This window comes from Grus americana, chromosome Z (genome assembly GCF_028858705.1).
Source record: "Grus americana isolate bGruAme1 chromosome Z, bGruAme1.mat, whole genome shotgun sequence".
NCBI lineage: Eukaryota > Metazoa > Chordata > Aves > Gruiformes > Gruidae > Grus > Grus americana.
The window spans coordinates 35154155-35226243 of NC_072891.1; the positions used below are offsets into that span (position 1 = coordinate 35154155).

Sequence of the window (72089 nt, forward strand, 5' to 3'; positions counted from 1 at the left end):
ACATAACCGACAGTATAATATGGTCCCTTTCTGGCCTCCGGTTACCAATAATGAAATGTTTGTTACTGCACCAGAAAACCTGGGATACAGCTACGAAGTTGAGTGGCCAGGTAAGCTGTCCAACCTAGATGCTTCCTCTTTTTTTATTCATCATGTCTTTCTTCCTTAAAGTTTATGCAGCATATAACATGCAGCATTGGTTCAAATTTCACAAACAATATTTGATGCCTTTGTAAAGCTCTCTTTCTCTTTTCTTGCCTGGCTTTCCAAATCAGTCATGTTTGAGATTTAGTACAGCTCAATAGCTACTGATTATAGATTGTTCCTGCATGAAGCTCCCACTATCTACTTCAATTTATGGAGAAGTTCTCATTTGGATCTAAACCTTGCAGAAAATCCTTATTCTTACATCATATGCCTTCACTAAATCACCACAGACAATGCAAATCCCTCACAAAACAGATAGCAGAAGAAGGGTCCAGGGCTGTTTTTAAAGTGCAACAAGAGAAACTGAGATTTTCTCACATTTTGGAACAAATATTACCAACCAAAATTTAAACCAGTTCTACTTCACAATTCATCAGATAATGACAGATACTGAGCTTTGGTCTGTCCCTCTGATGTTTATCCATATACCTGAGATTTACTTTTAATAACTTTCCCTTTTGCTTTCCTTCCTGCAGGTCGGGCTCTCCGTGTCACAGAGATGATAACTATTGCAATAGTGACTGCCCTGGTTCTTGTTGCAATTATCTTCGCTGCTGCTGCCTGTATCATACGTGTCAAGAAAAATAAGGATGAGTTGCATCAGCCTCTTCTTACTGACCAGTATCAGCACTACTCAGATGATTACGATGGCATACCGACACCAAGTCAGTCGGTTGTTTGAAGAGACGGCACTTTTTTGCATCTGACTGAAACTGTTTATTTGCTGTATTTTATAAATGGTGGTCATCCATCTGCTTTAAAATAAAGAGCATAAACTGTCAGGTGTCTTGATATGTTTGCTTCAGGCTTCACCTCCTCTTTCATCATACCTAGGCATCAATAAATCACCTTTGCAATGCTAATTCTGTGTTGATTTTAATGGAATTCCACTAACTCTTCAGGGCTCACCTGCAAGCCTTTTTCATGCATATTTTTGTAAAATCTGGTAAAATTTAGTTCATCTGCCAACAGCCAATGTCATCTGACTTCACTTAGCCTTTATATCTGGAATTCTTTTACAAAGTACTTTTGTGAAAAGGTCAAGTCTAGAATGGCACAGAAGAGAATTCAAAATACAAGCAGACATCTTGGCTAGGTGAGCAGAAATGTGCTTCAAAATAGCCAGTGTGCCAAGCAGGGAGCTACAAGGGAATTCTGAGGGGAACAGTGTGTTTGAAATCCAACTTTACTCATAGAACATAGTTTTGATCTTATTGCTGCTTTTAGGTGGCTCTGTGAAAAGATATTCACCACTGTGAAGCCACTCCAGCATCTGGGCACTTCAGGTGTATATTCAAACACAGCTGCCTGAAGGGCACATCCATTTGAAAGGACAGCTGGCAGCAGCCTTCATTTTAATTTTATTTTGATTTTTCACTCTCTCACTTATTTTCTCTCTTCCACTATCCCCATGGCAGGGCATTCTCTCCTGGATCTTGCTTCAATTCTCTCTTGCGGGAATTTAAACCTGCATCTCTTGTACTTTGAGAGAAGACCCTAGGCATCAGGCTGTAGAATAGACTTGGAAAAGCAGCCATGTGCAACTGCTGTTGAATGCATTCAACATTAGCCAGCAGGAGAGCAACAAACTGACGCCTGCCTTTACAGCCTGAGGCATCTCCCTTCAAGCCTCACCTCCTCTCTCTCATCATAACTGGGTACCAATAAATCATCTGATTGTCTTCCTATGAAGGGTTATTGAATTTAAATTAGCAGTCATTAGTTGACATACGGAGATGTTCCTGGGTTCAGACTATTGAATCCCACATCATGTACTCAACCCTCTAATTGTCAGACTATAATGTCAAGCTCTCTCTTGTCTCTCTTTCTGTCTGACCCCACCTTCAACAGAAATGGCAAGAAATTTGGATTGAGCTCCTTCAGTCTGAGGCAGCTCTCCTAGACATTAAGTCATGAGGCAAAAGCAAGGGTTCTTTATCTCCTTCCAGGCAAGCTGTGTTAACCTCAGTGGTTTCAGGGAGTACCAGGTGTGCTTAAAGCACACTTACTCAGTTGCAATGAGATACATAATTTATACACTGAGAATGATGTAAATAGGAAGACAAATACTCTTGGCTAGGCAAGTGGAAGATGGGTTGTCTTCTTAAGTCATCTTACCAAACATGAGGCATGGACAACAAGAAAACTGGTATTTAGGAAGAAAACTTTCCCCTGTGGCACCCATGGCACAAAAGTAAATTAGACAAAGGTCTTTTGGGTTGTGCTCTTGGTTTTACTCACAGTCCAGCCACTCAGTATTTCAGACGCACAAGCAACAGCTTGGATTTCAGCTTAAACACCTGTTTCTGCCACTCTTGCTTGTACTGAGTAGCAACTTAACAAGTCATCCACTTTAGTGATTTCAATGGATTAAATCAGGGTGATCCAATGTACTTTGGATTGGGGTCAAGAGACCTGGATTTTATTCTTAGCTCTGTTTCTGACCTGCCGTTTGTTCTTAGCTAGCATATTTTTACCCCTGTGACTCATTTGACTCATTTATAACATGGAGATAATAGACTTTCTCTTGTAAAGTGTTTTTACTTCAGTGGATGAAAAGAAGCACACAGAACCTTGATAGCAGAACGAAACTGGCTTGGCAAAATCAGATCTTGTGAAGAGGACAATAGCCATTAAAGCCATCCAATCCTTAAAGCAAAAGTATACACTCATGGTTTGAGCAGGTCGTAAGTCTTGTGGGTCAGAGAATAAGGAGACCTGCCTGCTGGTTACAGCGGCCACACATAAATGAAGGAGACAAGTAGGTTTTCATAACAGACTTAAAAAGAAAAGGAAGAGCAAGCACAGGAATTAGAGGGGGGAAGAAAGTGGAGAACTGTGTGTGTGCCCCATTCTTATTAAGAGTCGCACAAGTCCTTCTTTCTTTGGTCACTTTTTGCAGTACTCTGAACTATGTCTGGGTGTGGAGAAAAAGTTCCTGGCATTCATTGACGCTGCTTGGTATTTGTTCCTGAGCTAATCTGATGGGGAAAAACTGGTCTAGGTTTGAAATCTGAAAATGGTCAGCGTATGAGAAAGTTAAGAAAAATAAATAAACAACAGAAAATTGAGTATGTGATAACTACAGGCTTTCGCTTGTTATAATGGAGGCAAGAACAGGAGCAAAAGTCATGGGGAGAAGAGAGGAAGTGAAAAGCTGGAAAAGAAGTACTGAGAAGTCCTAGGTGCAGCAATTATGAAGCATGTGATGTCACTTCTCCCCACGACTTTTGCTCCCTGTTCTTCTCATGAAGGTTTATTCATATAAGGGTTGTATAAAGCAGCTGTAAAGAATATCTGGAAACGATGAGAAGATAGAGCTAAGTTCATGTTGAACTGATGACCACGCCAAAAGAAACTGTGACACACATAGCAAAGGGTTGGCACCATTAAGGAAAAACTGAAAGGAGCCTCAGATTTGAATATGAGCAGAGATCTCTAAAGTGTTGTGAGACAGACACTCTCACACAAATTAGAACTCTGTAATTTATGTAAAATTTGGAGATTGTTGAATAAATATTGATAATGAAGCTAAGGGAAACACGATGCATGTTATTGGTGACAGATCCTTTTTCCACAAATAGTTATTGGCCTAATAAAATGTCATATTGTTATTGTTGTGACTTAGATTGCAGTGACTGTCTCATCAGAAAAAAAAAAAAAAAAGAAACTAAAAAAAGAAACAAAAAGAAAAGAAAAAATATTTTTTGGTCTTTCAAATGTCCCTTACAACTGAAGATGTTAATGATTTTTTATAGTTATTTTCCTTCTTAATTCTCTCACAGTATCTAAGTTCGGCTATTGAAATTTATTTCTCTTATAAAAAACAAATTAGTAAACAGCAGACAGTGAATTCAAATAATGAAACAGTAATTCAGATTCTCTCCAGAGAATATTAAATGAATAGAGGTTTTGAGAATATGCAAGAAAGAAAAGGAACTAAGGTCAGAAATTTTAGAAATAAAAAGAAAGCTGCCAAAGCTGCATTTGACCTTGGAAAGGAAATATTGAAAAGGTTCTTTGACCATCTAAATGAAAATGTAATAAATGCAGAGTCAAGATTAGCATGATCCAGATACATTTTTCTACGTCAGTGATAGCTGACCTCCATTTTCAATAAGATGAACTATGCTGATCTTGTACAGAAAGAGTTAAATGCTTATGGAATGAAAGACAGAAACTGCCTTACAAGACAGACACTAAACAATGTATCTGCATCAAGACAGCAGGTAATATCCATCCAAGAACCTAAAAATTACATATGAAACTGTAAGTCCATCTGTAAGGTGTTTGAATAATTTTATCAGGTCAGCCAAAGTATTGTGCAATTGAAAACAGTAATATTTTATGGGAAATGGAAAGTAAAAATGTTCTATGCAGCTACAAGCTTATTAATTTAGACTCAATAGCATGACAGTCTCCAAAACAAACCACGAAAATACAGTTGGGGTCAAATACAGCACAGATTTATCAAAGCCAGACCGTGCTAGCTAGCTAGCTTAATAGCTTTTTTTGATAAGATAATTCAAATATTTCATTTAGGAATTATATTGACGCTGAATCCTTTGATAAAGGATTTGTGCTTGAGCCTGAAAAGTTACGAATTGGAATAGGATTGGCAGATTGGGAAAAGAAGTAACTAGAGGAGAGATGATGATACAGTATTGAAAGAAGTATGAGGGCTACACGGCTAGTCCTGAAGCCCTTTACCTGCAGAATTGCAAAGACTGAATCAGCCTTATTCTGTTCTTTCAAGAGAGACGTTGATGCACATCAAAACCACACTGCATTGGATAGTCATCACCCCTAGGACAGTACTGGAAGAGAACATACAGAGGGATAAGGACAACCTGCAGAAATACCTTGTGAGCTTTGAGATATGAAGAAAGGTGAGGGGAAGTGAAACGACACAGTAATGATATCTCCCCTCTTTCCCTACATTCCAGTAACATCAATTTCTACTCCCACATGCAACATTTTACAGTGAGGAATAAAAAGCATTGCAAAAAAGCTTATAACAGAAAACTTTATGCCACCAATGTGATACCGGTGTGAAAACAGCAAAGGCAGCTGGTCATATGATGTAGCATAGCTTGTTCAATACATGTGCCATATATCCTGGAAGTTTAAAAGATTCTGTAAGTTGGCTGCCTACATTAAAGGCAACATTTGGGGAAAAATTTCCCATACAAACTGGTATTTCTACATGAAAGCAAAGATTTTCAAGGGCAGATTGAAGAATTTAGTGGAAGCTCATGGGCGATCCAGTTAACTTCCTCCTAACGGTGGGTAATAAAATCATAACTTGCATGAACATCCACTTTGGACAAAAAAAGAACTAATTTGGACAAAAAAACTGAACTTAGGGAAACATTTCTAACACCAGACGTTTCACTTCTCCTGTGTGTGGAAGCGTTAAGCAACACTGGTTAATATGGCTATATGTTGATGTAGAATTGGAATGACTCCCAAACCAAGATTTATTGCTGAAGTGTATTCAGTTTGTCATCTTAGTATTTTTATTGTCCAAAAAAATGCCTCCCAGCTAAATATTTGACTACCAAAAGAATAATTTGGCAAGGAAGCCAGATTAAAACTGAGACATTTATTTTCAAAATATTATTTTGGAGCAAAATGTATGGATCTCCCCCTCAAAACTGAATTTTAATTGAAATCTCATTTAACCTCCAATTTAGAATGAAAGTGCTGGCTTTAAGCAGATGCTTTGTTCAGGTGCTGGTTTATGGTAAAGGGAAAGGGAAATGGCATTTACAATATGTGCTTCTTGCTGCTCATTGGAGGGAGTTAAAATAGCACAATTCCAACTAAAACAAACCTTGGATTCATTTCTGTGTAGATTTTTAAATATGGAGTGTGGTGTGCACTGTTTTTGTCATCCTGCCAGTCGTATCCTTAATGCCCAGAGGTATCTGGTAAGCCACTGCCATTTCCAATTACATACATCTCTTTTCCCCCTTCACTCCTCAAATGCTGGGGGCAAAGGAGGGGATCTAAACAGTAATTTTACAGTAAGTTAGGTTTGCATGCACATAGAACCTGACTTTAAGACCTCTGGCAATCAGCCAAGCATGGATTTGGATTTTATAACTAGAAAGAGTTCTTCAAGGAATAGGACTGGTATCTTGCTGAAGCTAATGCCCCTGTTCAGGGACCCATGGTCTTTTGCTTGAAGCAAAGGAAGCTGCAAAGAAGACAGAAGCAATGCTGCAGAATTAAACATCCTAAATTTGAGGCTGAACTGGTGACAGGATGACTGCCTAAGAGGATTTTAAGCTGACCACATAACCTGTCTGTTTACTACTGGTGTTAAGTTTTATTTGTTTCAGTTCAGAAAGGTTGAGAGAAAACTACTCATATAGATAAAAGGCCTTGTGCTGAAAAAATTTTTTCCAAAGAAAAAAATCTCAAGGGAGAAAAAAGGAGGGGGAGAAAATGGTGGGTTTAGAAGCCGAAAGTTGTGTTGTATCTGAAATGGTCTCAGGCTATTAAGCTTGAAGTTTGCAGGAAAAACAATATTTCTCTCTAGACTACCAAATAATATACCGGAAAAAAAGTAGCTCCAAACAATATCATTGCACCTAAGGCCTCCAAGTGGAATATTTTTTTTTTTAACACCTTCTACAAATCAATATATAAGAATGATTCTCAGTATGAGCAGCATAGTTAAAGACAAAGAATAAAACTAAACAGTACCAAACGATTGAATTATTATGTAATGCATGGATCAAAAGTGAAGCAGCTGGTTTCAACTCGACTTTGGATGACAGCGATCATCTGTACTTCTTATTTATTAACTTACATGGCAAAACAAAGTCACCCTAACACCTACTAAGCAATTGCATTTAACATGAGCATAAAGCAAAAGTCTCATGTTTAAAATAAGGTGAAATTTCCATTTTACCTCTCCTTAAGAATCGCATTCTTATTTATACCATGGCCTGAGGATCGCTGGCAGTAAAATTCCGTAGCGCTGCGCGCACACCCACGCAGGCAGCGCGCAACGCAGGGCCTTCTGCCGCAAGCAGGGTTCGTTGCGTACCACAAGGTGGCACTCCACCAAACCACCCGAGGGGATTGCTGAGGTGCAATAGAAAGCTGCTCAACGAAACAGTCACTTCAAGGTCTAAACGCAATTTTCTAAAAAGGTGTTTTAGCTTGTGTCCCTCAACTTCTTACACCAAGAGAAGTCTAGCTTCTTTTTCTTTGGGACGCTATTTAAATTGTTGAGGGCTAATTATTTTAAAAACAATTCCTTAACAGAAATAATACGTGCCTGTCTCATATCTGCAATTATTGACTCACAGCAGCAAGTAAATGGTGTCCATTGGGGAAGGTAATTTTTTTCTTTTTCTTTTTTTTTTTTTTTTTTTAACAGGAGCAGAGAAGTGATTTTCATATTGTCTTTTTTTATCCATGCATTTACAAGTGGGAAGAAAACGAGGACCTACCAAACACTGCTACTATTTGATATTAGCAATTTATGATCTGAATTTGCCCTTTTAGCACCGCTAATGCTTTTTCTTCTGGACGGCAAATCAGCAGCTGCAGCAGCAGGGCCTGCAAAAAGAACATCATTTCTTCAAGTGAATAGGAATTCAAAAAAGTGATGCCGGTAACAATCAAGCTAGCATAGAAGTGGCCACGTACAATTTTTTCAGCTGGACACCATCAGTCAATGGCAGCCCCTGGCCTGGATTTTTAGCTCAGTTTGGTTTGGGTTTAGGTGCTGAGGGTCACCTGTAGTAACTCTGGAGCATATCTGTTCCCTGAGGCTCCCTGTGGACCATGCAACTCTTGCTGCCATTGTGCCTTTCCCCTGCAAACTCTGCAAGGGTGAGCAAAAGAGATTGCAGTCTCATCACATTGGCGACCTGCTCGCCCATTCTTGAAAAACTGTATAGTAATTGTCAATCAATGATAATTTGGAAACAGGCTAAAATTAGGCCATAAAAGAGGCTGAAACAGTATTTCACTGATAGAATTTCCTTTTTTTTTTTTATTAACTTTTCCACATGTTCTGTCACCAGTCTGAAGGCTTGTTATAGTTACCTTTAATGGGCTTTTTAAAATGTCTTTTCTAGGAGTGGAGACCAGGGGTCAGAGAGGAAAGTACTTCACATTTCAGCTTCATCACAGACAGCAAGTGCTCTTTCTGCACAAAATTACCTCAAAATTATTTCTGATCTAGAGGCAAATAGCCATAAATGTTAATTACAGCTCTTACCCCACAGATGTTAGTGAAGTGGCAGGAAAAATAAAGTCTGTCCTCTTAGCTATGGAAGATGAGATGAGGGACAACGAACGATAATGCCATGGAAAGCAAAGTTCAAACATTGTTTTTGGTAATCAACCAAGAGTGGATATCTAGCATGAGTGCTGTGAAGCTTGACATCTCAGGGTCATGTCCTGTATCATCCTCAGGGGTTGCATTTTACATCCTGTGGAGCAGAAGCCTCAGCTGTGACATTTGCTTGAGTCGTGTGAGACTGCAGGAGTTCCCCAGGCCTGACTGGTTGGTGTCCAGTGGTTCACCCTCCTTCGCCGTGAGAAGATCCCTTTGTTCTGCCTTCTTTCTCAGCCCTTTTTCAGATGCAGCCCAGCAGCCCCTAGGCTAATGGGTCAGACCACAGGAAAAGGGAGAGTTTGCTTTCCAAATATGTCATCAGCCTGCAGGTTGGAAACCCGCAAAGAGTTACTGGTGATGCTGGTATTGGAGAGCTGGGCAGCTCAGGAGAACTCCATAAACAGGGGCAGAGGAAGACAGTAATTATTGCTGGCTCGTTCAGGGCGAAAGTTATCTTTGTGCATAATGTCTGTTCACTATCTGAGTTTTCAAAGGACTTGTGATGGTTGGCATCATGCCTTGCTGAAAGCAGGCGTTCTTCATGCGGATGAACTTCACTTATTTGAGGAAAAACTTTGCCCTCTGGAAAAAATATTTTCATCCAAAGTTTTGACTTGAAAATTTCCATCTAAAGTAGGATAACTGATTGCTTTGCTGACAAATAAGAAAAGAAGAAGAAAAAAAAAAAAGAAGGAAAAAAAAGAAAATTAAGAAAGATTGAGGGATAGGAGGCCATAAAGGGAAATGAGAGCTACAACATGAATGAGTTTTGCTTGCTTTAATCAGGATTTGGGAAGATGTTTAAAAAAGGAGTAATGACTATTCCACTGTGGAAATATTTGCCTGTATTTAAACAGCTGTAGTTTTAGTTTCCCTCCTGCATGGGTCTTTCTATTCAAGTAGCTCTTACTCTATCACGCTAACGCAGCCTTCTTTTCAGGATAGCACGTGATCTTTATTGTTTGACATCCATGTGTGCAAAAAATAATGTTCTATGTCTCATAATAACTTTCTGAAAAGCTCAAATGCCTGTCCCCGTCGTGCCATGAGATTTCAGAGTGCTGCTGCGGCTGGGGGTGCACACAGGGTCCCAAGGAAGGGCTGTGCTGCTGGTCCCTTGCGTCTGCAGCTTGGCAGGTGCCAGCACAGCCCTCCAACCCTTTCTGCAGCGTATTTTACTCCCTGCTTTTAACAAGCAGATTAACTTCAGCTCCTGAGCTCAGGCACTTCCAGGCACAGCTTCTGGTTTCTCAATTGGCTTTTGTTGTGTTTCCATCCCAGAGAAGGAAATGGAGTACAGTAGCTCTCAAATAAAATCACGTTGCTGTCCCAGGTATTTACAGATTGGAAGAGAAGAGGGAAATTTTTGTCATCTACCACCAGATATTGGTGGCATTGAATTTTCACTTGAAGCTACCTAGGGAATACACTGCTTGTAATCCCTGAGAGATGGGTACATTGTAGAGGGTATGTGTAGACATGATTCCTTTGGCACCCGGGAAATGTGACCAAGATGCCAGGGAAAGGGTGAGATCATGACTGCATTTTGACTACTGCTTTGCTTCCTCCATAGGAGTGAAGGTCTGAAAGGATATGTGTGACATCATAAAACTAGTCAATGAGGTATTCTGTTTCCTTCTGGACTTGTACGTACATCAGTGAAAAAGGTTTGTAGACCAAAGACTGTTTTTTAAAGTAAAACAGAATTTCAGAATAACATTTTATAGCCTCAAAAGCCAAATGCTTGGGTGACTATTTACTTGACAACACCATATATTTTTAAGTGAAGAGACACTTCCTTAAAGGTTCAGGGGTTTGAACGAATTTATCATTGTAAAAGGGAAATGTCATTACTGTCTAAGTAAAAGACTTTCCATATGTCTAAACAGCACATAGAGTCAGCCTGTAAAAGCTCCGCATCTCTCTACCCCCTGCTATACATTGGCATAGACAGTGCTTCTGTACCTTTTTTCATGAAGCAGAGAGGGTAACTTCCATACAAAGCAGAAAAATAATTTAAATTTTTAAATCTATTCCAGGGTTAGAATTTGGGCTGACACATTCTTCAACTATCGCTAGGCATAGTTCTGTTCCATCTAAAACCAGTGCTCTCAGACATCACCTTGCTGGATACAGGTTATCAGAAGAAAAAACATAAGATAGAGCAGATCAGCTAGTGGAAAGTTGATACCAGGAGAGCCTCCAAGAACTGCATTTGGGGTTCATGAAGCCAAGAAAAGTAGGCTTGAGATATACAAGCATATTCAAGACTTCACAGACCCACTGAGAGCCACCTGGCAAAATTTATATCTGTGGTGGTAGCAATCAGCTGGCTGCAATTAACCTTAGCCTGAAATCAAACCTAAATGTGATCACCTGATCTTTAGGCTTAGTCACCTCATCAGGCTGCAATCTGACTCTTCTCCCAAGACAGGCAGAGTTTAATTTGGATCAGGAAACACTGGGAGAGGTGATTTAGGCTACAGTCCCTGCTAGGTAACTGCTGCCATCAGGGACTATTAATCTTCTTACTTGCCTAACTAAGGCAAGCTATGGATTAACCAATTCCAAGTACGTGCTAGGGTACAGATAATGTTGGGAACAGGTTTGCTAATCTGGATTAAGATTGTCTGTCTAAAGAGAAAATATTAAATTAAATCAATATTAAAAGAAATAAATCAAATTATAAAAGCCATAGGGACTGCCAGGAGTCACTGCTTTATTATGAGATTAGGGATCAAACCAGCAAGGACTGATCTGCTGTCTGGGTGGCCAGAACTTGGATTAGCAAAATTTGGTTTAGCAACTGAAAACATCTCACAGGCCAAATCTAATTTTGGGTGCGTTTGGGTTCAGAGCAAATGACGCTGTGTGACCCACATACAAAATGGCAAACAGAATGACTGAGGCTGGTTTAGGGCTGACCATTGTGGAGCTTGGGATCAATCAAGGACCAAGGTTCATAACAACAAGCAAAATTAGGTTGATGGGGTCATCAGACTATCCTGATTGAACTTGCTAGTTGGATGGTGGCATAGAGTCACTGTGCTGAGGCTAAAATGAGGTTGGAGGTGTGTTGCGTGCCTACTCCACTTCACATGAAACCAAAGAGCATCACTAACAGAGAATATTTTGGTTGACCTTAATGGACACTGGTATTTGCCATTAGTTTGCTTGTATTTAACAAGGGTATAAACTGAAAATCTTCAGCTGAAGATTGTGGGTAACCAAGTTGGGAATGTGCTAGAGTTTTCATGTGCTTTACCTATGTAGGCAGGAAATAAATCAGCCTAGGACTTTTTTTACCCCTTGATCCCTGACCATAAATGTTAGTGAAGTTACTGTTAAAAGCTGACTAAAGGAAGACTATTGATTGCACTGTGTTTGTTTCAAGTTAAATATTTTCCCAGTAGAACTGGGAGGGATGGAAAGCAATTCAAGCTACTTAAAATAATGAGCTATTTCCTCTCCTTCCAGCACTTAAAATAATTGTCTTGGGGGAGGGTGAGGAGTCATTCCTGGCAATAATTGAATGGGTTCTCTTAATTTTATTCCTTTCAAAGATATCAAAGTCGTCTGTACTAAATGACTCTTCTACACCTGGCAGCTTTGATAACACTGTTCACTTCTCATAATAAATAGAATCAGCCTTCAGCACCATTTTCATTGACATTTGTCTTGTGACACTATGTTTTCTATCAGTGCAAGGCTAAACACAGACCTTACCGTGTCTGTGAAAGGTCTTGAGCCTGTCTGTGTAGCTGCTACTGTGGTGAATAAACATCTGCCTCCTTTATCTAATAAGGAAAGACTAGTTGATATTAAGTGGTGTGCAAAGGAAAAAAGGGGAGAGGACTGTCTTTAATGAAATGTCAAAAGTTAATCTTACAACAGCAAGATAAAAAGTAGGACAGCAATTGTGACCTCTTTTGCACGCACTTCCTGACCTCCCATGCTTTTCCACTGTCTGCTGGGGAGGATGAGAAGCCTTGTGCTTTGAATAATGAGTGTGCTATCTTCGCTAGGAGAGCTCAGAAGATTTGTGCCAGGCCTGGGTTTGGATTGCTAATATCTCCCTGGGCAACTCTGTTTGCAAAACTCAGAGCTAGTAGAAGCTAGTAGCTGGTAGAAGAGCTAGTAATGTGCTCTCAACAAGAGAACTGCTGTCCAAGTTCAGAAGACAGAACTCTTTGCTATCATCTTGAAATCTCTGAGGAATGAAGGTTTGTCTTCGCAGTTAATACACAGTATGAAATCCTGCAAATCCAAGAGACTATTTTAGCTTACTTACCAACACAATTGTATTTAGTTCCTGAAGTGAACTTACATAATATCAGAATCCAGAGGATTTAATCAAAAAATAATCCTATAGTGTCTCAAAAATGAAACAGCTTCATTCACTTGCATTTCTAATGTAAGGGGGGAAAATCCTTTGTATGTGAACTTAAAATAACTTTTTCAATGGAAATTTTTGGAAACAGACTGAAAAGTAACCACATCTTTAGAAGCTGTACAAATTCTGGTGCTGTCAAAAGCATTTTGTCCCTTTCGAGTCTTCCTTCCACCCTCCACCCCTCAGCCTTCCCACAGTGGATGGACACAGAAATGTTTTTGTTGAAAATTTGATCTGCAAAACAGGGTTTTTTGCTGACAGTCAAGAATACATGAATACTCTTTGTTAGTGAAATTAAACATAGAACAGAACAAACTCAAACTTTTCAGCTGTTATCTAGGAGCCATGGCCCTGCAAGAGCAATCAAAGGTTCTGAAGATGCAAAATCAACAACAAATGTAGAGATCTATTGAACTGCACTGCATGGAGGCGGCTGAGTGGCAGAAGGAAGTAGTGTTGCAAATGATCAGCAGTTTCCTGGGGTAGGGGGAGAAGTAATGAGAAGCAAGGGAACAATACCTAAATTATGGAGTGTAGAATATTTTGCATGGATCTGTTGCATGATGAGAAACAATCCTAAAAGTATTTAGACAGTATTAATGGGTGTCGCAGTATCAAGTCACATTTACTTGGTTTCTCTGCACTAGGCAGTTTACTGCTTGGACTTCAATAGTTAGTGCATATAAAAAGAACTGAAAAGTAACCTCCCCAGAGACTGAGTTGATGGAGGCTGGGAATAATATGCCTTAGCTCCTGTTGAGACTGTGGAAGCTCCGGTGATGTAGCTTTGTTCCTTATAACTGTGATTCTTTTTCTTAGAATTATTTTTGCCTTGAATATCTGACCAGCTTCTACTGTTAGGAATATAGCTAACCTGAATCTTTTTATTCTGAAGTCTAGAAATGAGCTTAATGCTGGTGATAAATATATCATTAAGAAAAACAATCCCATCTTCCACTTCTTACCATGACAAATGTGTGGAATTCCTTATATCTATGCTGCTGGAACAACAAAAATAGGAATGAACAGTTTGTTCCCTGTGCTTTTGCTGAAACTGAAAATATGCACCTTCATATTACTCAGTTTCATGTGATACAAAAGTTTCAGGATCCTGAATGTCTTCATGGTGCCAGAAAGTAAAACATCACAACTGGCTTACAAAGCCACAATGTTTTCTCTGTCCAGCCAAGCTGAACAAAAAGAAATTTGAATGGCTTTGTAAGTCATGTGTTCCTTATGAATCAGACTAATAGAATCTTACACTACTCTTTGTTTATTGGTCAGATTGGCACAACTGTATGTGCTATTATTGTGGCTCTTCTTTACATTAATAACCTGGCTTCCCATGCTTTCTCTTTTCATCTCATGCTGCAGGCAGGATTTAACTATTTTGCTACCATTTTCCAAGTAAACAGACTTCATTTCAATTTAATATGAAAAGATGCTTCCATTCAGGTCTCTCAAGTGGAAAGTAGGGTGTGGTTTCTTTAGCTTACTCAGTAAGTTGGACCTAACTGGCCTCCGCTTGAACCTACCTCTATTTAACTCCTTTGGCACTTCTCAACAGTATTAGAATGGCTGTGCTCCCAAGAGTAGTTTACTGAGCATATAAGCTCCATTTAGCAATTCTTGAAGCCCTGAGTACCTTCACATTGTCTGCAGTCCAATTCTGTGCCTAGCAGTAGTGATAGTCCTTTCTTTAAAAAAGCCTTTCTTCGCCTCTGTCCGTCTTGGACAAATATCTGAAAATTAATATGCAAACACATTTGGTAAAAATGGATAGTTCTTAAGAAAACTAGATGGTCCAACTTCTCAGTAACCCACTGTATCCCAGAGGCATAACTTCAGCCTTTTATTCTTAATTCTTTCCAGGGTCAAACCACAAATCCTGAAGCCACAGAATGTTTTTTTATTTCTATAAAACTATTACAAACCCTAATCTGTTTCACAGTACTAAAACAACTAGATCACCAGATGTCTGGCCATTTCCAGTAGCAAGGCTGAAACCTGGAATAATATTGGCATCACTAAAAGAGGAAGCAAGCTGCAAGGGGTAATATGATCGATCTTCTAGGCTGGCCAAGGAGAGTCAATCATGGCACTGACGTGCCCTTTTGGCCTGCTGAGCACAATCCACCTGCAGCAATGTTGGAAAAGTTTATATAGCTTGACAACTATAGTAAAATGGTAGATTTTTGTGGCAGCTACTGAAATAAGATAAGAGAAAATTTGAGGTTGTTTTGTTCTCATTGTTTAACAGATGAGAGGTAGAAGAGATGGAAAACTCAGACAAGAGCTATAAGAAACAATCCAACACTTCTCTCCAGGCAGAATAAAAATGGGGGAAGGACTAGGAAACAGACAAACAAACCAACAAAAAACAAAACAACAACAAAAAAAACCAAAACAACAAAAAAAACCCCCAAGCAACAAACTGAAGTCCATTTTTTCACATTTGGATATGTGCATTAATTTTTTTTCTCAGAAAGTGTTGCTTCTCTTCTAGCGCTTCTTCGCTTTCCAAGTAAAATGTATATAATATGCCCACAAAGCTTGTAGACCTGACTGTTGTTGAAAAGGGTACCTTACCTATGCTTTTTGTAGCCCCTTACAACCAAATGTTGTAGAAGGCACATATACCATTAAGTTGGTCACTGACTGCTAGAACAGCCCCTGATGTTTGTTTTTGCCAAGTCCAAATGTGGAGTCGGATGCCAGATCTGAAAGCAGAAAACTACTCTCCCCTTCATTTTTACTGAACCCACCATGCTGACCTTCAGGAAGTAAGGGAAAGGAATACGTACTGTATGCTGAAAAAGAAAAAACCAAACAAACAAACAAACAAAAAACAAACACACACAAAAAAAAAAACCCAGAACAAACAAACCCAAAAACAACAAAACAAATCTGGAAGTCAGGTGTAGATTGGGCACTGGGAGAGACTGAGTGGAACAGAAGCAGGCAGGTGGAAGATGGGGGAGGAAAGTGTTATTAGATGAAAAGTGAAGGAAATTCTGAAGAAAACAAATGCTGAAGACTGATCTGGAAAGGAGCTGGATTTAAGCAAAGAAAGATGGAAAATGAAGGGCTTCCTGGTCTTAAATGATGGTTCTTAATGGTTGGGAGGTATAACGGGGAATACAATAGCTGTCTGGGCTGTTAGTGGAAGAGGATAAATACAGAGAAATGGGGTATTGCTGGACTTTGACTGGGACTTGATTGGCAGAAGGGAAATTAGACATTCAGCAGTAAGTTCAGGACTAACAGAGCAAGCAGAGTAAGACTGAAATAAGAAAGCTGAGAAGAGGGCAGGAACTGAAAGATGTGGGTGAGAGAAATGATGTTGAGTCAAGAAGAATTGCATGGGATGAGGCAAGATGTGGGTGAAAATAAAGCCTGTGATCACATAATTAAAGGTAATACTGAGAGTGTACAGCAAGACAGTTTGAGTTGAGCTGCACAGAGTTATATATATTCTTGCAACATGTTCCAAACTTCTAAGTACGTAATTTCTGGGACCCCTACTGGAGTAGATACCTACTGTTTGCAGGAGGAGGTAATTTTGTTAGCAAGGAAAGAGGTAGCAGGGCTAAATCTTAACTGAAAACGCATGCTGCCTAGTGACTGCCCTTTAATTGCAGTTGTTATAGCAGAAAATGTACATTTTCTCGGAAGACTTGAAGCAAGAGGTAAAGACACTGAGTTCAAGTGTTACAGTTCAGGTGGTTTAAATGTTTTCATCATATGCTACAAGGGCCTAGCATTTTGTCATGTATGTTAGTCTTGGAGATGGTGGGTAAAGAGAAGCTTGAAGGATTCATTTGCAAGAGTATGTTTATCCCATGATCTGCCTTCCCAAGTCTTTTTACAGAGAAATATTTCCTATGTACATAGTAGGAAGAGATGTAATTGCTCCGTTGGCCATGATAATGTAGAAAGTTGATAATGTAGAAAGGAATGTTAAATCAAAGCACCTGCCCTTCACAATATGTTAAAGCACAGGACTGTTAAAGCATGCGGCCAAGACCCAACTAAATAAGGTTGCATTTGAGTACGAGATGTTGCTGACACACCTCTGACAAGAAGGAAATTGTGACAAAAGCTGAGAAGTTGGAAGGGTAGCATGTTCCTAAGTGCTCAGGACAAGTTCTCCAATATGCTTTCTGTTTTGTTTGTTTAGGGGTTTAGAGTAACCAGTAAATAAAAAAGAGCACGGTTTCTGAGACTACCTTACCATACTGCCAGCCAACTCACCTGTTCCTCTTCTTTGCAAGTTGCTAAGGAAATTTCTGAGAAACCTGCTGAATTTTATTGCTTTGGTATAGCTTGCTAGAAGGACTGAAAGTTGTACTCATAAAAACTGAACAAAAACTGTTGCTGTAGGCAAGACTATTTTTGGCACTTGGGTGGGATACACTTTATGTGAGGAAAGACCTTGGCATTCTGGGCCTCACAAAGGTGGTTGAGTTTTCAGGAGCGTGGAAACTCCTTCCTTTTGTGGACAGAGACAGACAAGTTAGATTACGTTTTGGAAGCAAAGCACCAGAAATTAAAATAGTGATAACCTCTGACAATAATAAGATACTTCATTATTCATACATCCAGATAAGCAAGAACTACTGTAATTAGAATAGACTCCTTTGAAACCCTTCTTTCTTATGGAAGATTTATTTATGTCGTTAGGTTTTACTATGCAATTTGAAAAGTTTCTAACTGAGGATCCACTGTGGATGCTGGATGCTGTTTTCTCAACTCAACCCACAGGCTGGGATTTTTAACATAATAAAACTACTGGTGCTCGTATGTATGTCCAACTCTGTCAGCAGTAAAAATGAAAATGGCTCCAGCAAAGTGATGGTGTCTGGAAATGGTGTTGCAATAAAATAATAACATTCAATTTCACAGCGGCAGCAATCCCCATACTCAAGCTTTGTGTTATGATGCATCTGTGATATTAGAAGGCAAAACAATCGAAGGATTTAGAAACTCCCCTAGGCAACTCTCACATTTCCTCCTGTAACATGTTAAAACAGCGAACATGAGCATGATTCATATGGGGTTGTTATTCTGCTGCTTCCTTATGTGGCAGATCTGAGTGCTTCTAGAAGTTTAGTTTCCTTTCTGCTTAGATGTGATGTAAGCCAAGGCTTGGGCCTGATGTGAGGGTTTTGGCACAACTCTAGGGGAAACTGGATGGTTGGAGGTTTTTTGTCCCAGGAAAAAAGGCTTCAGTCTAGACTGCTGCATTGACTAGAGTTCTCTTGTTTATTTTATTTTTAAAACTGGTACACATTATGAATTTCACAGCAGCTAAAGGACTCTTCTGTTGGTGCAATGGGAACACAGCTCATTGAAGTAGGTTTTCAATCAGTGGCTCACAAACCTTGCGGGATCTGTAGACTGTTTCTTTGTTAGGCTTGTTTTGCTAAGGAGACTATAAAAAGTACTGACAGTAGATTTAAAGCTATTTTACAGTGATGTATCTTTCTGCAGGAAAATATTATGAAGTTTGCAATTGGGAAAAAAGGTTAAAACACTGGACTTGGAGATTGCTGCGATAGCTGCATGCTCTTGGGTGTTGCCCAGAAATCTAGTCTCCAGTGTTGCTTACAGCCTTATATAGATCAGTATAGTTACCACTGTAACTCTGAGATAGATGCTTACCACAACCTTTAAGGCTTTTCTATTAAGCTTGACCCATAGGTGCTGTTCATTGTTCCATGTATTTTTAAAGTAAAGGCTCGATTTTATAACCGATATCTACAATCTTTGCCCAGTGGCAGTAATGGGTAATGAAATCATGTATGTACCTGGCAAAGTAGCAGAGAAACAATAGTAATAATACTTTAGATATGCTTCTGAGTTCTCTATGTGCAATGGTTAATGCCTCTGAAGACAGTAGGGTGCATTAGTACAAGTTGCTGTGAATACATTGAAAAATTGGGCCTTCTCTTCATGCCTTCAGTTCTGATTCATCTGGGTTCTTGTACAAGCCTGTGAAACAGCAATTGCAGCGATCTCACCTCCTTCCTTTAAACAAAGCCAAGAAAATACTAATCTGTGTTTCTAAATGTCTTTTTCTGCTCTCTGTTCCCAGCCCATGGCAAGGAGCTCAGGAAAGGGAATTAATCACTTTTAGAAGGCATTGCTGAGACCATGCGTCAAAACTGACAGAAATAAAATGCCCTGCTCCTTTCTCCACCCCCATGTTCACGTCGGGCTGTTCACGGGCCTTTGAGCACAGGGCAACGCACCGCAGCACTGTTCCTGCTGCCGCTGAGGTAACAGATTGTCAGAGCAAGGTGCCCTTGATAGCCATTTCAGACTTTCACAGTTCTTTTTCTTACCGCTGGATACAGTCTTAAACTTGGGGAAAGCCTGTTTTGGGGTGAACTACCTACACACTTTCCTCTGCATTGCCCCAGATGAAAGTTCTGACTTTGGTTGGTATGACCCAAACTTCTCCTGCTCTGTAAGCATGCACCAGCCTTTATTTTGTTAGTGGATTTGAGTAATAGTCACCTTGATGATGATTATTAATGGCTTCTGACCTTACAGTAGTTCTTCTGTTCTAGAGTATCTTCATTCCTCCTAAGGGACCTACTTAAGAAGTTCAGCATTATCCTGCCCGAGTAGGAGTCACACAGTGTGACACCAAAGCATGACCAATGAACATCCAGTTCAAACCGCCTCACCCTCCTCTGGGTGTTGGTTTGAATAAACAAATAGCGATTGCTTCCTAGAAGCTTCTGACAAAGAATATGTCATTAGTGAGGTAACTAGTTGAAAGCAGGAAAAGCAGCACTCCTGCTTACCACACCCTGTGTTGTCATGTACCTGGAACTCTTTTAATGCTCCTGCAGCCTTTGAAGACAAGACAAAGGTCCCACTTCTGTAGCCTGTACTTCCAACGGAAGGTCCACTTACAGCAATTATTTATGTAAGGATTATTTACTTCAGTGAGACTGTGGAATTCCTTTAGGACCCAGATTACTAAAACCTCCTCTCTTACGGTTTATTCATCAGAGTCCCCAAATCTTTGGCATAAGCAATGCACATAGTATTTTCTCATAATTATATTTGGTATTGTGTTTTTCCAACGCTTAAGAAGAAGTATAGTTTATTGTTGGGAATAGTTTCCTCAGTAAGAAAGGCTATTTCATTACATTATGAAAAATAACCCCCACAAAACTGGCTGTCCTCCAGCATTTTTTTTAAACCTTTGTCCATCCACAGTCCGATATGACATAACTCCAGGTTAAATACAAATGAAAACTTCTTCCCGTACCATAGCAATCTGTCTGACACTGTCAAGAGATTAAGGAAGTAGAAAACTTGTATCATTCTAGGTGCCTGCTGGCTACTTTCCAAAATATTCTTGCCACATAATTTTTATAAAGGAAAACTAGCAATGACAACATCTGAGCACTCAGCTCAGTATGGCTAAGTATTTTATGATGGTCAAAGATCAAGATCTGTCTGACTGCCCACTCAATTAAGTGGAAAACTTGAGCAGTCTCTGGATTGGGCTAGTATTTCCAACACTATTGAGTCAAATTCATCTTGGACAGTATTCTAGCTGAGGGAGGGCCTGACTATATGTGCCCCCTTTGGATGTGGCTTCAGGAAAATTACTACATTACAGGATCATATTACAGCTACTTCTGACCTCTAAGACATCTTAAAGACTTTAATAGAAATTGAAGAGAAATATATTATAAAGAGATACATTATTATTACAATCAAAGACATAGATAACCTGAGCTGCTGTGTCTCATCCCTTACGTATAGCATCCCTACAAACAAATTTGCTTTTGTTTTGCTGGTCCTTTCCATGTTGAATTCTAGTACTCTTCAATAAGCACCATCCTTTATGTAAAGCAAAAAAAAAGTATAAACTGAAAACAAGCCTTTTCCTTCTCAAGCTGCCCATGACTTCCTGTTCAATGACTTGTGTGCTCTGATCTCCCATGTGATTAGCCTCAGCAATCATTCAAGAGCTAAATCTGCAAAGAACTACCATTAAAATAAGGATCCTACCTTACAGGCTGGAAAGTAGTTATCTGGCTAAACTACATTCCCAAAATTCATAAAATCAAGTTGACAATGTGATCTTTGGCAAATGCAGATGTGTTGCGTGATGGCATTATGGTTTCGTTTACAGTATTTTCATCCTTCTGGACAAAGATAGTATGGTGTTCCAGTCCTCATAGATTTAAGGTGCAAAGAAAAACTACACAGTGGAATCCTTTTTGGATCACTAGTTTACTTTCAAAATATTTAGCATAACATCCACTCTCCAATTTCTTAGGTAAAATCATGGTTTGACCTAAGGCAAGTCTAAGACAATGCTCAGTAGAGCCATGTGAAGGAACTTTTATTCCTTGGCTCTTACAGACAGTAGGAGATGCAGATAAGATGGTGTGACAACAGAGAGCCTATCCATCAAGGGGCTGAAGAGCCTCATTTCTTGTCTACACAAGCATCCACACTTTGCTGGACTAAACTATCAAGACTTCTGGCTACAGAAACAATGAAGTGGTTGACAGGAGGATTAAACAAGGAGTTAAAATACCTGAATAGGTCTATCTTTTTATCTAGCATTTATAATGCTAGCAAAGACTGATCTAAATGGCCTTATTTAGAGATTCAAAGTAAGTAAGAAATTTAAGAAGTTCCAAGTCTCATTCAGAGTGGACGGCACAGGGCAGAAGAGAAGAGGGTGACAGGAGGACTACAGAGATGCTGTTTGCCGCTGTAGGGAGAAAATTTATGTGGCCAAAGCTTGATTAGAGTTCAGGCTGGCTAGGACTGTGAAGGACAACAAAAAGGGCTTTTTTAAATGTGTTAACAACAAAAGGAGGACAAGAGATAACATTGGTCTGTTACTTGATGAAGTCGGTCACCTCACAAACAGGGATGTAGACAAAACAAAGAAATTTAATACCTTCTTGGCCTCTGTCTTCAACAGCCCTGGGACCCCTGGATCTCTGTGTTGGAAGACCATGACTGGGGGGATGATAAACTCCCAGCCAACACTGAACTTGTACAAGACTTGCTGCTCCAGCTGGACACACATAAATCTATGGGCCCAATGGGACTCATCCCAGGGTTCTAAAAGAGCTGGCCAATGTTACTGCAGGACCTCTCTCCATTATTTTTCAACAGTCTTGGGCATCTGGAGGAGAGGTCCCAGTCAACTAGAAGCTGGCAAATGTTGCCCCAATTTTCAAGAAGGGTAAGAAGGATTACCCTGGTAATTACAGGCCTGCTAGTCTCACTTCAGTGCCTGGTAAAATTATGGAGAATGTTATTCCGGGAGTTATTGAAAAACACTTGAGAGACAATGCAGTCATTGGTCATAGCCAGCATGGGTTGACAAGGGGAGAGTCCTGCTTAACTAACTTAATTTCCTTTTATGACAAGGTCACCCATCCAGTTGACCAAGGGAAAACAGTAGATGTGGATTTTTTTTGTTTTAGCAAAGCTTTTGATACTTTCTCTCACAGTATCCTTCTGGAAAAAGTGTCCAGCACACAGCTAGACAAGTCCATAATGCATTGGGTGAGCAATTGACTGATGGGTTGGGCTCAAAGAGTTACAGTAAATGCGGTTACATCAGGCTGGTGGCCAGTCACCAGTGGTGTTCCAGGGCTCAATTTTAGGCCAGTGCTCTTTAATGTTTTTACAAATGATCTGGACACAGGAATCAAATGTACATTAAGTAAGTTTGCCAACGATACTAAACTAAAGAGGAGCTGTGGAATCCCTCGAGGGTAGAGAGGCCTTACAGAGAGATCTGGATAGACTAGAAAGCTGGGCAATCACCAGCCGTATGAAATTTAATACCAGCAAGTGCCAGATTCTCCACCTGGGCCTGGTCAGTCCTGGTTATACGTACAAACTGGGGGACAAGAGGCTGTAGAGCAGCCCCACGGAAAGATATTTGGGTGTTTGGGTTGACGGCAAGTTGAATATGAGTCAACAGTGTGCCCTGGCAGCCAAAAGGACCAACCGTGTCCTGGGGTGCATCAAGCACAGCATTGCCAGCTGGTCAAGGGAGATGATTGTCCCACTCTGCACTGCGCTGGTGTGGCTCCACCTCGAGCACTGTGCACAGTTCTGGGCGCCTCAGTATAAGAAGGACATCAAACTGTTAGAGTGTGTGCAGAGGAGAGCGACTGAGGTGGTGAAAGGCCTCAAGGGCAAGACTTATGAGGAGCAGCTGAGGTCACTTGGTTTGTTCAGCTTGGAGAACAAAAATACAATTTAGATACTGTTTGAGGTAAATGTTTTTGTTTACTTAAAGAGAAACGTATTTCCTTGAAACACAGATTAGTCTACCAAATCTGGCATTAACATAGGCATATCTTTTCATCTTTGTAATTCAATAGTAAACCCATTGACTTGCATGATGTTATACTAACGCAAAGCCTGTGGGAGATGAGAATCAGGCCATCAGATAGTAAAGCATAAATTCATTAATGCGTAGGGTACATTATATAGTTTACTTTCTGAATGTTGCTCATCATAAACAATTACTTATTTTCATTATTTTCAGATTATTTACAGTAGGGCTTGGGGAAGGGTTGTGGTTTTTTTTATCAATAGGAAAACTTTTTTTAAAACTAACACGAAACTTTGAATTATTTCTTTTTACCTTTTAATTTTAAAAAGCTTGATAATTCAAGTAACCTGAAATCTCAAAAAAAAAAAATCTTTCCAATCTTGTTTTTAAAAAGTCTCTTCAAAAAGAACGTTTGAATTCAGTTGAAGCATGACCTTTTTTATAAGGTGCTTCTTGCCTAACAAAGAACCCTCCTTTTATAGTTCAATATTGTAGCAACAGTAATACAAACTTAAACTTTTACTTAACAAGATGTTCATAGTTCACATAGGAAGAACTTCAACATGATTCTTGCTAATTTACAGAATGGCACAAATAAACATTAATTTGAGGTTATATAGAAGCTGTTTTCCAAGTATCCATAGATTAAAACAGAACTGTAGGACACATTTAGGGGTGGCAGCAGTAAGAAGGAGGTTTCTGACTTTGTGTGTGTGACTGGTTTTGGCTTTCTTTCCTCATAGGAATATTGATGGTTTTTCTGTCATCTGAACTAAACAGTTCAGGCAAATATGAGAGACATGTATGTCTTTGTGTATGTCTCAAGCAAAGGATTTCCAGATGGTCTGATTATATTAGCGCAGTAAGGGTCCTGGCCTAAAATCAATGCACCTATAGATTATCATATATGTCTGTGGGATTTTTGGTTGATGGTACTAAACCCTTCCAAAGTTCTCTGATCAATAACTCTTAGATTTTAAAGATGAAATTATTTGACAGAGAACACCTGGTTTGCTGTAACAATGTTTTGTTTTCCCAAGCTCACCACACCACTTTTTGTGATTCTAGTTGCTATAAAGGATCTGGCAACAGAACAGAGTGGCTGGCCTCACTCTCTCAACCCCCCCCTCCCAACATGCGTCAGCTGCGGTTCGATGGATGGGGCTATTCATACCCCAAGTTTCATGCCTAAAAGGTTTTTCAGTGTTGTGACAGGTGTATGGAGCAACACCCCAGGCCAAGGAGCAACACCCCAGGCCAAGGAACAACAGGGCACTTTCAGTGCTGCTGTCGGCACGGACAGCACGTGCCTCGCTATCAGTTACAGCAACTGGCTCGGCTAGCAAACTCTGCTTTTTAAAGAGGAGGAAGGGGGTATATAATAATAATAATAATAATAACAACAACAATAGTAATAACAATAATAATTATTATTAATAATAATAATGGGGGGTGGAGGGAAAATCAGCCTGCCTGCAATAAAACTGGTTTGACGAGTGGGAATAACATTCCTGCTGCACTTATACTCTTATCCCTGTTAGAAATTGATCTAGGATCACAGAGCTCTAGAGACTATTTTCTTTTCTCTTTTTTTTTCACTTTTCCTTTCCTCCTCCTCTCCTTTCCTCCTCCTCTCCTTCTGCTCTTTCTCTTCTCCTTCTCCTCTCCCTCTCCCTGTTCCCCGAAGGAACGCGCTATTCCCGAGCCCTGTCCGGGCGGTCCCGACCGGGGCCGCACTCCCCGCCGTGGGGGGGCGCCTCGCCTCCGCCGCCGTGCCGCGCCTCTTCTCCAGGCATTACGGTAGGAGGGCCGCGCCGCGCCTCTTCCACCTGCCAGCGGGCTTTAAAGTTGCAGCCGGCCGAGACGCGCGATGACTCGGGTCCCGGTGCCCGGGGCAGGCAGGCAGGCGGCAGCTGTTGGGGCGCATCGCGGTCCCTCAGCTGGGCCGGGGCGCGCCCCCCCTCGGCTTGGGGGGAGTTTTTCTCCGTCGTTCCCGCCTGCCTGCTTTTGTCTTTCCACCCGGTGGCAAAGGAGGGCCGGGGCAGGGCGGGGGGGCAGCTGGTTGGCCCAGGAAATCCCCATGTCTGCGGCGGGTCACCTGCGCGGCTCGGCCGCTGGCCCCAGCGCTGCCGCGGATTATCGCGCCTCCGCTCCCCTGCAGCGGCCGGGCGCCCGCGGGTAGTTGCCGGCGCCGCCGCCGCGGGCCCCTCCGGGGCAAACGATGGAGCCCGGCGCCCTGCCAGACCTCCGCGACGTCGAGCAAAAGCTGGGGCGCAAAGTGCCCGAGAGCCTGGCGCGGCCGTTGCGCGGGGAGGAGCTCCCGGAACGCCCCGCCGCCGCGCCCACCCGCGGCCCCGCCGCAGCCCCCGGCCCTCGCCGCCGCCGTGCCGCCGCCTTGGCCAGGCTGGAGACGAAACTTCACCTCCTGAGGCAGGAGATGGTGAGTAGCCGGGCGCCGGCCGAGGGGCCCAGCGGCAGCGCTTGGGGCGTTTGCAGCCCTCTCGCACCGCCGCCTCCCTCCCGGCGGCACCCGGCCCTCCGTGGGGAGCGCTCCCCGCAGGGTCGGCCGGGGACTTGGCCGGCTTTCCTCCCGCCCTGCGGCCCGGCCCCGCCGCAGGAAGGTGGTGCTGCCCGCCCCCAGGAGCATCCCGCCGGTCCGGTCACGCCGCGACCGCCGCAGTCCGGCGCCGCCGGGGCGGCAGCAGGGAGGCTGCAAGCTCTGCCGCCGCCGGTGCTGCTGCCGCCCGGGTGAGGAGGCTGTTCAGCTGAACGGCGTGGAGGACGTGTAACGTGTCGGCTCCTTTTCTCGCAGAGTGGCGGTTCGCTAGTGACTCGCTGTTGGCTTCTGTTCCTCTGTCAGCTTGTTAAAAGTACTGAAAGCTGATGTATCAATAAAATAACACACTACTCTCTGTTGTAAATGCACTTTCTGCATGGCACCTGTTTCCTGGTGATGACTAATACCTAAAGAGACACGGGATGTTTTGGGGCTGAAAATTTGGCCTGGTATTCAGTACCTCAGTTTCTGGACGTTGGTCTTCAGAGACTTATTTAGTTCCAAACAGACTGTGCAGAAGATGCACGATAATTCTTGAACAAACAACTACTTACAATTTGGCTGAGAGGGTTTTGTGTCAGTGGTCCCTGATGGGACTGTGCTGTATTTAGTTCAAAACTTCCAACTTGTTTACCATCTTAATGCAGGTGCTTGTCCTACTTTGTATGTCACCATCTCAATAAATTTATTTTTGATGATGCTGTAAAACTTCTTTTTTTTTTTTTTTTTTTTTAAGGCAGACTAAAAAAACACGCTTTGCAAGCAACTAATGAACACTCAGCAGATATGATTGTGACGATGTGAAGTACTTCAGATGTGCAAGCATAATTGGCTTCTATTTTTATTAGAGTGTGATTGTTATGTGAGGTCCCAAAAGACTTTTTGGTAGCAGTTCTTTCCATAGCGCTTGCCACTAAGCTTATTTGGAAACAGTATGGAATTTGATCTTGTTGAGATGAGGATTTTGCTGGCAACGTGTTGACATGACTTTATGCAACTGTCTTGGAACTCAGCCGTTTACAGCAAACAAAGAAATCTCATCCTATGTGAACAAGTATAAAGCCATACCATCATTTCCTGTGCAACCTTACATACATATAAGCAACATATGGGTGGGTTTGTAAGAGCTTTTTAAAGAATGAGCTTGCTAGGGAAAAAAGGAAATAAAAATGAATATTCTGAGAGTTAATAGCCAAGATGATTACCTTAATCTTGAGAGGTAACTTATAAATCACACTTGCTATTGTGTGGTTTCATATGGTTTAAGAGATGCTCACAAATCAAACTATCAATGTATTTCAGTGTAATGATCACTGTGAATTTCAGTTTTAATGCTAAGTTCCACATTGTCAGCATATCTCATGTTTATTTTTGAATTTGAAGCTTGCACAAGAGTTGTAGAGTGACCTGCAGGTAGCTTATAATATAAAACTGTTAGGCATGTTGGACTGCAAAGGAGACAAGGTAGCCAGAGGTCTTGGCGTGACTGTCTAGACATGTCATGACAGTTAGGCCTGTTGGGGGGAGGAGGGGGAGGAACAAGTGACTTGCCCTCATCACCTTTTCCTTTTGAGTTGATCTCTTCACCTACTTTACACTTGCAAATTTTATGTCACAGTCTCCAATTTGCCTCTTCTTCCTCCTGCCACCCATTTTCCCTTTTCTTCCTCCCTGCCCTCAGCATGAACATGTTTTAGTCTCAACATCCTTGACCTCTCCTGTTCTTTGTCACTTCACTGACTGACTTTCACATCTGGACTCATTACTCATGCCAAGAAAGGGGAGTTCTGTTACACACCTCGTCCTGTTTGACTTCTAGTTTGTGTATGCCCATTAAACCACCAATATAATGACTATTTGTAAAAGGTGAAGTATTGGTACTCTGTCTACATCTTTTTCATGCTCTCAGCTGTTCTGTAATCCAGAGCATGAAACTGAACTATCTTCCTGGGGTTTTCCTCTACTCCTACCAACTGAAGGATTTTCCTCTATCCTTAAATTTTCTTCAGGTTCTTAATCTGTCAGTTTCCCCCCTGCAGTTTTCTTTGTGACATTGTACTGATCTGATCAATTTAAGAACAATATCAATACATGCTACATGCAAAAAATGGAAAAGTTTAGAAGTTTAGAAAACCAAGTATCATCCATCAAGCTATGTTTTTCTACTTGCACTATGATGGCAGCTTCTGCAGCCCACTCACTGAACTTTGGATACACGCATCTGTGCTTTCTTTGCTTGCTCGCTTGAGACAACTTTTTGTAAGCATTTACAAAGAAAGGTTATTCAGACATATAAAAAAAACTTGACACAGGTTACTGTGCTGACATCTTCTTTGATGCTGAGTAGTACTGTCTCATTATCTTCTTGTATTCTTGTTTTTGTTAATGAAGATATTTTGGACAGATGTGGCTATTTTCTGTTTTGTTTTGTTGTGTTTTGGTGTTTGGTTTTTTTTTTTAAAACCTGGCTTTATACAAATTGTGCAATTATGCAGCTCAACTTCAGTCCTTTCCCACAGCTATTTTTTGTCACAATGACCGTGCCTGTGCTGGCAAATTTCAACTATATCTGACAAACAAAGCTATTTTATAGATGCTTCCGTAGTATGTTTTGACTTATCATTGCATTTAAATCATGGTGATCCCAATGCTCTTGACTGTGCTAAGGACGTATTTTACTGTTAACTATGTTTTCTCATTGCTTTCCAGCTCATAGCTATTATAAAATACTTCTGTGATCACCCAACATCCTTTTGTTTGGTAAAGAAAAGGGAAGCATACATACCTGAACCTATTTGTAATGCTTGGGAGTAAACACCAAGCCTCAGTTCAGGCAGTATACAATCCTTCCAGTGACCAGAGTAAATTCAAACGTATGGGAGTGGAAGTAGGTGGAAGTTTTTGTTCATTTAAAACTGGAGGGCCACATCTCCTTTCCTGTCAATGCACACTTTGTTCTTCCAAAGAAATTGATCTTCTGTTCTTCCATCCATCTTGTATATGAGAAGCCAGTGCTTACCTTGCTTCAGAGCAAAGTAGCGGTATCTGTTGGAATGGATACTTCTGAGGAAGAGAGGGATGGTGGAAGCTTTAAGAACTCTCTCTCATTGAATTGCCATGTCCTTGGGCTGGAAGAGCGTGAATGAATGGTGGATGTGATTACCTCTCCTGTGTCATCTGCTGCAGGGGAATGTTAAGAGCTAAGCATATTATCGTGTCAATATTTGACTTAGAAATGCTGGCTTTGACTGTGAGTTAAAGCACCTGACAGATGTGGGGGTGTGTGGCAGGTGTGCATCTTCTGGCTAAAGGCCTTGAGGCTTGCATCTTGCTTCTTCAGATCCTTTTGCTGTTCCTATCCCCTCGAGCCTGATTTTGCTGGTAGTCACTGGAATCACATGCAAAGCACCACAAAGTATCTTTTTTGAAATATGGACCTGCTTGGCCAGGCCCCCATCCTGTTCGTTACCTTCAGTTTTCCCCACCAAGGCTGTGATGGAGACTGCGGTGCCTTTGAGGCATAAGGCCATCAAGTAACAGAAGCAGCAAGATGTAATTGCCAGTGCGGGTCAAAACGCTGTGCTCTGGTCAGCCTAGGATGTGATGAGTACCTCCTGCTAGCCAATGTACCCTTGATTCAGTATGAAATTTGTCACGTTAAACTTTTCCTCCTGTGATATTTTACGTGGAATCTTCCATTGGGGGATTAACAATAACCCCTTATAGCTGCAGCCCTCTTTCTGGTGTATCATGGTTCAATACATACGACTTCAGCAGCTACACACTGTAGTAAATAATCAGTGAAGTTTGTTCTGCAGTGTGAAATGATACTGCTTCAAAAGCCAGACTTCTCCTTCACAAGCTCTGGGGTTACTCAAAGGGAGATTTCCTTTAATACCTGAAGAAAAAGAGTGTGGTTTTTTGTTTTGTTTTGTTCATTCACAAGTTTCCCAAATCAACTTTTTATTGCTTCTTTGAAAGCTAAGAAAGTTAAACAAAGTATAGTCTAGATTACATACAATAAAACAATACCATGTTTTGCATCAAAATATTTCAGGCAGAAAAGGTAAACTGTCTCTTGGAAGTGAGGGGTAAATGGCAATGCTGAGACTTTTAGATGAGATTCCTTCCAGTGAATGCTGTTGAGGATCAAATATTATTAATGAGTCTGAAGACCAAACCAGGTATTCTGAGTGCAGCAGGTTTTAGAGTGAAGGCATAAAGAAATAAACAATCCTATTGCCAAGAAGATGAGCCTATCAGATTTAGGCTAAAGCTATTTGAGATAGAGGCATATTCCTATGCTCTCTTGTTAGTTAAGTTTTCTCCCCCTTTGCTCTCCTAGTTCTATTTTGGGATAACTCTTTTTAAAAGGCTAATTAACATGGAGTCCTGACAAAATGAAACACAGCTAAAAGTACTTTTTACTGATTGGAATTAAGGCAAATATGATCATTATAATGACAATCCCTTCCCCTCCCCTCCCCCATATGTTAGCATGTAAATGAAGGTGCAGGTTGGTGGGCAGAGCTGCTGTAAGTCTATTCTACCAGCTCTTAAGAGTTTTAACAACTTCGTATTTGCTTAGATTTATTAGATCCACAGCTGGGGGGGGGGGGGAGCGCTTTTATTAGTTTCTTTAAAGGACCTTTTTAAAAAAGTCAACAACTGTGACTTGAAACATGTCTTTAACACATACTATAGGTACAGGCTGCTGCATTCACTATTTGTATGATAACATCAATTGACTTAATTGAAGCCAAGATCTGGTTCAGTGTGTCTAGTCAGCAGTGCAAAACTGTGTTATCAGATGGTGGTTTTCTATTAGATTAATTGGAATTTTTGCTTAAAAACTTGATTGAAGATAAAATCTTAAATATAAAATTACTAGTGGCTAAGCCTCAAGCCTGTGTAGGAGGGTTTGATTAACCTTGGTTTCTTAGTGAGCAGTTATTCAGTGAATCCCTGAAGTGAGGCCCTTCTTAGAAGCAGAAAGAAGGTGTGCAGAAATAGAAATGAACTTACTTCCCCAAGTCCTCCTGAAGTTCACTGAAAAAGCTGGTAATCTTGGATCTTGCTAACAAGTCCTCTCCTTCATGCTCTCTGATTTGCATGATGTGGTAGAGGAGTTTGTAATTTTTACATATAATGCAGATCGGGCAGTGATATCAGGATACTCGGGTTAAAAGGGATTTGTTGATTGATCTATAGGGAAAATGATCAAATCTGGCAAGAAAAAATTGCAACCTAATTATAGTCTCAGAACTTTGCCAAGTTTTCCGTCTTTTCAGACCGTCTTTGGAAGGACAAGGTGAGCAAGGTTATTTAAGTTAATGCATATTTAAACATATTTTTTTGACGGCAAGTCTCACCCAGTGTTTGGCAAAAGGATCTGAATTGTGGAGCATTTCCATGTTGGATTCAGTTGGTGCTTACGGCTGTTCTCATTCAGCTATAGCAGCAGCTGAAGGGTTTAAGTCCCCAGGAAGTACAGATGAGTATGCGCTTGCATTATTAGTTACTGCTTGACCAACAGTCTGTGAAACATTGCTGATACCTTACCTAGCAGCATCAATGTGAAATACATCAGTACAAGTGCTTCTGTCTCATGTACAGATCATCACAGCAGTGTCAGGGATACTTCACTTAAGACTTCCAGTTAGACTGCCCATGTACAGGTGAGACTTTTGCCAGCCCTTATTTCTATAATATATTATAATTTCATGATGTTTCTTTCCTGATTACTTTGTTTCAAGGGTAGAGGAGGCATTTTGGCTTTGAAGTTGCTTTTTAAAGTCTGATTGCTGACAATTTGTAATGAAAAGATATGAAGACAAAACTCTTCTGCACAGAGTTCTACAGTTTAAGTGACTTGTAATAGCTTTTAGCAAATAGCTTACAAACTTTCTGATGAAATCAACAGAACAGCATGATTTTCAGAGATTAGCTCGGGCTAAAAGGGACCTTGAAAGATCATCTGGTTCAACTATTCATGGGAAAGGGAGTCTGGATGAGATTATCGAGCACCCTATCCAATTGCATCTTGAAAACCTCCAGTGACGGGGACTCTACCGGGAGGTTGTTCTAGTGACTGATTATCCTCACTGTAAAAATTTTATTTCTTATATCAAGACGAACCCCCTCCTGGTGCAACTTGTACCTGTTGCCCCTTGTCTTCTTCACATGGCTCCTTGTGGAGGGAGAGCCTCCATCCTTTTTGTAGCTGCCCTTTAAGTACTGGGATACTGTGATGAGGTCCCCTCTAAGACTTCTCTTCTCCAGGGAGAAAAGAGCTAACTCCTGCAGTCTTTCCTCGTAACGCAGGTTCACCAGCCCTGATCATCATCATTTTGTATGGATACTTTGTTTTGTGTGAATACTCATGGCTAACAATAATTAAAAAGTACCTTTTGTGCATGAGCAGGAAAAACTTGAAATGCACAGTACCAAATACATATGTTGAGAAGAGGTGATGCCCAACGCGTGGATTTCTACTCTTCGATACTTTTTTTTTTCTCCTAACAGTAAGTTGTTAAAGAAAAAGAATACATTTCCAATCCATTTTTTAAGGGTTACAAGATCCTTTGTTCTCTGCCTTCAAGCTCAAAACCTAGTAAACTTTCCAAAGTGGACATGTTTATTTCCTACATGTTTCATTTCTGTCCATGTCCTGGAAGAGAGGCTGAGCACTGGAATCTAGAGCAAATGAGGATGAAGTTACGGGAGTAAAAGGAACATCCAAGCTGTTGAAAAGCAGTTGGAATTTAATTAAATTGAGTGTAATTTCTCTCTTGGATTTTCACCTGCATTTATAACCATGGAAGTTGGGCATCTTACTTGTAAGCAGTTCCAAAAGATAGTTCTCAGATGACTCTAAAGATGAAGTGCTCTCAACAGAAAATTATAGGCAATCTCATAATAAAAGGGGAACTTTTTTGTTACAAAGGCAGACTGGTAGCCTTTGTTTTCCAGCCCTCACTCTCATAAGTGGGGCTGCTTGTTATAAGCATTTACCCATGATGGATTACTCTATGCCTTCATGCCAGTTCTCTGTGCTGAATTTTGACTTCAACCGCCCACTTATCCTTACTGGTGTGTAATGGAGCCTGAGGTGGCATCAGTGTGTCACTTAGTTTCTTAATTTGAGAAGTCTGTAACTATTTAGATAGCCATTCTAAGGCCACCTTGGATCAGAGGATCTGTCCCCTACACAGTCTGTAAGCTTCTGTATAGATATTTTTAAATTCTTACTGAAACACAGGTAACAGGCAGTGCTTGAAACTTTAGCATGGTTTTTGTGAATGCAAACTTTCTGTACTGGAGATGTGTAGGAAAGTGATGACTTTATAAGCTCTGATGACTCAGAAATAGCTTCACCAAATACTGCTCTAAAATAACTGCAACAAAAATGGCTTTTTGCATGCTTGACAGAAAGCTACTACATTATTTACAATGCTGAAGAAACTGTTAATTGCAGTTGTTAAAAGTATCTAAAGAAGGAGGCAGGAGAAACTTGAATTTGGACTAAAGTATGAGGATGTCCATCAACACAGCAATTCTGAAGAGCAAGATTACCCAGTTTTGGCCAATTAGTTTACTGAATGCTTAGGGGGGAAAAGAAAAAAAAAAGAAAGAAGAGAAAAAAACCCCAACAAAACAAACCAAAAAACAAACCAAATTTTGTAAGACTTTCATATGTCTGATTTTCTTGTTAGGAAAGTCTGGATGTATTTTGGTTATTTAAGCTGTTCTGTCTTGCTGTCCTGTGGCCTTGTACATACTGTAGTTGTTATCAAGCACAGTTTTGAAGTATCGTCATTGGATAACTTCAGTTAATGCCTAAAGGGAATCATAGTACTAAGAATTTTAAACCTGTGGATCTTGGTCTTTTTAGCCACTTCAGAAAAATACTAACTTTTTTGTGGCAGACAGGATAAGTTGTTCAAGGACTGGAGAAGAATTGGAGTGAGAACTGGATAGGAGTGACTGCTGGGGAGTTTGAGGAGGAGGTTGAAATATTTGTTCTGAAATATATGGCTGCAATAAAAGCCAAGGAGGAGATTAATTATTAAAAATAATGATGTTTCTTTAATGTGGAAGATAAAATATTCCTGCACATCTGTATTTTGCAGTTAAGGGTATGACTGTGAGGGGCTCTTCCTTTATCAGCTGAATGGCTACAAACCAGATCTCAATGGGAAACCTTCTGTGTCTGCACTTAGTTAGCATAGTAATGCTGACTATGAAGTAGTAAACCTTGCCCCGAGGGTAAGTTGCTTTCTGAGCTTGATTTTACTCTATACCATGATGTACAGAGCCACGTGAGTATACAAATAGCCTTGGTATCCCTAGAGCCAGGTATACTCTTATTTTGCGTCTGTGGCAAGCTGTAGCTGCCCCATGAGTAAAACCTAGAATGACAGAGACAATATTTTTGTATGCATCCATTGAAACAGTTACATTACAATCCACATGGTATTGCTATTTGTTTTCCTGCAGTAGATGGGAGTCTGACTAGGATACTTAATTCAGTAGTTGTTGAATTCACAGTGGCCTCTGTCAAATTAAACCATTGCTAAGGGTTGTGCCTGCGACATGTCTAGACTGTTGTGTAAAGTAACAAGTATTGGTTACTCCTTGCACTATGCGTGGCCCTGCTGGGTGCAGTGCCCTGTGAAGTGAAAGCATTTAGTGCCTGTAAAGCAATGCTAAATTGCTATTTAACTCTGGGAGTTTCAGATTTTATAAACACTTTACTGGCTTAATTTGTAATTTTGTTCATATTGTTGGATACCAGCTGCATTCATGACTAAAATACTTCCTGAAGGAGAGTTATTTTACTTCATTGCTGCTTTGGCCGTGAAACCTACCTCTGTCTAGATACAGAGGGAAGCACACATCCAAGAATTGTAATGTTACAAATGTGTAGAATGTTTCCAAGCTCCCACATTTTTACTTGAAGGCAGAAACAAAAGTAGAACAGTTCTGTTGCTTTGCATTCTTCTGAATATTATTTTTTTCTGTCATCCTACTGAATTTCCACTGGTTTGAAGAAATGTTCTATTTTAAATTGTTGCACTGCTTTTTGTAACTCAGATATGTGCTTATGAGACATAGCAAACATTGGGCGCAACTCCGTTAATACTGAGTGTTTGTTGAAAAGATTTTTTTAATTTACAAAGCTTCCGATTCTGACCTTGACCCTTCTGATAATTATAAATGACGAGGAAAAACTGTCCTGACAGCAAGGAGGAAACTGTGAAGCATTTCTATGCAAGCAGAAATAGGATCTGCATTGGTTGGCCACTTCTTCAGAGAACTGTTGAAGTGAATATCTACCATCCCTCCTAGGGATGAGAGTAACACATAAGTTTGGAAGGGTGCCTGGAGAAGGCCTGTTCCAGCCACATCGTAGTCCTGAATTTGTTCTCTAAGTTTGGCTGCTAATCCCAACCACTTTCTCTGCTGGGCAAAGTCAAATGATGTGTTTAGAACAAAGTGCATGATGATAAAACAGTGGCAATGTCATGTTTTTATGTAGTTTGGTACCGAAGAATCCTTTCCATGGGCAGGAAGGTTTTCGGGCTAACAGAATTTGGATGGGTGTGCGCAAAAACATGACAACTTCGAGAAGTCAGTCAAGGAGTCATTGTAAACTCCAGCTTCAGACTATTGTTCCAGTCTTCCCAAAACTATGCAGTTATGAGAGAAACGGACATGAAGCCAGAGCAATAATTTTTAGAGCACTTTTCCTGATCTGTGACTGCAAGTGCATTTGGCCTTCACAAGGCCACTTCAATCACTGTAACCATTAATGGACTCTCTATATGTCATGGGAGAATTGTGCCATACACTGAAATATTTTAGCCTCAAGTAGTGGCCCTCAGTTCCTGCGTTCCTAGTGTTACAGGGTTAGTAGGAGAAAACTGTCAATCTTGCAACAGTAGAGGAGAAAGCCTCTTTGCAAGAGAAGAGCAGTACTGCTAGCATGCCAAAGTAACAGTAATTTTCTTTAACTTCAAATGCCCAAAGAATTTATGTACTCTTTTGTTAACACCTAGCGCTAGTTGCTGTGACTGGAGCAATGGAGTGGAGGCACAGTTGCTGTTTTCCCCTTGGCAGATAAGGTAGCTCACAGTGACCATCATTTCATATAACCGGTTAGGCTTTCACCAGTGCAGAGCAGCAGTCCTTCCATTTCAGAGGAAAAAGAAATGCAACCCGAACAACAATATGATGTTTAAGCTTTTGTCATTTCTCTACTTAATTTTTATTAATTTGTAGTCTGTTGAAGTTTAATGACAAAATTACTTCAGAAGACCCCTAACCAGCCCTTTTCAAATACAACTGTACTTCTCTAGTCCAACGCTGTTGTGTCCCAGATTTCCTTGTCTAGTTCTCTCACTTCCCAGGTCATTCTTGATTATTGGCAAAGGCCGTATTTGTCTTTTCTTACCCATCTGGTGCAAGTCTTGCACCTTATTTATTCTCCCCAGCTGGCTTAGTTGCTAGCATTTCCTCAGTAGAAAGAGAAATGGGAAATGAAACCAATGAACTTGATTCCTTCCTACTCTACTCACACCTTTGGCAACTGCATAGAAAGTAATGATTAATATTCTTTGCTGAATTAGGATGAAGTCACACTGCCTTAGTAGTCAGCTATGTAGAAATCTTTGCTAAGAGCAGGTTTAGGTATTAAAGGAGCAATATGACATGAGCTAGGGTGGTGCTGGAGAAGCTGAGGTCTGCACCACATCATGTGGATGATGGTTATTAGTCAGAGGAGGGATCAAATAATATGGAAAGACTGGTAGCTAGTTTTGCCCTGAAGTTTATATTTACCACTGTTTACAGCTGCTTCTCATGAGATGTCCTTGGCTAGAAGTATAAGATTTCTGTTTATTCAATTTTTAATATATGCATTCACTTTATTACCTGGATAATCATGCCTTGTGACCTCCAGAATGCATTACTGCAGTGTGTTCTGTAGGCGCCAAAGGGCATCTTTGCATTTTGAGCCAAAAGGGCTCAAAAACTGTGGCTACTATAGCCTGCAGCAGCCTCCTTGGCTAGTTGTGTTGGCCAAATTCAACGTTTCAGCCTGCTAAAAATGATACTAGCCTCTTGTTTGCTTCTAGCATTTTAACCTGGAGTTCCCAGATGCAGGTTGGCTGCTACCTGTTTGATACCTTCTTAGTGGGTAACAAAAAACTAAAGTAGTTAACTATTTGAAGAAATCTGGAAGTTTGGAAGGATATTTTTGGCTGAAAGACTTAAAATAAACAACTTTGCTTCATTTTGTATGAAAGCTCTCAAAATTGCTAGTACATTCAGATGGGAACAAAGGCTGTGTATGAACCATATTTTAGCAGGATGGTGATTATGCCAATGGGGAAATTTGGATGAAGTTTTTAATGTGGAAGAAAAAATAAGGCTGAATCTGAAAGACTTGCAACTTCAAATAGTGCACAGGTTAAACTTAAGGAAAAAAAACCCCAAACTTTATTTGATAAGATGTTGATTCATTTTTATTCAGTAAGTTTGAAAAGATTTAGCACTGAAACATGATGTTCATAAATTTTTTGTAGGGAAAAAAACCCCCAGTGATCAGCATGTCACTTTCTAACTCTATTAAAGCAGTTGTAAGAGGACCTGTGATCATTTATAATTGCAAGGCCGTCTTGAAGTTCCTTTTTATTTTTATTCAGATAAACCTTCAGTAAATAGGACGTGAATTTGCCGTTACTGAAGATTAGGTTGTTAGATTAAAAATGTGCTTTTAACAGGAACTACCTCATCTCCAGGGCCACAGAATTATTACAAACAGAATCCCATGTTGAATTCTGGGAAGATTCAAATATTTGAATTTTTTTTAATCTTATGTGTCTCTCCAGCACTATTGCGAAAGCAGACTTGAATTTCAAGAAAGTTCAGATTTGTCTCCAGTAGTAATATTGTCATGCCTCAGTTCTGTCTTAATGAAACAAGTTGGGGTTTTTGGTTGATTTTTTTTTCCTTTTAAAAATAATAATGAGGTGAGGATCACTGTTGTCTCAGTAAAAGCAACATTTTCAAACTTTGGATATACCTGTGAGCAAAACCCATGATCTTTCACTTTTTTTTTAGCGCTCTGCTTTTGAGCATGCTTACATAGTGCCAATATTAAAACCAATGAATTTTAAAGGGATGAGCAGGTTTGCAGTGGTCATTAACCAAACCTAATTCAGAAATGAACAGATATTTTATCCAATTTTTGCACTGTATTCATGTTTTGGTCAAGACAAGCATAAATAAGGCAGAGAGAGAAATTCAATGAAAAAAAAAAATCTAGATACGCTGTTGAGCCCCAGTGCTGCCTCATGTTGTTGGGGAAGATCCATAGAGACCTGTGTTGTGGCTGGTGTCCGTAACACGTTGTAATGATGCTGTGATTGTCCATCTGCTGTAATGCTTTCTGACACTCACAGCCGATCGTTACCGCTGCATATTGACCTGAACGTTTGCAGTGGTATTATCTTGTCTGTCAACATATGTGGGTCCATAGTATGGATTTTTCTGGACATTTTCATCTCTGTTATAGTAGATATATTTCTAAGGTCAGGTGCTGCTTTTATGACAGCAGTATGGGGGTATTTGGAAACATTCAGTTATAGCTTCCCATAGTATTAGAAACTTTTTGCTCTTCTCAGACCCCTACATTTCCTTACTGCTCCCTTTCACATTCATTCAACTAAGCTTTAAAATAATCAGGACCTTCCTTTTGTATTCATTCTTCCTTCTGAGGCTGGATGTTTCTCTCTCTGAATTCTGTGGTGCTTCTGTATTTAAAGACCTGATTTAGCATTTATTTTATTAGAGCAGAAAGTAATGAAATAGGGACTTAGCTAACTAACCTTTATTTTTTTCTCTGCTACTTGCTCTTTGATGTATAGCGTGTTTCTCTCTGCTAATCGTAGTCATATGTACATAGTAAGCATTTAAGTTGTTTCTTCTTTTTCACAGTAAAACAAGATGGCCAAAAAAGTAGAACAAACAAACAAAAAAATATTTTCCCCCTGATAATTTTGTGTTACACTTAAGCATACAAGATACCTCAAATAGTATAGTGTTAAAAAAAAAAAAAATTACCCCAAATGATTCATCCAAATCATTGAGATTTTACTAGATATTAATGCAAATGTTAGGCTATCCACAGATACTCCACAGAAAAGGATCATGCACATTTCAGGGAGGTGGAAAAAGTCCTTGAGATCAATTTTTTTTATTAGAGATAATGTAATCAAACAACTGTGCAACTTGTGGTAGCATTCTGTCAAGTCTGAAGGGGATCAATTAGTATGTATAAAATTAACATATTAAAATAGGGTGTTGTAAGAGAAATGTAAATCACCAATACTGTAATTTCCTATACCAGATGATAACCATACTAGCACAATATTTTATTCATATTTTTGTAAGAAGTGCCCTTGAAACCTGATCATTAAATTATTTACACTCATTGCTTACTGAGCTAACTTCCTCCCTCATCAAGTTGCTCTGCCTCCTGATTATTCTGGTGGTGGCTCAGGTCTGACCTGCTGTAGATAATGGGTATTTGGTAAATTCAACTTAAAGAAGGAGAATCCTCTTCTGGCTGATGCTGAATCACACTGTCTCTCTTTCTCCTTCCTTGTTAAAGACACTGTTCACTAAGCTATGTTATGTTGCTGCCAAATTTTACAGAAGGATGTGTAGAAATATTTATTGTAAGCATTTGGTGCAGGATTGCACTGGAACTGCAGCAGGTTGAAACAAGATCATGACTAGGCTACAGCTTCTTTTTAAACTAGCAAGGTCAAGGGCACAGACAGAAACTGAAGATTTAATGGCTGCTTACTTTCTGAACAGCTGGGGCTTCAGTGATTGTAATGAATGCTGCCTAAAAATCTACTATGAGGGTTTTAACAATTTTGGAATCTTCAAGAGAAACAAGAGTATAAATAATGTCTTTTGCAAAAGGAGGCAAAAAGTGATCAAGACTGCTTCTGTAACCTGCTACAATGTTTTTATTGGGAGTCATTTTGGAAGTGCAGCTGAGAAGGGTCAGTGTAAGTTGCTTAATTTGCAGAAATAAACTACATCAGCAATCTGCAACTACTACGATGGGTCACATAAATTTAGCTTTTGTATATGTAGCTTTTGTATGTACTCCCTTGTTGTCTGAAGATTACCACAAGCCTAAAAAATATGAGGAAAGAAATGGGAAAGTGTTCCAGCAGTACATTATAACACAAGTCCATGCTTAAAGAAATGACATGCGCAAAAAGCTGTTGATCTACATATATGACTGTTGCCCGAAATTTAATTTACCTAAATCAGTGTGAGGTAAATCCTAGTCAGACACACATGGCATAATGAAGAACACTGGGACACCTACCTCGACTCACTGACAGTCTCATCTCTGGCAGACTTTGGTCACTACCTCCATTGTTTATGCATATGAAGAAATTGAAGAAATGAGAGACCTCACATATAGTGTCAGGTTGATTGGGTTAGCTTGAATTATTGTAGTGCTGGAATTAATCCAAGCTAGTTGACTTTGTGGTGAAGCAGACATGGAGCATTCCCACAAGCAGTTACAGTTCCACCTGTGCATAGATGATGCCTTCTAGCTAAGGATAGTAAACCTGTGTTCTTGCTCTCTGTCACATAAAAGCTCCCTGGCTTTTTTGATCCTGATGATTGTGTTCAAATTCAGAAGTTAGTCTAGCCATTCTGCTTTTTCATCTTGATCCTGAAATACCATTGCCCAGAGTGGCTTATTTATATGAAGAAACCAATGCAAACATCCTGAATCAGTGGGACAATTTCGAAGTAGGCAAGAGGCTTAAAGTCATGCACATGCATATGTACTAATTAAAGTAGGATGGAGCTCATGCACAGCCTATTAATCATCCTATGTGTTTAAGGAACAGGCATTTGTTTCTTATCTGTCATTTGCAGTTTTATTTAAGATGTTAAGTGGGAAAAAAGCATTTCTTTTACTGAATGGTGTTGAGAAGCTATTGTAATACCATTCTGAGCTTGCTAATCTTCAAGTGGCATGCTTCATGCTGTACGATAGTTGCTTAATAAACAAAGCCTCTGTGTGTGACCGCACTCATCCTTGTTGTAAACATGTTAGCTCAGTCACTCCAATTAAGTAATGCTTTCATTCACATATTCTGAATTTTGGACTTTGAATAGGTTGCTTAGGGTCTTTTTAGCTTGCTATGTATATTCTCTCACAGAATTGGTTGATGAGGTTATATTGATGAGTTTTATATCCTTTTATATCTGTGTAGTAAATTTATGTCTTCGTAAGACTCAATTCAATATTGCCAACCAATATTTGTTTTATTTTTCACACTCTCACCTTTCTCCTTGGGAATTAATTTTCTTAGTTACTTTAAAAATTGTTGCTCAGTGTTTGTAATAGCAAAAGTAACACCAGGAGAAAGTGGAATAAGGTTAGCTTTTTCGAAGAAAGAGAATTCTGAGAATTCAAAACAAATTATTATTTGGACATTGAGTTTTAGTTGGTTTGGGGTTTTTTTTGTTACATCTCAAATGAATTCATGGAATTCATTATTGCATGGAAAACTGAGGTGATCTGCCTTTAAAAAAGAAAGGGGAGGTAGGCAGAGCTGCGTAACCATAAAGCTATTTATTCTGAATGACACGAGAAATAGAAGAAATTGAATGGGAAAGTGGAAAGCTGTCTCTGACACACCCTAGAAAAAGGAAAATAGCAGTAGCATTAGTAGTCCTAAACCATTGTGGTCATACACATCTGTTTGGCGTGGAAAGATTCTACTGTTTGAAATTCTGTTTGTAAAATGGGTGATAGAGATGGGTATGGCAGCGTTTAACAACGGACGGAATTGGCTCCAGTGCCTATTTCATCTAACCTCTTCACATGCCAACTCTCTTCTGCAAGACTGCTCACACACTGAACTTCTGAGTGGCTTTCAGTGGGGTACCATATTTTGCTACTGTTTCCACCCAACTTCCATTTATTGAGGAATATCTGTCCAAAATTGTACTGCTTTAGAAACACAGATTCCATAGTAGCCAGCCGTAGATGAGTGTTTGAGTCCTGCTCAAGATGCTGGGCTGAGCAGAACATCTGAGCCGAATTACTTAAATAACTCCATTAACCTGTAAGTTTAAGATTTTGTGTCTTGTAGTGACTTATTTCACTGTGCTCTGGCTAAAAGATTTGTCTTGAAGGGAATACCTTGTTATTCAGGCTCACTCATTTCCTTTCCTTGTACTAGTGGGCTCTGTACCGCACACAACATAAAGGTGTTGAGGAAAAAATGAAACTAATATCTTTTAAATGAACTTAGAGTATCTTTTCCTCAGACCATATTTTATGGTTGCCATTAATATCCCTGCAGGCTTCCTGTAGTTAAAAGAAGCAGCAGCTGCAGCATGCGACCCCAGGAATCTAAAAGACAGTGATCTTCAGAAAGGAACTAGAGTTGCACACAGCTTTGGTAGATTAAAAAGGCTATATTGAACAGAATTCTTAGCTTTGTCATTTTTGGAGGGGACCCACTGTGTTTGGAGCTGGCTGGAAGCTATGTCTGCAGAACATGCAGCAGGAAAACGCAAGTACATTCTGCCTGTAGTCAGAGTGCAAGTGTGACTTTGATCCAAAAGCAAAGTAACCAGGCTACAGACAGCTAATGCACTATTTTGGGTGACTGCCAGTAAGCGATAATTGTCTTTGTTAACAGCCCTGGTCATTAAGAGTTTTATTTTAAAACAAATAACTAGTCAAGTCCTTTTTTTAAAAAACACTATGTATAAAAATAACATGAATATTTGTAGATATCTGTGTATACGTATATGTACACAGATGTCCATATGTTTATATATATGTAAATTCTCTTGAATGTTGCACGTGTTGTTATGGAAGACCATAAGCAAGGCTAGTTGTGCAAGGAAGAAATATCTTGTTAGAACAACCAGTATGAGAGGGAGGGAGGCACAGACAGGTGTTTAAGCCAGTTATCTCTTCCAGACTGAAGATCTGGTTGTGTCTGAATGCTAATCTGTGCTATCCATCTATGTTACCAGACTGCATTACTTGAAAGATGCTCACTGTCACTTTAATTTCATTATTTTCTGTTGCCGTGACTGGCGGTTTAATGTTAAACATTTACGATCCTTCCTGGGGATCTGCACTATTGTGATTATACAAACTAAGCAAAAAGATGTAACAGCTAGCCTATAACTAGAATTTCTTTTTTGCTCTCTTGTCACAATTTGTTTCTTCTGTACACCACAAGTTTGTGCTGAGGACTGATAAATATTCACAAACACCTTCCCTATGGTGGTGCTGTGCTCTACCTTTAACTCAAGCAGCAGCTGTAGAAACTATTCTGAAATACCTATATTTTCTATGATACAGTCTGTTTAGGTTATTTCTGAAATGCACCTGTTACTGTGCATAACGAATGGAGCCGTCAAGCATGATGAGATTTTATTGTGTTTAGTCCATTTAGTTGACATGCTTAGTCCAACATGTACATGGGTTGCAGCTACATAAATATGAACAAATGTGATTGTGTCTGGGCTAAAGCAGATAAGAGGCAAGAAATGTCGTAGTGACATTTTTGTGTTATTAAGCAGATGATGAATTAAACCATGTTAAAGAAAGATGACACTTGGTGGACTACTTTTTAATGCTTGCTTTAGGAAAAGCACACTCTTGATATGGGAGACTTGGGACAACATGGTAGCTTCGAGGAGGAAAACTCCGGTACACAGGAATGCAAAGAATTACTCCCAGTAAGGCTGTTCCACAGAAATGCTGAAGCTGTGGGTGTATTTAGAGCAAAAAATTATTTCCTGTGAACTGAATCTGAAATATATGAGATGTCTACTTTATCTAAAAGGGACTGTTTCATTAGAGGCGTACTGGTGCTAGCTCTGTTAAACATTTCCTTAATCAGCCTTCTGGGAAATTTGCTGTCTCCAAGCTTGCTTATATTCAGCAAGTTGCTGAAGTCTGTAGTTGCATTTCAGAAGTCGGGTGATTTGCTGCTTTCATGACAGCCTAGTTGCTGAGCAAATGGTTTACAGTGATTTATGGGTAGGAGTAGAGGAACTGGCTTGAGCAGGAGGGCTACAAAATGGTCAATCTGTTTTCAGAACCTTACATCTGAAACAATGATAGATGGGCAATATTGTTAAAACTGTGAATGGTAAAGCTCTTTTGCACAGTACCAGGCTAGCTATGTTAAATCCCATGATATTGGATTGAGGATAATTCAGAAGTCATTCTGGAGACTGGGGAGGGAGACTGGGCATACACGTGAGAATTGCATAGAGAGTATATTACTAGCAAAGCTTGAAATCTATTTGTGTTGGGTTGACCCTGGCCAGTAACTAAGCACCCACCAGCTGCTCGCTCACCTGTCCCCCTCCAGTGGGATGGAGGAGATAATTGGAAGAACAAAAGTGGGAAAAACTCATGGGTTGTAATAAAGACCATTTAATAAGAGAAAGAAGGAGGGAAGGGAGGGAGGGAGGGAGGGAGGGAGGAAGGAAGGAAGGAAAGGGAGGGAGGGAGGGAGGAAGGAGAGGGAGGGAGGGAGGGAGGGAAGAAGGAAGGAAGGAAGGAAGGAAGGAAGGAAGGAAGGAAGGAAGGAAGGAAGGAAGGAAGGAAGGAAGGAAGGAAGGAAGGAATCTCCCACCAGTAGACCAATGCCCAGCCAGGCCCCTAGCAATGGCTACACTGGAAGGACAAACCCATGAGGTTTACTGCTGAGCACGACATTATATGGCAGGGAGTATCCCTTTGGTCAGTTCTGGTCAACTGTCACAGCTCTGTCATCTCCAAACATCTTTCCCAGCCCCAGCCTGCTTGCTGAGGGTGCAGAGTGAAAAACTGAAAAGGTCTTGATGCTGTGCAATCACTGTTCAGTGACACTGAAGCACTGGTATGCTATTAACACTGTTTTAGTCACAAATACAAGCACAGCACCATACTGGCTGCTATGAAGCATCCCAGCCAGAGCCCGTACAATCTTCTGCAGCATCAACAGAATAAAAATACGTTAAAATAACTTTTTGAACAACCGTACCAGTGTAATTTAAGCTATTGAGAAGATGGCATTTGAGTATGGAAAGAACCATGTCCAGACTGTACTCTTGGCAAAACAAGATACAGTCTTTGCTTCCTGAGAATACTGATTCCATTCCAGTCCATTGTGGATGAACAATACAGGTGCTATGTTGCTGTATAATAATTGTGGACTTGGAGAATAGCGTAAAATGTTTATTGTCTGGTATGAGAGATCTTACTTGTTTTCCTCCTTATTTCTCAATTTAGTGAAGCTGATCAAATTTTTTGTCTACTGTATTGTCTTTTTTGAATTAATAATCTGAAAGTTAAGATGTTAGTGCACTGTAGAAGAAAAACATGTAATATATGTGTATATATCAGACATTATGGCACATGTATTTTTTGTAAAGAAGTACACTCAAATTATATACAAGTATTTTCCAAATGCATGTATTAAAGCAGTGACATATCTGCATGTAGTATGCTTGATTAGTACAATTAAAGGATGTAAGAACGTGTGATAAAATATGACACAAATCACATGCTAGACATGGTATCCCTATGGGTTAATCTGAAGTGGCTGGCATCTTTTTTCCAGTGCCGTACATTGGCACTATGGCAAAAGTTCATCTAGGCAGAGGTCTTACTTTGGAAGTGGTGAGACTGGAAGTGTGTACTGGCACAGGTTGCCCAGAGAAGCTGTGGCTGCCCCCTCCCTGGAAGTGTTCAAGGCCAGGTTGGATGGGGCTTTGGGCAACGTGGTCTAGTGGAGGGTGTCCCTGCCTATGGCAGGGGGGTTGGAACTAGATGGGCTTTGAGGTCCCTTCCAACCCAAACCATTCTATGATTCTATGATTCTGTGTGTCTGTTGTGATGTCAAACATTTATTAGTGCTGAGGTGCTGTTCAAAAGTGCTGGGGCGTGGTCACAAACTAGCATTATCTTCTCACAGTATGGATGTAAGTAGCTTCTGGCTCTCCACACTTGATATTGTGGTCAAACTCAGAATCATCTTCAGTTTGTCAGAGTACCTTTTCAGTATTTTTACTCGTTTCATGTGGTGAATAGGAGGTCACACAGATTTTTTTTTTGCCAACACTTGTGATGTTTTAGATGAAAAGAAAGAGGCAACAAATAAAACCTGTAGGCCATACCTTTATGTGTGATCTCATTGTGGAAATTTGAGTAAAACAGTGGCTTATAAAGTTTGTTAAGGAAAACATGAAGTCAGTTAATTTAAATATATCTGTGAAATGCAGCACTGTAATATTCCACTGTGCTTTATCATTAACACTTTTGTGTGTATGCATCAGCCACCACAACTAAGTTGGAAAGTAAGACTTTGTGCTTAATGTGTATTTTTTATTTAGTTATTTTGGGCAAATTGTTGCTCTGTATTTTAACCTATAATAAGTGGTTGACTGTCAACTCATCACCTTCATCTAATATGGGTTTAAATAATTTGAAATTTACAGTTTCAATAAGTTCAATATTTCAACTCTCAGACATTTACACAGCAGCTTGCAACATAAACTCAGGCATAGTGTGAATAAAATTTAAATTTCCACAAGCCTTTTTGTAAATGATGCTCTTCTAAAAATTTTAGGTTACCCAAGTAACTGTAATAAGGATAATTTGGGGTGAATGCTTAGCTGCCTGGATCTGCTAAATAGCTTACAGTAATTGTAAATGGAAATGGGTTCATGTCTTGCTTCTCTGAATAATGAAAAGCTATCTCCAGGAGTTGTCATAGCAGCTGTGTTTCTGATCTAAGTAGCATTGTACTAGTGTGTGTGCAAGTTTTGTCATTGACTAGCATTCTCATGAATGGACTGCTTATATAGCCTGATCAGGTTCCCACTTGAACTTCATTGAAAGTATTAGTATAGCAATACTTTAACGTTTGGGGTTTTTTTTTACTAATTATTTAAATAGATTTATCCTAGATATGAAAGATGGATTTTTTCTGTGTTTTTTTTTAACCCATTCATTGCCTCCAGCCTGCTATTTAGAGTTTGATTTTGAAGAAAATGAGTAATTTTTCTAATCACTTCTGCCTTGTAGGTTAATCTCCGAGCCACCGATGTGAAGCTAATGCGCCAGCTACTCATCATCAATGAAAGCATTGAATCAATCAAGTGGATGATTGAAGAGAAAGCCATTGCCAGCAGAGGTAGCAGTTTGAGTGGCAGCCTGTGCAGCTTGCTGGAAAGTCAGGAGACATCCCTCCACGGCAGCTGTAACAGTTTACAAGACTGTAGTGATGGACTGGATGGAATATCAGTGGGGAGTTATTTGGACACCTTAGCAGATGATGTCCCTGGTCACCAAACCCCTTCAGATATGGACCAGTTCAGTGATTCTTCTATTATGGAGGACTCACAGCCTCTGCCTAAGCATCCCAAAATTGATTCTGATGAGTACTACTGTTTTGGTTAATAAAAACAAGTTCCAGTGGGACACATATGCACTTGTACTTATCCTCTTCCTTTGCTGCTATTTTATTTCATGTGCAACCCCCTCCAAACTTCTCTTGGAAGGAAAACATAACATGATACTTTGATTCCACTTCATAACTTTTCTATTGCTTTTAATACGTTTTCTCCTTGATGGGTTGGGCTTTCCTCCTCCTCACCTTTTATTTTTTCATAATTTATTGTCGCAATTTTTCTTTTTTTGTTTTAATTTTTTACAGCTGTATTTACACATCTTTAAAAGTGGTGAAGGAAAAGCTTTATCTTTAAAATGAGACATCAGGGAATGAAAGCAACAATTTTGTATTTGTTGGCAATAAAATATCTTCTGATAAATATATGTTGTGGTACATTTTCTTGACTACCAGGTTTGGCCTTTCCAAAGACATTCTTGAGCCTTAAATCTGAATCTTGAAAGTATGTCAACAAAATAATTTTCCTTTTGTAAGCAATGATATTTGATTCTGTTAAGCTGTCTTCACTTGGAATATAAAATACCCTAAACTTTTCTGTGTGGGCTTGCTTTCTTCTTGAATGTTCTCATCCTTCTTGTCTAATTATGGTTTTAAATTCTGGACTTCATTGGTCTCTTTTAGTGATGCATTCCAATACTGGAAGCTCTGCATAAGAGTATATTTCATTTTTGTACTTCATCCCTTTCATTTTCATTGAACCTGCTGTTTTATAGGCACAGTCTAAGTCTGTAAAAAAAATCCCACATTTAAAATATCCAATTCTAATAGTTTGGATATTGAGCTAAAATTCTTCAGCAGAGTTATTTTAAACATGTAACTCAAAGTCCTGCCAATTTTTACTTTGAAATTTTGAGGGATTTGGAGGACACTGGTGAAACATTTTACAGGAGGCAACATGCTAGAAGGCATGTCCTGTTTTGCTTTTGTATGCACACCCTCATCCTTGACAAGTTTACTTTGTTTTTACCAAATATTATTACTAAGATAAAGTGTTGCCCTGCTGTCTTTTTGTTTCCTGTTTTACAAGTAAGAGTTTGCTTTAACCTTTTTGTGCTTACTGGTACAGTTGAGAGCTACAGCTAGTCATTCATATTGGAAGCATCTAAGAAGGAAAACAGGAACAAACTGCTGTGTGGAAAGTCTCTGGCTTTTGCTTTTGGCCATGCTTTTGTGCAGAAGATGAGGAGGCAGATTCTTCTTCTAACTGCTTCAGAATCATAAAGAAACAAGATTTTATCCTTCTACAGTAAAGAAAAAATAAGAATAAAGGAAATAGAATTGAACTGGACACTTTAACAGATTAATAAGTGTGTATTTCCAGCTTACAGATAGTGAAAAAGATGTTGATACTTAGACATCATCTAAAAGTGTCCCATCTTGCCATGTCTGTATTCCTACTGCCAGTAAAACACGAAATTCCCTCACTGAAGAAACTAATGTTTGCCAAGTATAATGCAGGCTCCCTATATAAAATGTCTTTTAATGTCTTTTACACATTCTGAAGGAATGAAGTTAGTATATGCAGCAGTTGACATATGTTGGTTTGGTTCATTTTGAGATAAAGTAATAGTCTAATAAGGTTGTGTTCTTCCAAGCCATGTTTCCATGGACCGGTCTTGCCCAGCCTCGATCAACATCAAATGTGGAGAAAAGGTAAAAACTGAAGAAATTGAAAGTGGCAGTTTGTGTTTTGTGGTTAGCTCCATTACTTCTCATATGGTAGATGTCTGTCTCCCTCAAAATTAAACAACTGTATGTATATTTTGCTTTGGACATCATGATTTATTCAGATAGAATGAGAGTGAAGATATGTGTGGTTACCAAGAATGAGACTTCTCAGTTCAACTTCTGAGAGCAACCAGGGTATTGCAGATAGCTTGAAGGAAAACAGAGACAACCCCTCAAATGACAGTGCTCTGCTGACTTAACATTTTTAGGTTTTTTAATTCCTTCCACAGCTTATGACTGCTGGACATAGTTTGAAAAAAAAGTTTAAAGAAAAAATCTTGGAAAAACATATTTCTCAGTGTACCATTAAATAGAATATCAACTATGAATTCAAAATACGTTTTATTACTTTAAATTATTTGGATCTAGGGAACAGAACTAACTCCCTGGTGTAAAACTGTGATTCTCTTGAAAGTTTTTCTACCTTTATTGCTTGGCATGGAAGTTAACCATCAGGATGTATACTCCCTCTGCATGTAATGAATGTGCAATCTACACAGCCTTTTCTTCTCCAACTCAGATCTTAGGCAGTAGGCCAAGATGCACATAAAATTTTTCTACTATGAAGGAAATTCAAAAATATTCTTAACATACCTTCTTAAATATCCCCTAGAGTTATGCTGAAATTAACTTCAGGGAAAATACAGGCTGTAGCTGTCACCCACCCACTCACAGCTGTAATACTGGATAAAGAATAATTACATCAGCGATAGATTTATCATATTATGATTAAAAAGTTCATTTAAATGAGAATCAAAACTGGCAGGAAAAAAAACTATTACTAAAAGTGGTGAAATAAAAACTGTATGTGATTAGATTTTATTCCTGTTTGTCTCTTGACTGGAAGTGTAGAAAGAGTACAAATGACAAAATAGAGATGCCAGGAGACTGTTAGAAGGAAATAAGAATTTCCAGGTGTTGTGTTTCTCATATCCAGGAACACAAACAACTTGGTTTTTATTTTTGAAGCATAAAAACTTCAAAGATTTAGGTTTGACTTATATTTCACTGGTTGCATTAATGGGACTTCATAGCCAAAGGATAATAGTTTACTCTGACTTCCTGCTTAAGACAGACCATGAAATTTGATTATCTCCTAAAATGAATCCAATAACTTAAAATTGAACTACAGCTAATTTTGCTTTTAAACAGTTTATATATTTCTTCCAGCATCCTCTTGACTTGGTCAACCTTGGTCTTGCAAAATCTTTGTCTGGTAAAAATGGATCTGGATGCTCTCTTCTAGCATTTTGCAGAGCTGGGTATTTTTTCCCCTTGGGTTTCCTTGTAATTTTTTTTCTGATTTACAGAAGTAAAAAACAATATTCATGGTATAAGGCAGAGTATCTGAAAGCACTTTACAAAGCTATGTCTGTTTCAAATGTATGAAAGCAACAATTTAAAAAAAAAAAAATTTATTCTCTGTTATTTTCTGTCATCTTGGCTCTTCTGTCGCTTAGCTTACTTCCAGGCATGACAAACAATTTCAAGACTATTTGTGAAATCACAGACAATAAGCAGCACCCAGTTCATTCTTATTTCCATAGTGCTGAAGTTTTGTCTTTGAAAGACATTCCACTATGTTAGCTGTGTAATTCAGAGACAATAAGGGACAGTCAAAAAAGAGATTCAGTGTGTTTTCTGTTTTAAAATTACTGTTTCCTGCTAAAAATAGGAACCAGCTAGTAAATGGATGTGCTCTGGTTCACAAACAAACTATTGGAAAAGAAAAAATAGCTCAAACTTTCACATCTCAAAACTGTGGTGCTTTAAAGATTCTGTCAGGACAGTCTAGTTGTGAAGTTTTGTTGCACTTTCAAAAGAGCAATTAAAATTCTTTGAAATCTCTCTGCCGGTTGCTGGGTCTAGTATTGATCTCGAAGTTGCATGACTGTGTCTCCACAAATGCTATGAGAGGATGAAGAACCAAGCAGGACCTCTTGGATCCATCAGTAGGCCAGAAACGTACCAGGACACTGAAGACAGAACAGCATTGCTGCCTTTGGAAGGTGCACTACTATTATCCTGTGAATTGAAACAGGATGATAAAAAAAGACAGAAATCTGATGTATGTTGTTAAAATGAGCCCTGACTTTTGAAGGGAGTGGTAAAATGCTGGAAGTACTGTCAAAATGTTGTAAGCTTTGAAGTTTAAAAAAATCTTTCTCCTTTGAAAAAGAGAACTGGTTAGTCAAGGTGGGAGAAGTGCAGTCTGAAATGATGTCTGGTTACACCATGTAGCTGCATCTCATATAACCCTATATAATCCACTGAGAAACTGTGGGGGTTTTGTTCAGTAATCTTAAGCAGTTACTAAGCTGTTTAAAAAGCCTGTGCTAGTATTTTTCATGTTGCCAACACTTCTTCTGAACCAAGCCTAAAAGATGTGTCTTTGATATAAAGAATTAACATACACCCAATAACATGAGATCCGTAGAAAGCATCCATCACCTTACAGCAAAGGAGGCTTTGTTTCACTTTAAACGTGCTCTGTTACAGCAAGTTTGTCTTTCTCAGAATAGCTATGAATTTACTATAGAAACAGCATAAGAGCATCCTACCCTGAAACAAATAGAAGTTCTCCCTTACATAAATTAAAAAGAGATTAATGCTGGCTGCACTTGACCTTTCCATTGGTTAGAGATTAAATTTCCCAAGTAAGTGCATCTAGAGTAAAAATAAAACAATTTCTTTTTTCTCCCCCCCATGGAATTTTCTATGCTATGGTATACCACTAATAAGATAAACAATCTTCATGAAGTCTTTTTAAAAGCATGCTCTTCCAGCAAACACGTCTGGTCTTCAGGACTGACATTCCCCTACAGTCTTGCTTGGTTTTGTTGGCTCAGTCCCGAAAGAAACATGTTTGGAAAGATTTGTCTTTTAGTTACTGTTAGGGGACCACATGATACAAATGTCAGAATAAATATTGGTAATACAGTTTTGGTTTTTTTCCCAAAATTGGCTGCAGAAACTATGTTGGTATTCCTGACAAATTTATTATTTTCCCCCACTCCCCCCATTTTTGCTGACATCTGTATGGAGAGAAAGCAGCAGATTGAGCCTAAAGGTATGAAATCATGCTTTTACCTGCGGACCGTAAAGCACACTTACCCTCAGTGCAAACTTACCAGCATTGCTGGGTCCAAAATTTTATAGCTAACAGCTATAACATTATAATACATTAAAACCTTTTCAAATAATCACTGTATTTATCATCTTCTGGAAATATGTGAGACCACTGAAACCTTTTTAATTTAGAAAGGATACTGCTTTGATTTTGTCAAGGAAAAATTTATTGTTAGAATAGCGTAAATTTTGGTCTACGAATTACAAACTCAAAGGACAAAGTACACTATAAAATTAAAAATCTTTTGTGTTAGGTGTATCTTGTAGTAGACCGTGTTTCACTTCAATGTTGTTGGAGACAGTGTTTGTCTTCAATGTTTGTTATACCACTTGACAATAAAAAGTTTACTTTTTTCTTGAATGGCATTACATGAGGTTTTGTCACAACTGTTCGAAGTTGTTGTGAGAGCAAACAGTTGTGGTCCCTCATTTAAAAGAATGCACTAACATCCTGAGCTAAAAAAAAAAAAAATAGATTTTAAGCTTTAGAAATTTTAATTGTAAACTAGCTATTTATTGTTGAGTAATATGGCTGTCACTACTAATTTCATTTTAAAGAAAAAAAATCTCATTTTTGGTTCTCAAGTTCTTTTTATTGGCATTCCAAGTCAAATTCCAAGAACTGACGCTATAGAAACAGAGAACAACAAATGTTATATGTCAGAGTATTTGTAGAAAATTACTTGGTTAATTCTTTGTTCAAGTTATACTGTCAGAAATGTTCCCATCATCTTACCGGATGAGTGTCTAAACAATAGTGGATGCCTTATCAGGCATATCAGAATTAAGCAATACAGCATAAAGTAGTACTTCCAATAAAGTGATTGTGCTGCCTTTTTAGAAAAAAAAAAAAAAAGTCTAGAAAGGGAAGGAAGAGAGACAATAACTGACCAGTTATCGATGCACTCAGTCCTGCGTGCATCCAAATGATAGTGAATCTCAATATGTTAAGGGCAGATGTGACCCTATGACCAAGCTTGCAGGAAGCAGCCTGAATGTTTTACACGTAGAAAACAAATGTGAATGCCTTCTCTTCATTTTCCATTGCAAAACATTTTCTGAACTCTACCTAAAAGTGTTTGTTAAATTAAGTAAAAAAAAAAAAAAATTAAAAAAAAAATTGAGCTTAGCGTTTGGTAGTCTGGCTTCCTAGATTGCTTGTTCTAGCCCTAAGACACACTTACTTCCAGAGGGCTGCTTAAATATTTGAAGACAAAGTGCTACAGTTGTCTTAAAGTAGTAGATTAATATAAAAAACTATTTAAGAGGAGTATTTGGTATTTATTTTTCCCCTATCGATTTTTTGAGAGCCATTTCTTACTCATAGTTGGTACCGTTTTTTTTTTTTCTAAAAGGCAGGGCTTTTTTCCTGTGAACATGAGAGGACTCTCCCAATATTTATATATTTTGCAATCAAATTCCTTAGACAAAGTTATTAGCTGCCGAGTTGATATCACGAATGATCAGATTAGGGAGAATCTATTCACCTTTTATGCATCTCTGAGAACTGTAATTGTTCAGAAGACCATCTCTTTCCCTCAGGAATACAGTGCCCTTTGTTTGCTGACAACTGGCTATCACACAGTTTGCACAGTCAAGCAATCCTAAAAATATTTTGATGATGGGGGAGAAGGGTAATTAAAATGCTCCTCGCTTTTTGCACAGAGAGGCTGTGTTTGGAACAGTGACATAATCCTTAGGACAAATATGGCTTTCATTGTGCCACCCCACCTCCCCGTTGCCTGAAGTAATGTAAATATTTACTTCAGTCCATGAAGCTACCCAAAGTCATTGCTGGGTCACTTTCTTTCTGGTATTCAACATGCTGATATCAGCACAGAGATTTCCAAAATGAGTCACAGTGCAGTATGGGAAGTTACCAACTTGTTTTAAACTTCACATAGAACAGATTGCTTCTTCAGAACACCATCATCAGGAAAGGTAGAGCTGAGAAAGGCTTTTAGATAATAATTGCATTTTTTAAAAAATTAATGTAAGCCTAGGGATTTCAGTCTTATCATTCCACTTGTCATACTGTAGCTTAAATTACTTTGGCAGCTGAAGAAAGCTGAAGGGTAAGTTTCAAGTTGTAACAGGAAAACTGTGATTTATTGATGACCCTTTATGCAGAGGCATAAGTAAAAGACAAAGATACCACCAAAAATGTTATGAAAATATTATCGTGGTACTTTTTCCTCTGAAATTAATTAAAATTCAGAATATACCCTTGGATGTGCTGAAGGGCGATTTTTTATTACATTTATTTATTTATTTATTTATTGAGACAGAGAGAACATAAGCTCTCCAGGGAGTGTAGTTTCTTAGTGAACTGGGACACACAGATAAGGCAGTGAGTGAATATGGAGGGAATAATTTGAATAAACAGAGTAAGCCACTGATCCTAGTGAAGTATGCAGTAGCAATGGTCCTGGAAGCCAATTAAAATCTGAACGGATTTCCAGAGGTGAGCCTTACAAAGGACAGGGAATTTGATACAGTATTGGTGGAGACTTCCTTCTGGGTAAAGGTTTGGTGGCCGTAGGGTTCAGGGTTTGGGTTGGGGGGGGGTTGGCTCTTTTATTGCTTTTGTTTGGTTGGGTTTTTTTTCCTTACTGAATGGTAAGGTAAAAACCTTACATTGCTACCAATGTATGGTTTAGGAAATCAAATGTCTTCCCTTTTTCTGTCTGTATTTTCAAGTGCTTGGCTATCAAAGCTAATAAGAGGAGCTCCTCAAAACGTTTCAGATTAGAAAGGCATTCACTGAATAATGCTAATTTGTAACACCATGACTGGAGCTGGACTTTCTGCTCAAGTGCTGACGTTTCTGTACGTTCAAAGAAGCATACATGAAATAATTTAATATATATTTGAATTTCCTCAGTAGAAAATCAAAATTAAGCAGATTTATGGAGGAATTCATTCTTGTACCAAGGTCTCCTTACATTTCTGCACAATGTGAATTCTTTAATTTTTGTAGCTCTCTTTTCCATAATACAATAAATACATAATACAATAAATTATAGAGCTGTTTTCCCCTTCCCTTTGTCATTTGGGCCAACAAAATTCTAGCAAGACTGTTAAGCTCTTTTATTTCATAAAGATCTAAGAATAATTTAGAGAGACAGAGAAATTTACTGCGTTTTTTGTCAAGGAGCTCAAAAGTTGTGTAGTACTTACAAAGCATCACCCATGTCCTCAGATCCTTTACCATGGCGATTAAGGCAATATACAAGTTTAGTTTACTCCACATTTCTAATCTTGATATTACGACAGGAATATTTACAGCCTGAATTGCCAGTTTTGCTATGTCATGAGGCTGATGAACCATTGACAATGTAAACATGATATATTGTCAGGGTTTAAGACTAAGTGGCATATGATCTAGCCTGGGAAACACTTTCAGTGAGGCATCCTAAGAACAGCTGATTTGTGCTACCGATCCCAAGTTGATTCTTATGCTTTTATACAGATGAATATTAGTCAGATAGGACCTGGGGTGGTATCTGGAACGTACAGTACACAGAAGACTGTACCATTGCAGTCTGTCATGAACAATGTGCAATTCATTCAATTTATTAATGCTCTGTTTCCCCTTCAGGCAAATCATTTCACCAGTGTGTGATAATAAAGGGCTTCAGTCAGACACTTTTGACAAACTTGACATGTTATTGGACAAAAGCCATCTTCTCAGATATAAACTCACGGCTTGCTTTACTGGGTTTTCTCACAACCAGGCCTGGAAAAGGAACACACATTTCCATCAGTGCCAGCCTGTTTGATGCAAAACTTCAGAGGCTGTTGGCATGCATATGATACTGAAGAGAACTGTTTAGTGAGAAAGATTAGGAGTTGGAGAGAGGGGGAAAAGGATTATAACACAGCCAATGACAAAGGATGCTGGTGCCCTGCAGGTTCCAGATGGTGGTTGAGAAGCAAGAGCACAAAGCAGGATCAGTTATGAAAAGCAAGAACCAGCAAAATAATTGCATCTCATTTGTCCAGTCTGTCTTCTTTCCACCATTGCAGATATCATGTCTACGTGCACTCGTAGGGCAATCACAAGCCATCATTCTTTTTCACTGGCTGTTTCTACACATATAGGGGATAATTTCATGAATCCCTTAAAATGCTACAGCTTGCTTGCCTGTTCTATCTCTTGTCCCAAACAACTTTCCTTTTTTACCTTGGGAAGGGCTTGGAAGAAATCCTAACATGTACCTTTTAACAGTCAGGGAAGGAATCCTGGCAGAGAGAGAACTGGTCACTGTTCAACCCACCTTCCCTTCTCAGAACTGCACTGCAGGCTTTGCCAGCTGCTGCTATGTGTTGACCAGTACAGTAAACAGCACTTTATTAAACAAAAAGTAGTCATGAGGGGAAAAAGCTAATAGGTTTGATAATTCCTTAATTCAGCGACAGTCTATATTCTGTTTATGTTTCAGCAGTTTATAGGCACTCAATATAAAATAGGGCCTTATTGTGTCAAAATATGACAATAACAGATAAGAAAGACTAGGCTTTGCCATGAAGGAATTAAAAACAAACAAACAAAAAAAGAATAATCTACATTTTTGATACGGAGCAATACAGTACACAGGTTTTTCACTTTTCCCTGATAATGACAGAAGTTTAAAGTATAGTTTGGAATAAAGCCCAGAGTACCTGAAGTCACATAACTTTACCAAGGACTACGTTTTCCTATTGACAAAATACTGTTCTCTGCTGTAGGTATCTCATTTTCTAACATGGCTTATGACTTTCATCCTCTAAGGAAAAAAAAGTTATTTGCTGTGTAAATCCTCCTGTTTTCTACGTATTTTATCCTGTATGAGTAGAATTTTTTTTTTTCTTCCAGATGAACAAGTCGCAGTCATTTCTTGGATAGTTAGACCCATTTTGGAAATTTGGCAGATTTTTTTCTGTGTACAGGCTCATTGTCCTTTGGTGTTTAAAATTACTTTAAATGAATGGCTCATCTTTTTTTTTTTTTTTTTTGAGCATCTTGTTTTCATAACACTAAAGCACGGACATTGCTTTCTGTCTTTTGTTGCTCTATCTAAAGTTCACTAAGAATAATAGTACCATCTTCCCTTTCAGCTTCACTTTCTTTTCAGCTGAGAATGCTGATCATTGACAGTGATAGGGGACTTCCTCTCAAACTTCTGGAATAATGTTGTTGGGATATTTTGGCCTTTTTGAAAAATAACATGAATAACATTTTGCAAATCTTGCAAATCAATCAGCACTTGTTCTTTAATTTCATTTTAGAAGTACTTCCCAGGAGGAGGATTTGCTACAGTAATAAGCTCACTCATTAAGATTCAAATATGAGAAAATCAAGTCCAGAAAAATATTGGCTCTCTTGACACACAAGACAAAGTGGAAAGAGTTTACTCTATGCCCCAGTATAATCGTCCTAAAGAACAAGGCAAAGGACTATTTTAACTCTTTTTACCTACTTGCCCCTAGCTATCCTGGCAGTTCAATGAGGTGGAGAAATGTACCTTTTCATGGGAAAGCTCTGACAGACTTTCCAAACAAACATTACAAAGCTGTTTCATAGCCAGTCTGTGGCAAATTAGTTTCCTACTACCGTTCTGCAAGCCTAGGCGTCCATTTCAGAAAGATACTTAAGTATGTGGTTAACTTCAAGTAAGTGAGTAATCTCATTGACTTCAATGGGACTATTCATGTCCTTAAATGCCTGGCTGAATCAGGAACTAAATCTTCCTGGTTATCCTTTCAGCCTGCACAGAGCCCACACTGTGCAGACACTGAATCTTTCCAAATGAAACTTTGCCAAACCGTCTTCACTTGGTATCCACAGTTCATTGTTTTCACTGCCTCTGAAATGCCTCTGTAATCATCATGTTGCTGGAAGATAGTTCAACTTTCAGTTTTTTCCTTCTTAATCTTTACAGAGATAATCATGTAGCAATATTCTCTGATAATGCTGTCATTGAAATTGTGACCATACAAGAGTTCAGTCAAAAAGTAGGGGCTTTATTAGTCAGAGTATGAATTAGGGGGGTTTTTTAAGAGTCACTATTTGTTTTAAGAGGTGTGATAATCTAGGCCGACTTTTCAGTCAGTGTTTCTAAAAAAAATGGGAAATATGCATCGGGCCAGGAGCAGGGGAAAATGCTAATCATTCAGCCATAGCTAAATCAGTACTACTTTGTCATGGCACCTGCTTAAGATGTTTAAAATTTCTAATTTCTTTGTAAGTTTGCCAGATATCTGCAAATTAGCCCGTGGGGGAAAAAAAAAAAGTATCAATGGCTTGCTGTATTTTTTTAAATGATAAGGGAAGCTGTTTCATCATACTGAATAAAGACCACATTTCTCAGTTCTTTCACTGAAGAGCAGTCCTACACATTGCTAATATGTACTCCTGTGAATTATGTGCTAACGTACTGTAGTGTTGTGCCTGAAGACATTACATATGTTATTAAAATCCAGAAAAGTGAGAGCAGAAGTAGGAAGGATAAATCTATTCATATTTCTTTAACTGCTCTGTATGGATATTGTTGCTAGGTCCCTATTTTATTTTTACTAATATCCTCATTCCATGAACTAACTGGTAGTGATTTAGGTTGGACTGTAGACAAAAGTGGTTTTTTGCTCATGCTTTTTTTACTGGACTTCCATTGTTGGAAGCAAAACAAAGCAAGTAACAAAAGCCTTTTCTTTTTTATTCTCTCCTAAGGAGTGTGGGAGAAAGACCTAAAGAGCCTATGAAGTCGTGAGACTATCACAGATAAAGGGAGAGAAATGCAGCAGAAGATATCCTTCTAGTTAGGGATATGTAAGAGAAGCAGTATTGCTGTGGAGGACTATATGTGTCTTGTGATCAAGAAGTTTAGACATGTTATTGAACTTCTCATACAGTTTCTCTGGAGCTGGGTATGGATTAACAAAAGGAGATTCCTTTTTTCTCCTAAAATGAGAAGAAAAAGTTAAATGTGTCCTAGTTATCTTCGTGCTTTCTCACAGGCCCCATAAGCAGAAAATAGGTAGACTTGCTACTTGTAAGGATGAGGAAGAAGAAGAAATGTATAGAATTAGCTGGCACTTAAAATGAAAATATGAGAATAAGATCTTAGCGTGAACTACATCCTGAAAAAATGTTTGAGGACTAACCCCTGTTCTGTCAACAGCTACACACTTGCTCAGATTTATTTATCCAAAGAGTCCTGGGGACTTTGATAGAATGACTTGTGTGTGACAATAAACCAAAGCTTAGTCCCACATGGTGTGACAAGTGTAATTGATTGTTTTCTATCTGTTATGCTATCTTCTCCTTGCATGTCTAAAAATCATAGACCTGGTAGAGGAAATCAGACCTTAATCTGAAAGCATAAGCACCTAGTTAATGTAACTCCAGAAGGTGTGGTATTCTTGGAGCTGCCAGTCTTCTTACAAAAGAGAAAGGAGACCCAAACTCTCATTTTACAGATAAAATCCATTTCTGTTATGCCTTGGTTGTTTTATTTTAAATGGAAAACTATCTTGCAAGGAAAGTTCCAGCTATTTAATCCTCATTTCGTTAATATAATTCACATTTTAGTTAAAAAGGTGATTCATGCTTACCAGAATCTGCATCTGTTTTGTTTTCAGTGGAAATGCAAGATTGTTTAGAGAACGCTCATTTGATTCACTGTGAAGCTCAAGGACATTCAGACAAATGGTTGGCTGGATCACATTTAATGGATTATACCAAATAGAATGCAAGAACCAAGAAACATTTATAATAGGCTGTGGAATTAAATAAGTATTGACCAGTGCGTAAGGAATCAATGGCTGTTGAAAAAAGAATGATTACAGTAGATTGCATCCCTGGGGTATAAGCATATAAGCACATGCGAGTGAGCTTTTGAAGCTTTGTTCTGTTTAGGCACTGGAGCCCAAAAATAGAAAAGAACCTTGGAATTATTATCTGATCTGATTGTTTCTTGCACTGAGACAGAGAAGCAGTACAGGGACAGTTATCCTTGTCAAAATATGATAATATATTTGTGGCTAAAAATATGGGTGGCATAAATTCTTTCAGAATTGTCTAAATGTTTACAAGAGCCTGATCTAGTCTGACAAGAGCTGGAATGTCTGTAATTGCATTAGGAAAAAACATCAATTTATACTCACTTCAGTCTGAAAAGCCATGTAGTAAAATGGCTCCAGGGGATTCCATGCTGGTTAGACAGGAAAGGCTTCCAGATCATTGTGGAAGAACACAGAAAAATTTGGGGCCAGCATTTCACAGAAGTGTAGGACTAAATCATAAACAGTATCAGCATAGATAGACAAAACACAATTTGCTTGGCCAAAAAAGTGAAAACAGAACTATCATACCGTCTTCTCAAAAAATCTGGCATAGCAGTGTCCTTGACATTATTTTATTGCTTTTTGGAGATATTTCTATGTGTGAGGTTCATATTTATGTTTTCTTTACAGAAAGTATGTAGCCTAGTGCTTTCAGAAAAGTATGCAGCTACAGTCAATTATTTTTCAATGTGAATCTCTCATATGGTTGATCGACTTCCTCTGTCAACAGAAATAGATGAATATTGATGTTCTTTCCAATATTATGAGATACAGTTAAACTACTTTTAATGAATTCAGTGAGAGTTTACCATTGACTTGAGTAAGGTGTCCTAAAATAAAGGTCAACAGCTTAAAATTGTATTATCTAAAGCTCAGCAAGTAAATCCACATTTAGGAATGCAAGGAAGTGGTCCACCTTCCCAAAGCACTGTGCAGCAATGTGGAACTACATGCTCATCACAGTTACACTTTCTATTTAGCAGAAAGTATTACCAACATCCGAGCAGAAAGGTACCAACATCTTAAATTCTCTGTGTCTGGAAATGTGTAGCAAATGCACAAATGATGTGCACATAGTGAAGTTCGTGAATTCTATAAAGCAGGCCAAAATGCCTGTTCTTCCCAGTTAGCTTGAAGGTTTGGGCTCAATTGTCTTCATTAGAAGTTCTACCGATACGACTCTGGCTACTTATTTAACTCTGGCTAGTTGCATGACTCATACCCAGATCGAAGACCTTTCCACTAAGAAAGATTAATTTTCCCAGCCTTAAGTCCCTAGTGGTGAGGCTAAGTTCAGAATGCCCATTAACTTCATATTAATCAATTAACCATGCACATGACTGAACAGCTTCATTAATGATTTAACTCCATCAAATTCAAAATCGACTTGGACTTTATGAGCGTCAGTTAAGCTATGGATATGACTTGGATAAATGGATCTGCACAGGAAGTACATACAGCCTAAATGAGTTCTAATGGCAGATACTTATTTTTGTTTCCTGGCTTGTTTTATAGTTGTCTTTACTGAGAAATGCCAACTTTGCCACATTAAAGCTATTTATAAATATCTAGTTCAAATTCAGTTAACAGTTTAGATCGAACTGAAATAATAATTATTTTAGAGATCTCAGGAAAGCTCATTTAGACTTTTTATGAGCGTACTCTTTCAAGTTTCCAAGCCAGCCTTACAAAAGGGACCAAAACCCCATCTTCCAAATGAATAAGAAGGAAGTTCTTCCAACAGACTTTTTCTTCTTGAAGCTCATTGTATTGGTTTGCATGGCAAGGTGTTGGTAGTGAGGGGGCTGCGGAGATGGCTTCTCTGAGAAGCAGGTAGAAGCTTCCCCCATGGCCGACAGAGCCACTGCCAGACAGCTCCAAGACAGACCCACCGCTGGCCAAAGCCAAGCCCATCAGTGACAGTGGCAGAACCTCTGGGAAAATGTATTTAAGAACTGCAATTGCAGCCAGAGAGAGGAGTGAGAATATGTGAGAGAAACTCTGTAGACACCCAGGTCAGTGAAGAAGGAGGGGGGAGGAGATGCTCCAGGCACCAGAGCAGAGATTCCTCTGCAGCCTGTGGTGAAGACCATGGTGAAGAAGGCTGTCCCCCCGCAGCCCATGGAGGATGATGGCGAGCAGATATCCACCTGCAGCCCATGGAGGTCCCCATGCCGGAGCAGGTGGAGACACCTGAAGGAGGCTGTGACCCCATGGGAAGCCTGTGCTGGAGCAAGCTCCAGGCAGGACCTGTGACCCTGTGCAGAGAGGAGCCCACGCTGGAGCAGTTTTGCTGGCAGGACTTGTGACCCCATGGGGGACCCACGCTGGAGCAGTCTGCTCCTGAAGGACTGCACCCCCTGGAAGGGACCCATGCTGGAGAAGTTCATGAAGAACTGTAGCCCATGGGAAGGACTCACGTTGGAGAAGTTGGTGGAGGACTGTCTCCCATGGGAGGGACCCCATGCTGGAGCAGCAGAAGAGTGAGAGGAGTCCTCCCCTGAGGAGGAAGGAGCAGCAGAGACAACGTGTGATGAACTGACCACAACCCCCATTCCCTGTCCCCCTGTGCTGCTGGGGGAAGGAGGGAGAGAAATTGGGAGTGAAGTTGAGCCCGGGAAGAAGGGAGGGGTGGGGGGAGGCGTTTTTAAGATTTGGGTTTAGTTCTTATTATCCTATTCTGATTTGATTGGTAATAAATTAAACTAATTTCCCCAAATTGAGTCTGTTTTGCCCGTGATGGTAATTACTGAGTGATCTCCCTGTCCTTATCTCGATCCATGAGCCCTTCATTATATTTTCTCTCCAGATGAGGAGGGCAGTGATAGAGCAGCTTTGGTGGGAACCTGGCATCCAGCCAGGGTCAACCCCCCCCACACCCATTATTCAGCTACCATTCTGATGTGAAAATCCTGATTTAGATCCATTCTACCCCTGATTTCAATTCCGTTGCCTCTAGATACTTCCCTGTTGAGTGACATGGTTTATAGGTTAAACCAGTCCCCTGGGAACAGACACGTCTGAGTTTCAGTCCTGCTGTCAATAAGTATATATGTATTTTGTACAAAATGGAACATCATCAGAAGAATCTGAAGGACTCATACAGAATACCTCTTCAACTGCTTCTAAGGGCATTCTTCCAGGAAACAGCTAACATTTGTCCTAATCATAGAATCATAGAATCATAGAATCATAGAATCATAGAATGGTTTGGGTTGGAAGGGACCTTAAAGCCCATCTAGTTCCAACTCCCTTGTCATGGGCCCGGACACCCTCCACTAGACCAGGTTGCCCAAAGCCCCATCCAACCTGGCCTTGAACACTTCCAGGGAGGGGGCATCCACAGCTTCTCTGGGCAACCTGTTCCAGTGCCTCACCACTCTCACAGTAAAGAATTTTTTCCTTATATCTAATCTAAATCTACACTCTTTCAATTTAAAACCATTACCCCTCATCCTAAACCTCATCTTCTCCAAACCAAGCTGAAAGGGAAGTAAAATTAAAACAATATTTCAAGCTGAATAAAATGTCTAATTTGACTTGAAAGAATTTTTTAATTTCTTTTTCAGTTTGACCTCTATACTAACACTTCCATTTTTGAGAGGGATTTGAAGTAACATGAAAGAGGTCATCTGGAAGACAACACAGGTTTTTTCAAGCATATGGACATTATAAAAGTAGATGTAGAGCCAGATCTTCTATGCATCCTATTTATCTTCTTCCTTGAAGATAAGACTCCTGAAGTGTTTGAAGAATGTAATCACATCCCCTCCTAGAAACTATTTAGCCAAGCCAAGGTATTTTATTTCATTTGAGCTTTCCTCATAAATTAATCCCTACAACCACATGTTTATTTCGGTTGCTTTCTCTGAACTCCCTCCAGCTTGCTGAAATTTTTTGGCACAGAGGTGCTTGTAACAATAAGCAGTGCCTGTGGTGTGGTCTCCTTTACGCTACACAGACTCGAGCTATCTTCTCCCTACTCCACAGTATTGTGCCTTTACATGTACAGCCTAAATTTACACTGGCATTTTTTGTTGCTGTGTTTTTTTGCAAGCTCCCCTATAATTTGCTATCCAGTGTCACCTTGAGGGATTTTGGCTAAATCCCTCTTCTGCGAAATATCTGTGTTTCAGGTTATTTTTCCCCTAGATGCAATAGCCTGCATATTTTCCAGATTGGACTTCATTTTATTTCCTGCCCAAGTTTCTAACCTTCCTAATTCTCTTCTGGTTTTAGTGTTCTTCTTTTACCATGCTAAATCTTATAATGTGCAAATCTAATTCACATTCCATTTCTCATTCTTTTCAATTCATCAATGAGCAAGTTAATTGAGACAAAATTTAAGATGGATCTTTCATGTCAACCACCCTCTCTCTGTTACTGGCTATTTTGCCACTTAAAGTATTAATTTTTTATTAACATTTTTGCATAACCCCTAGCAAAGTCTGAATATGTGTTATCAGACATCTTTTTCTTGCCCAACTTCTTTCCTGCAGAGCTGGTAAAACAAGAATTCAGATTAGTAAAATTACTTTGGAACTTAGAGGCATAACTGTGTCAATGCACTCTACCTTGAGAGTTTATATGTACATATTATTCTTGCATATGAGAACCTCAGAATTTCAAATTTAATTAACTTGCCATTATTACTGTCCTAATGCAAATGCAGGATTTGGGCACAAAAGACTGAAGCTATGACTAACAGGAAATCTAGGTTTGTCATGCTTGGACCCTAATCACTACATCACATTAATGAACTGGGAGTCCTTGTCATAAGTAACTCTCATAGAAATTTAAATCATTGGAGAGAATGTATAATGTGATTTCATTAAAACAAAATAATGAAGCAGTTGAAAAAGATGTCCTGGAAAATGCAAGAATGAAGAAGCCTCAATTCCTATTATATTGTTCCCAATGAGGTAAGAACTATGTGTTCATATGTAGAAAGAACACTAATGTTACAAAAAGGTTTAATTTCCCCATAGGAACATTAATTCCAAGGCTTGCTTCGAAGTATTTACTCTGTAATCACTGTGTTGTTGAAAAAGGAGGCTGGGGCAATGCAAAATCACCACTCTCTGAACTATTCTGAGCAAGCTTCAAAAGGAGTTTAATAACAGTACTTGTAAAGGCTTTGTAGATGAATAATAACTGTGGAAAGACTTGTTATTTCTCAAGGAATGAGAGATGGTTGATACAGCTTTACTTGGAATGTGGGAAGGCGTCAGTTTTATTAAGTACAGGTCTGGATTTCACTTTCTTGTTAATGGAGGACCACTGATGAGATTGGTGTCTATGATCTGTACAGGAAATAATTTTTTATTTGACATTGTATTACAAATAGGTTGGAGAAATGTGCCCCCAAATGTTTTAGAGGCTTATTTAATCAGCAAAGAACATACCAAATAGTTTTCATCAGGAAATAAAGCGTGATGCTTTAAAGCTAAACTTTTGAAGTGTATATTTATTGGATAACGGGTTTTGCGTTGGGGTTTTGGTTTTTTTGTTTTGTTTTGTTTTGTTTTTAAGAAAAAAATATAAAGCCTTGGAAACTTAGAATGGTAACTCTAAAAACTGTAGTTTTGAAACCTTTCATTAACTGGTACTATGACACTTGATCCAAGGTACCATGGATATTTCCAAAAATCTATAACATTTCAAAAAAAGACTTCAGGAAAATAAAGACTTGTTTCCTTGAAAGACATTACTCATAGGCACTTAGATGTTAGTGTGTTATTAGTACATACACACTACACACATACGTTGTTGAAGGTATTGCACACCTGAGTTGTCCCTTATGGGACATCAAATTGCTGTATATTATTTTGCCCCATCAACTCACATGTTCTCTTTTTTCAAGAGATACTTTAGGAATTCCGTTCCCAAGACAATCTGGAAGCAGGGTTTTGCAAAATCCACCAATCCTGCAAAACCTTATGGAGACATAGAATCATTGCAACAGGTCCCTGGAATCTTGCTTGGTTCCTTTGCCGAACCCCACTGGCTCAGGCTGCAACTGTGGCACATAGCTGGGAGCAAGGTGACTTCATAGTCTGCTCCAGAAACCAGGTAAATAAAGCCCTGCTGCTTGTTCAGCAAGAATCCACAGAACCAAAACATTTCAGGTTCAAAAAATGAGTGTTTTACATCAGAACTCTTCAAGAGGAAATGTTTGATTCGACCTAATAATAAACAACATTAAAACATACTTTGGTGCATTTGATTCTAAAATGAGGCAGAGTAGGGGAAGTTCAACCATCACATAGAAAATCTCGAGAGATGTAGACATTGGTTCAGGAATTCTGCAGTGAAAGATTCATACCTATTTTTCTCTAAATCAGAGCTATATCACTCAATGTAATTTTACTGAGTTCTTCACTGGTCTTGAGAAATGTTTTGCGTGCTGTACTGCATGTCATAAATTTTAGACTGTTTACTATAGAATCTAAACATAATGATTCTTTTGTCAAAATGTGTAAGATGCTTTCTCAAATATCCCAGAGCAATGCTCTTTTTCCCAAGGAATTAAATCTGAGTAATTTACAGTGCTGTTGATAGCTCCTAAAGGAAAGTCCTGAAGCTTGAATGCTCGTGTAACCAGCTCTGTCCTTAACTTTTTTTCAGATCTCATATTTCCAACTCCAGGGTTTCAATGTGGTAATCCATGTATAAGAGTGCATATCTATGAAGCACTATGAGGTAAAACTCAAAAAGCGTTCTTTGTCATATTTCCATCCAGATTTCCTTATTGCTTTTTCTCTTCTTGGCCTCAAAAAAGCAGGTGTGCTTGTTTCAGCATTGTTCTAGGTGTGCAGTGAGGCACTACCTCTTGGAGGATGCAACATACTAGAGCATTGAACGAGAGGCTTTTGTCTGATAGGCAGACCAAGGAAGCTCTTAACTCAAGTCCCATATAGAACCACAGTGCAAGAACAGCCCTCCCCCACCCCTCCCCCCCCCCCCGCCAGCTTCCTACCTATGAGGCAAGATGGGGTTTGTTTTGTTCTGATTTCATTTTCAAAGGAAAGGGAAGTGCAAACTGTTTTTCGTGGTGTTTCAACTATGGTAGTGCAGTATGTAAAGTTTCAAGCCCAGCTCTTTGTGCTTCCAGTTCCTGTGTTTCTCTTAACATGCAGAGAGAAAAGATGTTTGAGGGAACATTTGCACCAGGTATGCTTACTGACACACAGCATTTTGCTTTTCCCATTTGTTTGAATAGCAATGTGAGGACTGGTTGGGCAGTTTTGCTCTCCACTTCAACGGAGTGACCCCACCGTACTCGGTAAGGCTCTGAGATGAACACTATCACATCTTCCTTTTTGTGGCTCACATGAGTCTGGAGTTGCAGAAATATTTATGGCCTGCTTGAGAGGAAAGTGCTACAGAGCAACACTGTGGTCCTTCATAGACTTAAGACCTTATTTTTTAATACCTAAAACAGTACTGCAGAATAAGATGATATCTTCACTGTACAGGGAGTCAGACCAAGAATGTTTTTGGCTCACTTCACATATTCTGATTTTAAAAACATACTATACAGTCAGAATAGCATCTATTAAATGAACAAACTCTGTAGAAAAGATAAATGTGGAATTTTCATCCAAAAAAGGCATGCTTTCTTAAAAGGTCCACCTTTTAAAAAAAAAAAAAAAAAGGTGTCCTTTGATTTAAAAAGAAGCTTGAGAAACACATCTCGAATATGGCCTGAGAACAGAGCAGTCGGAGAATGTTAAGAGGAGAAGTAAAATGCTCTTACCCTTTATAGCATCAGTGAGGCCATTACTGTGTTTGACAGACATATTTAAAAGTAATATATAAAATTGGAAAAGGTCTACTGAGATGGTCTGAAGTTTGAATAATGGACTATATAGTGTAAGATTTAAGTCCCTTCTACTGTGGAAGATTTAAGGTATCAATCCATCAAATAATCCAACAGGAGGTTAGTCCATGACTTGATCTCATTTTCGAAGTATCTACATAGGAGAGATTTATGGATTTTAGCAGAAAAAAAGCATAAAGAGATCAAGAGAAGGAAGCTGGTGGAGGTGAATGCAAACTAAAAATAAAGCACTGTATTAACAGTGGAGTGGTTTCTGTGCCACCTGAAACTATTAAATCAATACAAGCTGTCTTTTCAAAAGATACACTATAATTCAAACAGAAATGGTGGTTTTAGTGCAAAACCACCAGTGTTATGCAGTTGCTCAGAACTTAATTTCTCCTATGTGGACTGGGGAAGTTTCAGATTGTACTTCAGAGCTCAGCCTGTTCCACTGCCTGTGTCTAAGATTTCTTTACTTTCGGTGTGAGATAACTGAGGAGACAGAATGCCACAGGCCAGAAATCCTGCACTTTTGCCACGCACAGTGCTGTTTCTGATGTCTATAAGCTAACACTGAATGTATGACATAGACATTGGGTGCTCTGCTTCTTGCATGTTACCTGGTAGGCATACCTTCATTTGAGAAGAGACTGGTTAAATTATACAAAATTGTAATAGGTACGAAGACGTCACATGGGCTTTGCTCACATGAACTGGAGACAACCTTAAGAATTAGCTCTCAAGTCATTCAAGCTTGTATTCCCCAAAGCAGAGATAATGGAGGTGAAATCGTGGAAAAGCTGCTCTGAACTTTGAAAAAACATGATTTATGTATTAGCAGCAGCGTTGTATCCCAAGGTTTGTGTGCTTCCCAAACTGCTACTCATTTTCCCAGCAACGGATAGCTTCTTGTTATGTCTTAACCTTTTGAAGAGCCTTAGGCTCCTGAGTGGCTTCCAGGAGGATTTATCATCAGTCCCTCCTTCACAATCAAGACATTTCTGATGTTAAACAACCCTCCATTGTTGTCACAAGAATAGCTGCTATATTACCTGTTAGAGATTTTCTGTTTATCAGTAGAGAGACTAAAGATTGTGAAGTATATGTCTTGAATGTTAGGAAGACTAAGATGCTACTGGGTAATATCTTTCTTCAGCTACAGCTGTTGTGGACATTTTGTACAAATACAGATCATTTAAGCAACTAATCTTGATAAATCAATTTTGCATAGGTCTTTTTTTTTATGTTTCCAGAAAGTCTTTTTAAATTACTCAATTGAAAGAGAAATAAAAATGTTCTGAAAGACAACATTCCATAGCCAAGGCATATAAAAATAGAAATCATTGTATCTCTTCATTTATAAAGTATTTGTTGTCTAAAATTTTGTGCTCCTAATCCTCTTTTTGTATGTTTATATTACAATATTTTCTCTTTGTAACAGTTTGGACTAGAAGACGGTAAAATGTTCCAAACAAGTGAAAATATTGAATTGCTGTTAAAATGTGTTGGGTTTAAGTCCACAGATAATTTTAATTATATGGTGGATAGTGAAGGAATGAATACATATATATAGTGAATGAATACTGTATTTCTATGTGACTGTGGCTTCAGATGTGCTTGGTGTTGGCTTAGTATTCCACATCAGTAACAAGCATGTTAAGAAGTAATGAACTATAATACTTAATCCCTATTCATTTTTTCCTTATTAATGAATGCTTGCTTGTAAATTGCTTTGATATGTGCAATTGAAGGCACAATTATTCAAGTCAGTAGATCAGATCTTTATCTACCAACAAGAAGAACATAGCAGACAGGAAGGACTGCCATATAAGAGTGGTCTCATGAGGCTGCCATCACAGCTGTTTATCAGGGAGCATTAGGAAGACCTTTCCTCTAATTAATAAAGTATAATTATCAAAAGTTGGCATCCTAGTGGCTGGTGAAGGAGCTAAACAGATCAAGTTCATTGCATTCCAAGGTCGTAGCCAGGGTTTTTTCAATCTTATGAAAGTCATGACTTTAAGTAAGGTTACTTTAAGACTGGGGAGCAGACATAAAGGTACTTAATGCAGTTCTGTTTCTTATTTCAAGGTTTATCTTTTCTCTCTGTTTCTTTTAATTGGTTTGATGTCACATTTACTTTGCCTTTCTCTCTGTTAAAAAAAACCAAATTCTTATGCAGAGCAAGATGATAAACAATACAGAAATAATTCCTAATTTTAGCAGCTCCTTTGGCTTCCATAGTGACAAATGTTTCTGTGTCCTGCCAACACCTTGGCAAGGAACAAAACATTTTTGCTGCCAATTTGTTCCAAGTTTAATCAGCATACTTAGGATCAGATAAAGAATTTTTTTCAGAGGACATCTTATGGAAGCCATTCATCTTAACTCAGTGGAGAATCAAAAGTTATTTACTGATGTAAAAGCTTTTCCTTGATAGCCATCTAATAAAGGAGCAAGGGCAAATCCGTTTCTTGTACAATTTATCAGTTATATGTCTACAATGCTTTCTTCAATAATAGCTTTAGAAGAGAAGAAAGGAAGTGGCTGTACTCTCATGAACAGTTTCTTCCCTGGTCTATGTTCTACTGGCAGCAATAGGTCTAGATTTTAGATGATCTTTACAAATATGCATGGTGGTTTCATTTTATGCTAGCTCAAAACTAAGAACAAAGCCTCATCTTAATAAATGATCCTGTTACCATTTAATAGTCTGAATTTAGGTCTTCTTTCCCTTCCTTTCCACGCTGAAATGACTCGTGCATGTTAACTCTGTCAGCATGAGAATCCCTGGGGAACAAAGCACTGTAGACATCTGGATGAGGTCACCATTACATTCATATCTGTGGTTCAGTTTACTTTATGTTTCTCACCATGCACACCTAGGTGACATGAGGATTTTAAGGTCAACCTTAGACTGAGATAATGCTACATCTCTCATCCCTCCCCACCCCAAAATAAAAAAAAAAAAATTGAAAAAAGACCATGCCAGTATCCTGAATGCTGTGCACTTTGCAATAAAGACAGAGCCATAAATAACAGTACTTTTAGGGGACAAGCTCTCCATTTACTGAGAAAATTGACGCCTTCCCTGATGGAACCTAAAGAAAATTACAAATAATTTTGTTCTGAATCTTAGAAACAATATTTGGGTTTTTCAGAATGTACATAATGTGACCCAGTGGCCTGAGAGTTACAAACTCTGTCCCCAAATTGCTCCACTTAACTTTAGTTAAAGAGTTACTAGTCACTTGTAAAACAGGACAGGGCTATTAGAGTACTGTGATTTTCATTAGCGGGGAGTAGTCATAAAAATCTTAGTTGTTGGTATAGGTTTGGGGATACTGAAATACATAATAAATGATATCTACCTTATTACTTGCTCCTTGCTCTATTTTTTTTTTTTTTGCATCCTATTGTTCTGTCATCCTTTCTGTATTTGTGAGTCACTAAGGCTTTTTATTTATGCCGTGCATTAGCATAACTGGTTAAAAGGACTAGTGTTGATCAGATGACATCTAAACACATTTCAGTTTACAGCATCTATGTATAAAGGCAATTGAGACTTGATAGATGTTTTACTTGACATTTTTTGGTTTTATCTGCAAATAGCAGAACAAATCTCAAATAACTGTTATTTAAAAATTCACTGGAATGGTTACTGTGTGGTTACCTGCCTCAATGCAAACTACAGCTGCCCTGAACAGAAATGGGACTGTTACACCCTGAGGAAGAATGCTTAGGAATGTTTAATGGAGAGAATATCAAAGATAGAACATGCTGCTAAGTGAGTGTCCTACCCTCCTTTCCCTCCTTTCCTTTCCTTCTTCTTTCCTCCTTCCTCCACTGCCTCCCGCCCCCCCTCACTCCCTTGTATTGGTTTGCTGTAGCTATTTAAATCAAGATGAGAGAGAAACTGCAGAACTTCATGCTTTGAGGTTACTTTATTACAGGTTGAAACAAAATCGTGGATGCCCACCCGTGTGTTAATCTTCACTTCCGAAACTCACGCGTGATACCTTGAAGAGCCCCAATTTGTTCTCCACGAGTAGCTGTCAGTAACTATTTTCTCTCTTCTGGTTTATATATCTGTTTGTGTCTATAATTCTCAGGGATTAGCCTAAGCCTAGGGTAGCAAGTAGTTTTAATTAAAAATAGATTC

General features: G+C 39.2%; 2 protein-coding genes across 2 annotated transcripts in view; both read left to right on the forward strand.

Moving 5' to 3' along the window:
* The window catches only part of TYRP1 (tyrosinase related protein 1), a 9972-nt gene extending 9083 nt beyond the window's left edge, over nucleotides 1-889 (forward strand). The window contains exons 6-7 of the mRNA XM_054809943.1: nucleotides 1-110; nucleotides 684-889. The exon at nucleotides 1-110 is cut by the window's left edge and continues 37 nt beyond it. Of these exons, the coding sequence (XP_054665918.1) occupies nucleotides 1-110; nucleotides 684-889 (316 nt within the window). The remainder of the gene's footprint in view (nucleotides 111-683) is intronic.
* A 24259-nt stretch (nucleotides 890-25148) lies between these two features.
* On the forward strand, nucleotides 25149-47783 carry LURAP1L (leucine rich adaptor protein 1 like). The gene is made up of 2 exons (XM_054810894.1): nucleotides 25149-25753; nucleotides 47034-47783. The coding sequence occupies exons 1-2, from the start codon at nucleotides 25535-25537 to the stop codon at nucleotides 47406-47408; spliced, it is 594 nt and encodes a 197-aa protein (XP_054666869.1). The 5' UTR covers nucleotides 25149-25534; the 3' UTR covers nucleotides 47409-47783.
* The last annotated feature ends 24306 nt before the right edge of the window (nucleotides 47784-72089 follow it).

What these genes read in the sequence shown, in the direction of transcription:
- LURAP1L (XM_054810894.1), top strand. Translation starts at nt 25,535, where the DNA reads ATGGAGCCCGGCGCCCTGCCAGACCTCCGCGACGTCGAGCAAAAGCTG. An exon ending in ACCTCCTGAGGCAGGAGATG is followed by an intron (nt 25,754 to 47,033) that starts GTGAGTAGCCGG and finishes TCTGCCTTGTAG; the next exon opens with GTTAATCTCCGAGCCACCGA.